Source organism: Urocitellus parryii, chromosome 3 (genome assembly GCF_045843805.1).
Source record: "Urocitellus parryii isolate mUroPar1 chromosome 3, mUroPar1.hap1, whole genome shotgun sequence".
Taxonomy (NCBI): domain Eukaryota; kingdom Metazoa; phylum Chordata; class Mammalia; order Rodentia; family Sciuridae; genus Urocitellus; species Urocitellus parryii.
Genome location: NC_135533.1, coordinates 100,668,471 through 100,726,863, shown reverse-complemented (window position 1 = coordinate 100,726,863; position 58,393 = coordinate 100,668,471). Strand labels below are relative to the sequence as shown.

Below are 58,393 nucleotides of genomic sequence, written 5' to 3'. Positions count from 1 at the left end.
CCTTTCTTTTCTTGCCTTTAGTTTTTGAATAGTTAAGTTTAATTATTCCATATTCTGGATTTGCTTTCTTGTTTCTTTCAACTCTGTCCTCTGTCTCCTGAATTTCCTATAAACTTCAAGATCGGACAAAAAACCTACTTAGATTCACATTAAGCATTATTTGTGAGGGGGCTGGGGTTGTGGCTCAGTGGTAGAATGCTCACCTAGCACGTGTGAGGCCCTGGGTTCAATCCTTAACACCACATAAAAATAAATAAAATAAAAAGGTATTATGTCTAACTACAACTAAAAAATAAATGCTAAAATTTTAAAAAAACATTATTTGTGAAAAATACCTTGTTATCTCTTGATGATTCTTATGTTATGGAGCCATCATGTCTTGCTAGGACAGGATAATTTTTTAAAGAGTCCTTAAAATGGTGTGAAAGACCACTTTACCCTCCCACTCCCATCTACGACCTGTTTCCTCCAACTTTGTCCCTTACTCTCCTGGTGCACTAGCTCCCTTTTCTTCCCTCTACTCACCAGACACAGGTTAGCCTTTGCTCAGGTGACTTGCCCTTCCCTAGGGATCTCTCACACCTTCTCATCAACACCTTACCTGATCACTTGATCTAAAACTGTACTCTTGTCATCTTTGGAACTCCCTTAGTTTCCTGTAAACTGCTGTGACAGATTACCACAAACATGGCAGATTAAAACAGACAACATTCTCTCACAGTTCTGTAGGACAGAAGTCCTAAATCAAGGTGTGGACAGGGCCACACTCTCTTCAGAGGTTCTAGGAAAGATTTTGATCCTTGTCTCTTCCAGTTTCTGGGGTCTCCAGGTATTCCTTAACTTATGGAAGTATCACTCCACTGTCTGCCTCTATGGTCACCATAATTTCTTTTCTCTGCCTCTCCCTTTTTACTTTAAAATTTTTATTATAGTAAAAAATACATAACATAAAATTTATCATCTTAACCATTTTAAGTGTACAGTTTAGTATTGTCTATTCACAGATCTCCAGAACTTTTTTCATCTTGCAGATCTGCAAGTTTGCATCCATTAAGCAACTTCTGATTTCCACTACCTTATAACCCTAGTAGCCACAATTCTACTTTCTGCTTCTCTGATTTTGACTAAATACCTCATATAAAGGGAACCACATAGTATTTGTCTTTCTGTCCTCAAGATTCTCATCTTTTGTAGCATAGATGAGAACTTCATCCCTTTTTATACGTGAGTAATTTTTCATTGTGTGTGTGCCACACACGAGTGCGCACGCAAGGTTGAAGGGGAAAGAACTGTCGAGATAAAAATAAGGCAATGAAGAGAGAAGGTGGGTAACTGCTTAAATTGTGACCCTCATAAGATACGTCCATATGAATCCCAGGTGTGAATGTATGTGTGTGTGTGTGTGTGTGTGTGTGTGTGTGTATACACACACACACACACACGCATGCTCTCACACAATTTTGTTTATCCATTCATCCATCAATGGCCATTTACATTGTTTACACCTCTTGGCTGTTGTGAATAATGCTGCTGTGAAAATAGGAGGTCTTTTGTCCCATCTTGCAGTTTATAGGCAATTCAGAAGACAGGACAAAGAAGAACCAAGAAGGCAAATCCAGAATATGAAATAATTGTTCTTAACACTTCAAAAACTAAAGGCAAGAAGAGAAAGGGGAAAAGTGGGGAAATCTACTAGCTTAAAAGAGACCAAAGATGTGCAATATCAATAAGACAGGTGAATTTTATTGGACCTTAATGTGATAGCTTGTGAAGATCACTCTCATCTCTTCCAGATCCTGACTTCAATTTCTTTGAATATGTGCCCTGGATTATATAGTAGTTCTATTTTTAATTTTCTAACACTTGTTATTTTCTGTTTTTGTTTTAATTTTTAAAATAGTAACTATCATAATGGGTGTAAGGTGTTTTGTGTGCTTCTTAAGCATACGTGATGTGGGATTTAAGGCTCAGCTAGTTAGTCAAGGATTATCACATTTCAAAATCCTTACTTAAAGCACAGTCCTTTTTCTCCAAGTAAGGTCACTTTCAAAGGTTCCGGGGATTTATTCATTGACATATCGTGTAGGAGAGGGGGTGAGAAACCATTTAACCTATCAGCCCCGCTCTCTTCCCTGCTTTATTATTCTCTTTGATAGTTATCTCCAGTTAACCTGCTGTATATTTACTTTGTTTTCTGGCAGACAATAATTGAGATAAAACCATGAGAACAAGGATATTTGTGTTTTGTTAACATTGTTTTCCCCTTAGAAGAGTGTATGCCACCAAATGGCTGTACACCACATATCAGTTGAACGAGCAACAAAAGGTATGGCCAGTTAAAACAAAGAGCCTAGATAAACACTGGCAGAAATTTCCCTAACACCTTTGAGTGGAAAATTTATGGATCTGGTTATTTTGGGGATTTAGATTATCTAAAGTAAATTTTTTTTTTGGTGGGGGGTATCAGGTATTAAACCCAGGGGTGCTTAACTACTGAGCCACACCCCCAGCCCTTTTATTTTCAGACAGGGTCTTGCCAAGTTAATCAAGACCCCACTGAGTTGCTAAGGCTGGTTTTGAACCCATGGTCCTCCTGCCTTAGCCTCCTGAGCTACTGGGATTATAGGCATGTGCCACCATGTCTGGCCTAAAGTAAAATTTCTACAGTAAGGAAGAATGGGAATCTCTTGAAGATTATCCATCAGGCCAGGTGCAGTGGCACATACCTCCCAGCAGTTGAGGAGGTTAAAGCAGGAGGATCCCAAGTTCAAAGCCAGACTTAGCAACTTAGTGAGATCCTGAGCAACTTGGTGAGAACCTGTCTTTAAAAAAAAAAAAAAGTGTCTCCATCAGGATAAATTTCAGGATACTCTTTAAGAAAAAGTACAACGTTACTGATAAAAATACCATTTTTCACTAAAGTGCAGAAATGATTATTTTGTGTCTAAGGAAAATGTATAAAGTGGAAAGTAAGAAAGGCCCTAAGACTACTAGAATTGTGTCAAAAGAAAAAAAGCACCCGAATGTTTGGTTTGGTTTGGTTTTTTATGTTTATTTTTTAGTTGTAGTTGGACATAATACCTTTATTTTATTTATTTTTATGTGGTGCTGAGGATGGAACCCAGGGCCTCACACGATAGGTGAGCGCTCTATTGCTGAGCCACAACCCCAGCCCCACCTGAATGTGTTTTTATATATTTTTTAGTTGTAGATAGACAAATACCTTTATTTTGCTTATTTATTTTTATGTGGTGCTGAGGATTGAGCCTAGGGGCCCCCACGGGCTAGGCAAATGCTTTACCACTGAGCCACAACCTCAGCCCCCTGAATGTTTTTTTTTTTTTAATTTTTTTTTAGTTGTTGATGGGCCTTTATTTTATTTATTTATATGCAATACTGAGAATCAAACCCAATGCCTCACACATGCGAGGCAAGTGCTCTACCACCGAGCTACAACCCCAGCCCTACCTGAATGTCTGATGAGACAATATAAACATTTTAAAAAGGACAATGACTATGATGGGTTAAAACAAATCAGATATTTGGGCTGGGTCTGTAGCTCAATGGTGGAGTGCTTGCCTCCATGTGTGAGGCACTGGGTTTGATCCTTAGCACTGCATAAAAATAAAATAAAGGCATGTTATCCATCTACAACTAAAAACTATCAGATAGTTTAAAAATTTGTACATTTATGATAATACTGCACCTTCTCCTGGGAAAAACACTCACATTGGTTACAGTTACAGGTTGCTGGGGATTGAACCCCAGGGGTGCTTAACCACTGAGCCACATCCCAGCCCTTTATTCTTTTTAAATTTGAGACAGGGTCTCGCTAAATTGTTGAGGTTAGCTTTGAACTTGGGATCCTCCTTCCTCAGCCTCCTGAGCTACTGGATTATGGGCGAGTGCCACCACATGCAGTGACTCATTTAATGGCATGAACAACAACAAAAAGATCACAGGCATGCTTAGCAGTGCCCAGCTGTGCTAATGCTATTTTTTAAAGTCCTTATCTGTTGGAGACATATACTGAAGTATTTATAGGTGAAATATGGTCCTTGTCCCAGGTATCAATCCAATAACAAGGATGAGGTTTTGAGAAAAAAATAAATTTTATTGATCTGCTATCAAGAGAAGGCAAAGGATTCATGTCACAAAGGCTGCCTGCCATTCTAATTGCTACGGGAAAACAAAGGGCTTTAAAAAGGGGGATACAAGAGCTGTTTTCCAAGTAACTTTATCAGTAGATCTAATTAATGTTCAACTTACATCCATATGAGTGCTCTTATACCAGTTTCCAGGTCTGGACTCTTTTATTCTTGTGGGTAGTGAGCATAACTCAGTTTAGAACAGGAAGAAGAAAGAAAAAAACATCAAGTTTCAAATAAACTACCAGTGATTAAGCAGCAAGGTTTATAGTAAAAGCATGAAGTGGACTTTCCTTACAAGAAAGGCACCCCTTTCTTGTAAAGGATTTGCTATAATATAATTCAGAGGGAAAATGCCCAGATAGATGATACAAGAAAGGCAAAAAGTTGTTGTTGAAGCTAAATAATCAGTATATGAAAGTTCATTGTCACTAATCTACTTGTGTGAAAATTCTCTTTGTAAAACAAAGTGCCAACCTTCCTTGTGCCCAATAAGTAACTTCCTGGTTTTTCATTTTCCTCTGTATACAAGCAGGATGTTCTGTCATTCCACAGGATCCTACTCATTCCAATTACTTCTCTTTTCCTGTTTTCTTAATCCAGATTTTCAGGGCCATCTTGCACCTTCCTCCACCCCCACCCCCATCCCCAGAAAGAGGCAGGATGCTGTGAAATGAGCTGGCAAGAATTCACCTGGTTCTTCCTCTCTGCCCTCTTCCTCTTCTTTCTCTCCTCTCTCTGCTCTTGTCTCCTCTCTCTGCCTCTCCTTTTCTTCTTCTTCAAGCAGCCCCCCAATAAACCAAAGCTTGCAAGCTCTCTGCCTTCTTCCTCTCTGCCCTGTTCCTTTTCTTTCTCTCCTCTCTCTGCTCTCTGCCTCTCCATTTCTTCCTCTTCGGGAAGCCCCCCAATAAAATCTCTTGGTTGAAAAAAAAAAAAGAATTCACCTGGAAGTCAAGTAACTTAAGCCTGGAGAGTGTCCCCACCGGAAAGGCTGAATGCTGGTTTACACCATACTTTGTTGTGTATTCCATTAGAGAAAAGATAAGCTAAGTGCTAATATCTAAAAGCCAGGAGATTTTCATGTCACAGCCAAACGTGCAGTTTCTTACTGTAGGGAGACTCACAGGACTTTGAGAGTGTCTACTCAGTCTCATTTTTTTCCTTGCACCGGCTCCACTGAGCCACATCCTAAGTACTTTATTATTAGTAGTAGTAGTATTGTTGCTATTATTATTACTATTATTATTATTTTATTTTGAGACAGGGTCTCGCTAAATGGCTTAGGGCCCAGTTAAGTGGCTGAGGCTAGTATTGAGTTTGCAATCCTCCTGCATCAGCCTCCCGAGTCTCTGGGATCACAGACATGCGCCACTTCCTTGGCTGCTCAGTCACATTCTTAAGAGGTGAACCGGTGGCGGCAAAAACACCAGTTACCCCAAGAAAGACATCCCGGGATCTTGCCTTTTTGGTATAGAAGGCACGGAGAGCCCACATCGGGAACACCACACGCACGAATGAAACCATGGGAGTCACCTGGCTAGTTTGGGCGCCGTCCCACGTCCCCACCGAGCCCCAGGACCCATAAGAACCCCACTCAGGCACCTTCTTCCACTCCATCAGGGTGGGACAGTAGATAGGAACAGAGAGCGATGCAGAGAGGGGGTACTCTGCAGAGACAGCGGCGCTTTCTTGCCGTGTGCGAGGTGAGGAGGTTCGGGTAGCCTGGTGCGGTGGCGCACGTTTGTAAATCCCAGTACTTCCGGCAGGCTGAGGCAAGAGGATCGCGAATTCAAAGCCAGCCTCAGCAACTTAGCGAGGCCCTGTCTCTAAATAAAATCAAAAAGGGCTGAGGATGTAATTCAGTGGTTAAGTACCCCTTGGTTCAATTCTTCCAACCAAAAAAAAAAAAAAAAGAAAGTTTGGAGAGACTGTCCAATCTAGACGGCGGGCGGGAGCCACCGCGCAGGCGCTTTTCAGCTGGGGCAGCACACTGATGCTGAGAGGCACAAATTGTATTCCGCCGACAGAGTTAGGTGGAATTGCGCAGGCGCAGAGCGGTAAGCGTCCCTAAGGGTACCGAGGACAGAATAGGGGACGGAGAAATAGAAGATGGACGTCACTGCGCAGGCGCTCTCTGTCTCTCTGTGTGGCGTCGCCTGGGCCGCGCGCAAGCGCAGAGCGATCCGCAAACGTGCGCACGCGCGCGGGTATCAGGCACGATGGCAGGTGTCGTGGGTAGGGGCCTGCCGGCTATGGGGCGACCGGCGTTGCTGTTGCTCGTGATGTGTGCTGCCGGCGCCCAGGGGCTCTACTTCCACATCGGCGAGACCGAGAAGCGTTGTTTCATCGAGGAAATCCCCGACGAGACCATGGTCATCGGTCAGGCGGGCTGAGGGTGGAGAGGCCCTTTGTTTTCGCCCGGCCCTCGGAAGTGCCCCTCCTCCCGAGCTTGGCCAGGTCATACCCCCAGACCTGGCCTGTGGGTGCCCCGAGGACGCCAGGCCCCCTGCCCAGCGCCCCGGGCCGCACGTCTGGGGGCCAGGTCATGACTGTGTGTATGCCCTGCAGGCAACTATCGAACCCAGATGTGGGACAAGCAGAAGGAGGTTTTCCTTCCCTCGACCCCTGGCCTGGGCATGCATGTGGAGGTGAAGGACCCCGACGGTAAGGTAAGGTCACCGCTAGCAGGGCTTTTAGCGGTGTCAGTCGTTCGTTCATCAGCGTTCCAGGGGGGATGTAAGGTGCCTCCTTGGTCCTGAATCAAGGTCCTAGGGCAATGGAGCTTGCCCCTTGAGAAGTCACGGTAAAGATTGGACTTCCATTGATCCATGTTGCAGGTGGTACTGTCCCGACAGTATGGCTCCGAGGGCCGTTTCACGTTCACCTCCCACACCCCCGGTGAACATCAGATTTGTCTGCACTCCAATTCCACTAGAATGGCCCTCTTCGCCGGTGGCAAACTGGTAAGAGGATTTCTGATCTGTTCCCATAGTCGTTTGTGACACTGTTGCACCGTTAGAGTTGGGAATACAGATGTTACCCTCCTGCCACAGCCATGGACAAGAATGGGTCCCATAGCCTGGAACACAAATGGTTTTGAGGCCCCACCACTCAGACACCCTGTGTTCCCTTGTAGCGTGTGCACCTAGACATCCAGGTCGGGGAGCATGCCAACAACTATCCTGAGATTGCAGCTAAGGATAAGCTGACGGAACTGCAGCTCCGTGCTCGCCAGTTGCTTGATCAAGTGGAACAGATCCAGAAGGAGCAGGATTACCAGAGGGTAAGGCCCTTTTGTACTTGGAGATTATATCTACTTGAAGTTTCTGCTTTCTCTACTTAGGAGACCAACTCTTCTGTGAATGAAATGGAGGGTATCAGTCTAGATAGCTCCCCAGGTTGTTTTCACTTTTTTTGTGTGTGTGTGTGTTAGTGCTCGGGTTTGAACCCAGGGTTTCACCTGCACATTAGGCAAGCACTTTGCCACTGAGCCACACCCTCTTCACTTTTTAAATTGTGATAAAATACACATAATGTAAAACATCATTTTAATTGTTTCTAAGTGTGAAGCTCCATGGCATTGATTAGATTCACATTGGCTAGGTGTGGTGGCACATGCCTATAATCCCAGCTAATTGGGAAGCCATGGCAAGAGGCTCACAAGTTCATGGACAATCTGGGCAACTTGGCAAGACCCTGTCTCAAAAAATAAAAAGGGCTGAGGATGTAGCTCAGTGTTAAGACACCCCTGGGTTCAATCCCTGTACCACCAAAAAATAGATTCATATTGTTGTGCAACCATCACCACAATCCATCTTCAGAACTCTCCAGAGTTAGTATTTAAAAGTAGATTTTCACCTTCCAAAACAGAAGATCTGTACCTATTAAATACTAACTCAGGCTGGGGATATAGCTCAGTTGCTAGAGTTTGCCTTGCATGTACAAGGCCCTGGGTTCAAACCCCAGCACCACCAAAAAACCAAACAAAAAACAAATTACCCATTTCCCTCCCCAGTTCCTGTTCTATTTTGTCTATGCTCCTGATTGTTCTAATTCAAATAAGGGGAATCATAGCGTATTCTTCCTTTTGTGACTGTCTTATGAGATCTCCAAGGTTCAGATATGTTGTAGCATTGTCAGAATTTCTTTCCTTCTTAAGCTTTAATAATATTCAATTGCATGTATGACCCAATTTTGCTTTTTTGGGAGGGGGTGTGGTACTAGGGATTGAACCCAGGGCTTCACATGTGCTCAGCAAGTATTCAACTACTGAGTTCCATCCCCAGCCCTTTTTAGTTTAACAGGGTCTCAATAAATTACCCATGCTGGCCTTGAGTTTGTGATCCTCCTGCCTCAGTTTTCTGAGTCGCTAGGATTAAAGGCATATGCCACCTTGCCTGAGTCCCATTTGCTTTAGTTGCCTTTTTATTTTTTTGGTACCAGGGTTTGAACCCAGCCATGCTTTACCACTAAGCCACATCCCACCCACCCACCCATTTTGGGGCTGGGTACCAGGTATTGAACTTAGGGGCACTTGGCCACTGAGCCATATCCCCAGTCCTATTTTGTATTATAATGAGACAGGGTCTCACTGAGTTGCTTAGCACATTGCCATTGCTGAGGCTGGTTTTGAACTTGTTATCCTCCTGTCTCAGCTTCCTGAGATGCTGGGATTACAGGCTTGTTTCACTGAGCCCGGCTTCCCCAGCTCCTTTTTTAAAAATATATTTTATTTAGGGTCAAGATCTTGCTGAGTAGCTTAGGACCTTGTAAAAGGAGCATGATTTCAGTCCCAGCAGAGATGCTTGTGGAGGTGACAGCACTGTTCCTTCCTTGAGACAGTTTTTATATATGGGGAGACTGTGGCACCCCTAATGGAATCACAGGTGATATTCCAATAAGTATTTGGTCCTGGAATTAAGCAGTCACTGTCACAGAGGGACCTCACAATTTTCAGGATAATTTCTCCTGCTCGTTTAACCTTGTGTCTGTTACCCCATGCAGTATCGTGAAGAACGCTTCCGTCTGACCAGTGAGAGTACCAACCAGAGGGTCCTGTGGTGGTCCATCGCTCAGACAGTCATCCTTATCCTTACTGGCATTTGGCAGATGCGTCATCTCAAGAGCTTCTTTGAGGCCAAGAAGCTGGTGTAGTGTCCTCTCCGTATGACCCTTTTTACTTTAGTTCTTTGGTACTTTCTCCAACCAATCCCTTAACCACCTGGATTTTGAGGGGGAAAAAATGCAAAAGAATATGACATGTTGGTACTATGGCAACAAACCATTCTGATCAGTAACTTGTTTAACCTTGATTCTCATGGACACAGGACATTGGTCCAAGATTTCAAATTCTATTTTAGGGCTTATAAGGAATTGAAACTAATACAAGACAAGTCTTCTCTTTTGCCTCCAGTGATTCCCCTGTCCTCTCAAAAAATGAGCAAATGACCTTCTGTTTTTTCTTCATCTGATTACACAGTAGGTGACTGGCATACCCCACAAAGGAGGCCTTGCCTCACTGTTCCTTAGCCAGTTACTTGGTTCACTCAATGGCTTTGTGAATGTAAATAAGGGGCAGGTCTTGGCCCCAGAGGATCGAGATGTTTTTCTATATATTAGAACTATTTTTTGATAAATTATATATTTTCCTTCCTAGTTGAAGTGTTACTGCCTGTAACTAGCTGAAAACACCAATCTAGTCCTTGTGCATTCTGTTTATTCACACGTTTTTATAACTGCCATGGCAGCTCTCAGGATTTCAGCAGTCTGTGGGCCAGAAGCAGATGTTAACAGCTGCTCTTAAGGCCATGTTAGAAGGCCTAGCAGAATTCTCTTGGACACCTGTGATTCCCATCTGATAGGGCCTCAGAGTCAGGTAAGACAGTGAAAGAGCCAGTATGGACAGAGCACTCTTATCCCCCCTCTTCCCAATTTATTTAAACTGTGGTAATGTTTTCTTCAAGGGAACGAAATTTGGTTCTTTATCCAGATTTTTCCAATTAAATAAAACGTCTTACAGTAGTTGTGTTTGAGATGAAATAAGAGGTTGTGGGCAGAGGAGAAGCAAAAAGGGAAAGAGGAAAAATTCTTGGTCACCCAGGGTGGGTGATCTGGCATGGACCTTAGTGTGGACTGTGTTAGGGCTTGGCTTGGATAGACCTCTTTCTGGGAAACTAAGAATGGACAGAGTGGTTGCTTAACCATTCTCAGGCCGACCAAGTGGAGAACATTTCAGCAAGGACATGTGAGGAAACTTATGTACTTGGTTTCTTAGCCCCTGAGTCATAAATTTGAACAGTTAATGATGCCCTTCTTCTGTATAAAAACTTTATTATTAGTTGCCCATTCCTGACATTTTATTTCATAATTTTATTATAAATATATTTGGAATATTATTTATTAAATTACTTTATCTGACCTACAGAACTAAATTCTTCCCTTGTTATTTCTCTTTGTGCCCCACACTATTCAATAGTTATTTAGTTTTATTCTTTAAAAAAATATGTAATTTATAAAAAAAATTTAATTTTTTTTTTCAGTTGTCAATGGATCTTTTTATTTTATTTATTTATATGTAGTGCTGAGGATCGAACTCAGGGCCTGACACATGCCAGGCAAGCTCTCTACCACTAAGCCACAATTCCAGCCCCTCTATTGGGTTTTCATTTTAAGAATTCTAGTTTGCAAAGAGATGGCAAAGAAATGAAAAAAAAAATTGACATAATCTAATTCTGCGTGCCACATAATATAGTCCAGTGAAAATTCTTCAGATTTTTAAAACAGCTTTTCAGTTTCCATGTTAGAATTAACACAAGGGAACTTGGCAATCCTCCTGCCTCAGCCTCCTGAGCCACTGGGATTACAGGCATGTGCCACCGCACCTGACTCTTCTCTCCTATTTTACCAGGAAAAAGAAAGTGTGGGTTGGGGAGCACACATTCTTAACATTCACTGTTATCCTAGCCTGGTTCCCCTATCTTCATCATTTGGTCTCAGCCTCGGGTACTTGTGATACATAAACTATTCTCAACAACCTGTTGTCTCTGGTATTCAAATGTTGGATCAGGGGAGCTGGATGCACAGAATGACCCTGGAAGCTCAAGGTATACTCCTGGGAAACGCTAAGATCCATTCTGATTTATCAGGTTTGTATTTGGGTGTAATGGTAGGCAGAATAATGGCCCCCCAAATGTGTCTATGTCCTAGTTCTAGAAATCTGTGACCATTAACCCATCAATTAAGGTTGTAAATCAGATGATTTTAAAATAGGAAGATTATTCTGGGCCGTTTGGGTGAACCTAATATGAACACAAAGGTCTGATGACTTGTAAATAATCCATCCCTGGCCACTTGGGCAGTTTGTCTTGTCACCCATCTACAAAGCCAACCCTAGTGGGTTGAGTCCTAGAATCTTATCTGCAGCTTGCCTCTTCTATTTTTATTTATTTTTGGTACCGGGGATTGAAGCCAGGAGCACTTCACCCCCCCCCTTTTTTTTAGGTGTAGATAGACACAACACAATGCATTTATTTTTATGGGTGCTGAGGATGGAACCCGCGTCCCGCCCTGCTAGGTGAGCACTCTACCTCTGAGCCACAATCCCAGCCCCTCACCCTTTTTTGAAAAATTGTTTAAGGGGCTGGGGTTGTGGCTCAGAGGTAGAGCATTTGCCTGGCATGCATGAGGCACTGGGTTCAATCCTCAGCACCACATAAAAAAAAAGATATTGTGTCCACCTATAACTAAAAAAAAATAAGGAACTTTTAAAATTGTAGATGGACACAATACGTTTATTTGTATGTGGTGCTGAGGATCAGTCAAACCCACTGCCTCATGTGCTAGGCAAGCGCTCTACCACTGAGCTACAACCCCTGCCTCCCATCCCTTTTGGAGACAGGGTCTCACTAAATTGCCTAGAGCCTTGCTAAATTGCTGAGGCTGGCTCTGAACTCGTGGCTCAGCCTCCTCAGCTACTGGAATTACACGCTGCGCTACCAGGCCCGGCTTCTCACACCATTTTTTGTCGTTACCGGGGACTGAACTCGGGGGCACTCGATTACTCAGCCACAGCCCTATTTTGTATTTTACAGAGGGTCACTAAGTTGCTTAGCGCTTGGCTAAATTGCTGAGGCTAGCTTGACCTCGAGATCCTTCTGCCTCGGCTTCCCGAGCCGCTGGGATTACAGGCGTGAGCCATCCCGCCAGGCCTCTCCCACTTTTAAAGCTCCTTGTGGTAAGGCTTCTTGTCTCTGCTTGTATTCGTTTCCTACTGCTGCTGTAACATTATCACAAACGGAGTGGCTTTAAACAACAAACGTTATCTTGACATCTCTGAAGGTCAAAAGCCCGATACCTTGATTTTAACCTGTGAAACTAGTGTTAAACTAGTGATCCATAGAACTGTAAGCTATCAAGAGCCTGACGACAGCCAGGTCTGGGATCTCCAGACCACCGCCCTTCCCCTGAGCGCTACTGCAGTGATCTGCCCGCAGCCCGTCAACTGGCCTCAGTGGCTCCGCGAGGACTGCTGCGCCACACTAAGGCTGGATTCTAACAGCACCCAAGCGGAGAAAGTCCCGCTAACGCTACTCCTGAAAGTCGCGAGAGCTAGAAAGTGCAGAAAAAAATCCGGGTGAGCGTTTGCGTCGCGAGATTCGAGACGACAGCAACCAGCAGCCCTACTTCTGACCTCCCCCCCGAACACCGGAAGCCTGAGAGACGGGACTTCCGTAAAGTGGCGGTTTCTCTGAGCTTGATTGGTTGTTGCTTTGAGTCGCCCCGCCCGTGTCCTTGATTTCTTCCTGCTGCGCGTGCTCCTTGTCAGTCCCGAACCACGCCATGGCGGACCCAGAATCCTTGGGCTTTGAACACATGGGCCTGGATCCCCGGCTCTTGCAGGTACCGGGGAGGGCTGAGAATCCGGCTTAAGGGCTCTCAGGGCACGCCACTGCCCTCCGCACCGCTTGAACTGCACTCTTCGTCTGTCTTTCTTAGGCTGTCGCCGATCTGGGATGGTCGCGACCTACGTTGATTCAAGAAAAGGCTATCCCGCTGGCCCTAGAGGGGAAAGACCTCCTGGCCCGGGCCCGCACTGGTTCCGGGAAGACAGCTGCTTATGCTATTCCGATGCTACAGCTGCTGCTCCACAGGAAGGCGGTGGGTAGTCGGAGGCCGGACGGGAGGCTGGGAAGGGAGGTCCCAGTTCGTACGAGGCTTTCTCTTGGATCATAGAATCAGTCGGGTCCCATTGTGGCAAACGTCCTGGGTTGGGCTTTAGGTTACCTGGATCTTAATCCAGGACGTGCTGCCTCTCCACCAGCTTGGTGTAATCTTGTAATAAGATTACAGTCACTTTCTTTGCTTTCCTCAATGAAAAGGGGCCAGGCACATCTTCTACTTACAGAGTTATTGTGAGAGTACAGGTTCATACCTAGCATTCATAACTTCATAACACACAGTAACTTCATTACACACAGAGGAAGTTATTTTCTTCTGTCAGCACCCAGGGAAAGCCCTCCATTTTATTTTCTGAGGTGGGCAGAATGAGGGGATGATCAGAACACAGGTTGTTCTATGGACAGGATTGTGGTTGGACCAGATTGCCTGGAAAAGATAGAGAAAAGCATTGGTTGGACCCATTGATATTCACTGCTGGCTATAACCTGTAATTTATGGTCTTACAGACAGGTCCTGTGGTGGAACAGGCTGTAAGGGGAGTTGTCCTTGTTCCTACCAAGGAGCTAGCACGGCAAGCTCAGTCCATGATTCAGCAGCTGTCTGCCTACTGTTCTCGGGATGTGCGGGTGGCCAATGTCTCAGCTGCTGAAGACTCAGCTTCTCAGAGGTGAGTGAAAGGGAATGAAGCTACACAAAGATGTAGGATGGGTTTGTGTGTAGTAGGAGAGAGCACAGGTCCAGGGTGAAGTTCCAGCTGCCAAGTTCTTCTTGATACCCATTTCTTACCACCTGTAGAGCTGTACTGATGGAGAAGCCAGATGTAGTGGTGGGGACCCCATCCCGTATATTAAGCCACTTGCAACAAGACAACTTGAAACTGCGTGACTCCCTGGAGCTGCTGGTGGTGGATGAGGCTGATCTTATTTTTTCCTTTGGCTTTGAGGAAGAACTGAAGAGTCTACTCTGGTGAGGAAGAAATGGTGATGGTGGTGGTAGTGGTGTAGTTTCCTAGTGGAAATGTCTTTGAGTAGAGACCACATTTAGAGGTCCTTGGAGTAGGAGCCTGACTAGATTTTTTTCTTTCAGTCACTTGCCCCGGATTTACCAGGCTTTTCTCATGTCAGCTACATTTAATGAGGATATACAAGCATTAAAGGAACTGGTACTACATAATCCGGTAAGGGATGCTGTGGGAATATCTGGAGCTGTAGACATGGGAATACTTGGAGGATTTGATGCTCCTTCTGAGGTCCTTTGGTGTTTTGGGTGGGACCATTGTCATTGGATATGTCTTTCCTGGTCTGAGGCACTGAAAGACAGTCATCTAAAATTTACTAACATTGTGCTGGGGTTGTGGCTCAGTGGTAGAGTGCTTGCCTAGCATGTGTGAGGCACTGGGTTTGATTCTCAGCATTGCGTATAAATAAATAAAGGTCCATTGACATTTAAAGTATTTTAAAATAAAAATCACAACATATTTCTGGGTGTCCCAGTTCAAACTATACTTTGTCTAAAAGCCTAAGCAAAGTTCCTTCCTTACACCCTGCCTCCACCATCTGCTTTGAGTGGCAAAGCCAAAATTCTAAGGCCAAAGCTTTCAATGTTATATTTTACCTTTCAGAAGATCTGAATTTTACCCTTCAGAAGACCTATTGCTGTAGGCTTTCCATACTCGCTATTGTAATTTATCAATGTATCTCTCTTTGTCCTATGCATCATGTGCTTTGTGGATTGTTTATTTTTTCCCCCTTTCTGTATATCCCAAAGTTAGGGCACTTGAGTTTTTAGATTGCAAAACTACAGGAATTTTAGCATGCCAGAAATCCTTAAACATATCCATGCCCTGCACTAAAATGATGCTTTTGTTGGTGAGTTAATGGCCATAGAATATCTGTTTTTTGTCCTTACTACAGGCCTTTTCTCTCCTCAGGTTACCCTCAAGTTACAAGAGTCTCAGCTTCCAGGATCAGACCAGTTACAGCAGTTTCAGGTAGTCTGTGAGACTGAAGAAGACAAATTCTTGCTGCTGTATGCTCTGCTCAAGCTGTCGTTGATTCGGGGCAAGTCCCTGCTCTTTGTCAATACTCTAGAGCGGAGTTACCGGCTCCGTCTATTCCTGGAGCAGTTCAGCATCCCCACCTGCGTACTCAATGGAGAACTTCCCCTGCGCTCCAGGTTTGTCATGGCCCATGTCTTGGTGGAGATAAGTTGAAGATAGGGATGGAAAAGGGAACCAGCTGATGTTCATGTTTCTTGAGTATATTAGTGGGGCTAGGCCTGAGCTTGACTGGTAGTTATTTCTGACAACTCTGGAATATTTATTGTTAATCCATTTTCATCTGAGGAAATTGAGGTACAAAGATTAAGGAGAAAGAGATGGGGACAGAATAGGAAAGGGCAGTCGTTATGATGATGGCCAGGGATGGGAGTGGGCCTCCCACACACCCTGCTGGCCTGATCCCACCTCTTGGTCTACAGGTGCCACATCATCTCACAGTTCAACCAAGGCTTCTATGACTGTGTCATAGCAACAGATGCTGAAGTCCTGGGGGCCCCAGCCAAGGGCAAGCGGCAGGGTCGAGGGTCCAAAGGAAACAAGTGAGTTTGCATTTCTTTTTTGACCTCTTCTTCAGAGGTGCCTGTTTTTCAGCTTTTTGGAAGACTGAAGCTAAGAGTACACAGAGCAGGATGCCAGACATTCCAGATGTTTGGTAGCATATCCCAGAGAGCTCCACTGGCCCTTGCTTAGCTACTTGAGTATGGAGAAGAGGAGTGTTTTAGCCAGCTTTCTTTTTTCCTCTGTGACCAAAAGACCTAGCCAGAAAAATTTAGAGGAGGAAAAGTTTATTTGGGGCTCATGGTTTTAGAGGTTTCAGTCCATAGAGAGTCAGCTCCATTCTTTGGAGCAGAACCACATGACAGAAGAGTGTGGTAGGTGAAAGCAGCTGGGAACATGGCACCCAGGAAGCAGAGAGAGAAAGCTTCTCTCTTCAGGGACAAAATGCATACCCAAAGGCATAACCCTAATGACCCATCTTTTCTAGCCACACCCTATTTTGCCTATAGTTACCATCCAGTCAGTCCTATCAGGGAATTAATGTATTAATTACGTTGATTCATATCCAATCATTTCACCTCTACACCTTCTTGCATTGTCTCTCACATGAGCTCTTGAAGGACACTTCAAATCAAAATCGTAACAAGGATTAAAGGGCACCAAGGGTCAGACTGGGCTTGGGAAATTGGCATGTGCTATCCTACAGGGGAGACAGCCAGCCTGAAGTGCATGTCTTACAGGATGTATGTTTTTAAGGGAAAAACGGAAGTCCCCTAGTCTGTCCACCTGAAGAGTGAATTGTTCCAGAGGTAGTTCTCAATTCACTCTGTGGGGCAGAGAGTTCTGTCATTGCCCCAAAACTGAGTTCAGGGCAAGGGTTTGACCACATTTCAAAGCTTTAGGCTGATCCACAAGGCCACAACTCCTGAAATAGTTCTGATGTAGAATAGTCTTGCATATACCAGGGTCTTCTGGTCTTTAGGTTTTGCTTAGAGGGGTTTTTTTGGCTTAGGCTTGAGAATGCCCTCCCAGAGATGGGTCTAGCTGACATTGGGTTATTTTCACAGGGCCTCTGATCCAGAGTCAGGTGTGGCCCGGGGCATAGACTTCCACCATGTGTCTGCTGTGCTCAACTTTGATCTCCCCTCCACCCCGGAGGCCTACATCCATCGAGCTGGCAGGTAGGGAGGAATGTGGTGGGCCTGGCATCTAGGTGATGGGCATGCTGAAGGACTTGGGGTGGGCTGGATAGAACTTAAATGCCAGAGATACATTTCAGCTAGGTCATCTCCCCTTGCAGGACAGCGCGAGCCAACAACCCAGGCATAGTTTTGACATTTGTGCTACCCACAGAGCAGTCATACTTGGGCAAGATCGAGGAACTTCTCTGTGGAGGTAAGAGTCCTGACTCTTATTGGTATGGGCCTGGGTGAGGATCAGGCTTCTCCCACAACAAACTCATAATAGTGACAATAGGCAGCTTCCACTGTTCATCCTCATCCTATCCTGTGTGACAGGTGCTATCTCCCTTTACAAATGAGTAAATATGTCCATTCAAAGTCAGGTATACTAACAAATTAAAAACAAAGTCACATTTACTGTCTGCCTCATGACTGGTGAGTGTTTTAACGTACTGCTCTGACAGCTCATTCCAAGGTACTAACTGGGCCTGGACTTCTGTCCATGACCATAGTTGTGGGGGCCTTGTGGCCAGAGCAACTTTGGAAGAGGAAGGGAGAGTGGGCAGTGGGTCCTGGAACTGAGGGATGTGATGGCACACAGGACTTAGAAATATACACTCCTGTCCATACCATCACTAGGCTGCTCATGAAACAGTGAAATTGTGTGTTTGGCCTCTCAGGGATCAGCCTCACCTCAGGGAGAAGGAGTAGGAAACTGCCAGTGAAGACCTTAAATGGACTCTTGTCCTGAGTCCCTTTGCTGTCTCTTCCCCAGAGGGCGAGGCCCCTGTCCTGCTTCCCTACCAGTTCCGAATGGAGGAAATCGAGGGTTTCCGCTATCGATGCAGGGTGAGCTGGACACTGGGGAGAGGATGGGGAGTGGCTGGGGCGGGCTATGATTGTGATAACAGGGATGACACCTATGGATGCGTATCCAGGTGTGAGAAGGACTTGGGAAATCTCACCATCTGATCACCAATGTCTGCCTACAGGATGCCATGCGCTCAGTGACTAAGCAGTCCATTCGGGAGGCAAGACTGAAAGAGATTAAGGAGGAACTTCTGCATTCAGAGAAACTTAAGGTAAGGATGGGGTGGGCAGACTTAGGAGAGTGCTTTGGATGCCGAGCTCTGAATGGTGAAAATCAGAGAACCAGGCTGTGTGTTGGCATTTGGTAGGGAGAGGAAAACTGGCCAAGAGATTTTGAAAGGAGCCAACCATTCTATTGGGAAGACAAATGGTACAACCTCATGGTGGACACTCAGTGTTTATTAGGATTTCAAGTTCTCTTCCTCTGGGCATATTAGTGAATGTGTATATTCCCATTCATCACATTATTTTTAGGGAGCCAGAAGATGGAAGGAGCCCCAGAGTTCACTCCAGGGGGCTTACCAAATAAATGAAAGTGAAGCCTCAGCTGAAGCTCACACAGACATAAGAAACAATGAGGAGGCTATTTGTGTGTACCTAGGAATACTCTGTAAAATTATGCTAACTGAAAGAAAGCAGCACAGGGTGCTGCTGTGTGGTCAGAGAGGAGTAAGAGTGAACATGTAATGGACTCTTTGTCCACGTGCTAGGACTCAGGTGAATTCAAGAACTAGCAACAGTAGCTGCCTCTGGGCAGGGAGGGTGATGCAAACAAAAGTGGTAGGGAAACTTTTTTTACTGTGTCATCTCTTGTGCCTTATAAATTTTAAAATATTGTCCTTTAAAAAGCTCTATTTGGTATAAACATTGATGTGGCTGTGTCCCTGTAGTATGTTGTTTTTAAGTTCTTTGGGTATAGACCAAGGAGAGGGATAGCTGGTCAAATGGTGGTTCCATTCCCAGTTTTCCAAGGAATCTCCATACTGTTTTCCATATTGGCTGCCCCAATTTGAAGTCCCACCAGCAATGTATGAGTGTACCTTTTTCCCCACATCCTCTCCAACACTTACTGTTGTCTTCATAATAGCTGCCATTCTGACAGGAGTAGGATGAAATCTTAGAGTAGTTTGATTGGAACCAACCTAGATGCCCTTCAGTAGATGAATGGATTAAAAAAATGTGGCATATATACACATGGAATATTATTCAGCAGTAAAAGAATAAAATCATGGCATTTTCAGGTAAATTGATGGCATTGGAGAAGATAATGAAGTTAGCCAGTCCCAAAAAAACAAATGCTGAATTTTTTCTCTGATATAAGGAGTCTGATTCATAATAGGGTAGGGAAGAGGGGGGCATGGGAGAAATAGATGAACTCTAGATAGGGCAGAGGGGTGGGAGGGGAAGGGAGGGGGCAGGGGGTTAGAAATGATGGTGGAATGTGATGAACATTATTATCCAAAGTATATGTATGAATTCATGAATTGGTGTGAATATACTTTATATACTACCAGAGATATGAAAAAATGTGTTCTATATGAGTAATATGAATTGTAATGCATTCTGCTGTCATGTATAAAAAGAAAATCAATAAATTTTTTTTTTTTAAGAGAGAGTGAGAGAGGAGAGAGAGAGAGAGAGAATTTTTAATATTTATTTTTTAGTTCTCGGCGGACACAACATCTTTGTTTGTATGTGGTGCTGAGGATCGAACCCGGGCCGCACGCATGCCAGGCGAGCGCGCTACCGCTTGAGCCACATCCCCAGCCCAATAAAAAATTTAAAAAAATTTTAAAGTTCTAAAATATTACATTAAGGGCTGGAGATGTGGCTCAGCGGCAGCGCGCTCGCCTGGCATGCGTGCGGCCCGGGTTCGATCCTCAGCACCACATACAAACAAAGATGTTGTGTCCGCCGAGAACTAAAAAATAAATATTAAAAATCCTCTCTCTCTCTCTCTCTCTCTCTCTCTCTCTCTCTCTCTCTCTCTCTCCTTTCTCACTCTCTCTTTAAAAAAAATAAATAAATAAAATAAAATATTACATTAAAATTATCAACTATAAAAAAACTCCATTTGGGGGGTATGGCTCAGTGGTAGAGCACTCGCCTAGCGCATTTGAGTCCCTGGGTTTCATCCTCAGCAACACATAAAAATAAATAGATAGATAATAAAAGCTCAAAAAAAAACTTCATTTGGCCAGATATGGTGGCATGCTTGTGCTCCCAGCTACTCAGGAGTCTGAGGTATGAAGATTGCTTGATCCCAGGAGTTCAGGAGCAGCATGGACAATATAGCAAGACACAGACTCCAACAAACAAACAAACAAAAATTGGCTGGTAGTAGAGTGCTTTCCTAATGTGTACAGTGCTCTGGGTCTAATTCTCAAAACTCCCCACCCCCCGCAAAAATAAATTAAAAAACAAACCTCAAAACCTCAATGCTAAGTGAAAGAAAGTCACAAAAAAAAAGATACTAACTTCGCCAAACTCTCTGCCCACTGTCAGACATACTTTGAAGACAATCCCAGGGATCTCCAGCTGCTGCGACATGACCTGCCCTTGCACCCTGCAGTCGTGAAACCTCACCTGGGCCATGTACCTGACTACTTGGGTGAGTGTCACTGAGGGATCAGGAGGCAGTGGGCTGGGGGACATGGCAGGGGTTCTTCTGCCATTCTGTGACAGCTCCTGTGCTCGATGCTGGGGAAGCTTGTGGGACAGGCAAGTAACAGGACATAGAGATCCAGGTAGCACATCATGTATCCACACAAACAAGTACACAGTATATGTTCACACATGTAGACTTGTCCACTTCACCCCACAGGGTGTACTGTCTCCTTTGTGGAGATAAGAAAACAGGTAGTGCAGAGATGATGGCAGATCTAAGATTTGAGCCAGGCAGGCTTGCAGAACAGGGTGGAATGACAGAATGAGCTAGTAGTTGGTTGAATGGCTTTGTGTGCTGAAGAGAGTGAGCAGGTTTCGGGGAACATCCTGAGTGGGAGGCAAATCTTCCTATGCTGGAGCAGACTCTGGATTGTCAGGCACTGAAGTAATGGCTTGGACACCTGTGGAGTGTCTAGGTAAGAGCAGATGACAGGGAGATAGACACTGCAGGACAGAAACAGGAATGGAGAGCAGCCATTCATCCTGGCTGACCCTTCTCATCTCACATAAGCTTCTGTTGTCCATGTGTGTATTTTTGATAATGAGAGTATATTATATGCTTAAATTGGGTTTAAGAAGAGTGGCAAGGATGTGCCATGGGCAACGAATATAGGCCCTCCCCATGCATGGACTCTGGTCTGCCTGAACTGAAGCAAACTGGAAGGTGCTGCAGTCTGGCTGGGCACAATTCAGGAGCCACTTGTCAAAAGAAACGAACTTTATTTTTAGAACCACACACCCCAAACAAAACAGCTCCTCAGGAAAAACCTTCAGAGCCCAACTGCCACCACCTGCTTCCCACAAGCCTCCCAACCACCCCCACTCCTCCTACTCTTGAGGCCGATTGGCTGGGTCATGTGGGCGGAGCCAAAAAGTCCCCCAATGAGCAGTTCCGTGGTCTGAAAGGGCAGGGAAACAGCCCAATGAGCATCACCGCAGAGGAGCCAATCAGTTGGCAGCTAGAAGTTGTTGGGGCCACTGTGAGCCAATCATCAGCTGGCAGCTGGAAGTTTGCGTGGCCCCTTCGGCTGTAGCTTTCAACAGGCAGGTGTGATATTCCTGCCTTGGAAGTGGAAAGGCCTGAATGGTAGAAAAGGAAGGGCCTAGGAGAGATGGGAGCATGGAGATGCTAGAGGGAGGGGTAGAAGCCAGGCTTCCAAGGGATAGTGAGCTGGAGGAGACTCCAGCTGTGGTCTGAAATGCCAGGAGGGGAGGCCAGAACTTTGACCTAAGGGGCCTGGTAGGAGCAAAGTCACTCTCCAAGAGGATGTGGCCAGGAGTCCAGAAGCCAGGGGAAAGTGGAAAGAATCAGTTGTGGCCTATCTGGGAGTTCAGGAGGAGGGCAGGGTCAAGGTCAGGTTTGGGGGCGGAAGCAGTAGGGGCTGGTGAATTTGTAGTAAGGGACATATGTGAAAAAATTGTCCAGCCTTTTTAATTTTGGCTCAGTTTTTCTTGACATTATTTTCCTTCCTTCTCCTTCCCACATACTAAGCACATATTCTACCACTGAGTTATACCCTAGCCCCTATTTTTCTTTTTTGTTACATGTTCATTGCAATGAATTTAAGAGTGATTTAGACAGTGAAAGTCTAAGGTGCTAACGTTCTCTGACCTAGTGCATATGTGATAATGAATAGCTGAAGACTCTTACTTGGATCAGAATTAAAGAATATGCTACAGAGTTTGTGGGGGAGGGAATGCTGAGAAAGGGGGTGGGATAATACTGGGAAAGCTGGAGGGAGGACCAAGAGCCTCTCAGAGTAATGGAACCATGTTTCATGGGGTGGGGGTGGCTGTGGAGGCTGGTGTTTGTGGGTTGGGTGAGGATTCTGCTGAAGACCTGCATCTCTTCCAGTCCCTCCTGCTCTTCGTGACCTAGTACGCCCTCACAAGAAGCGAAAGAAGCTGTCCTCCTGTAGGAAGGCTAAGGTATGTGCCCTGAGGGCTGTGGGGACAGCAACAGGACCCTTGCTCCACCTTGCCCCTTTGTTGTCACCAGGACATACAGATGCCTTGCCCTCAGGATGGGGAGAGTGCTCCCAAAAACTGGAGTGTGAGCTGGGGTTACCTCCCTGACTGTCACAGGCCCTACTCTCTATCTTCAGTTGTCCTTTTTCCTCACAGTATCCATAGCAGCTTGTAGTATCATTGGCTTATGGCTGATAGGGGCCTTACCAAGTACCAGCACTGTCCATTTTGTGTCTGTGTTTGGATGATTGGTCTGATTCCTCCAACTAACTTGCTACTTTGCCCGTGTAGAAAGTGAAGACCCAGAACCCACTGCACAACTTCAAGCACAGAGGAAGGAAATCCAGACCAACAGCCATGCCCTCCTGAGATTGCCTGGGCCTGAGTTCGAAGTGGATTGGGATTCCTTGCCTGGATGGAGTGGGTTTCCCACACTTCATGTGCGCACACTCCTGTGCTTACTAACTGGATAGACTGAACTCTGGGGAGGCTCTGGACCCTCCAGATCTGCCAAGCTGCCATTTGCCCCTTAATAGAATAACAGTTCCAGCTGCCCCAGGTTGTGCCTCTGGGCATGTGGGAAGGGACTATTTCCCAAAACCTTGGAAGATGGGAAACTTCAGAAGGTGGTGGTGCCTAGCTGCTGCTGCATGCAGTGCCTCACATGACCAGCAGATGTCAGTTGTGCAAAGCCAACTGCTAAGAAAAGCCTGTTCTGGTCCAGTTGGTTCAGCATGGGGCTAGGCCAGCCTAGAGCCTCTGCCCTGCTGCTTCAACCTTACCATGTGGTTCAGGCTGATAGATGTACCTGCAACCTAGGAGACAGATTTTCTTTACCACAAGCCTTGGATTGCCCCTTACCCAATGCACGCTCATTTAGATAGAAGAGAATGTTGCCCACCCCTCAGAGGATTCAGGGCAGCTATCTCCCTTTCCCCTTCCCAGATGATAACTCATGTGTCAGTTGTTGTCTGTATTTCAGATACACAAGTGGTAGTACAACATGCATACCTATTGCATCTCTTCCTGTGTCTTGAGTACCCAGCTGCATTCCCAGTCTGAAGTTTGGGCCTCTTAATTTCTGTTATCTGCTGGCTTCAGGGCTGGATTGCTCTGCTTTTTACAGTGTTACCCTCATAGTTACCTGAAGCATCACAAGGGTAGGCTGGGGGCAGGTGACAAGGAGTGGGAACTGGGAGAAGTAGGGAAGTGTTGAATCTGAGACTGGGCTTTGGTTATGGTTAGGGTGTAGTGGTACAGGGTTTGCAGGATCTGAGCTTTGGGGTCTTCACAATCTTGCCCTTCTGTTAACTCCTAGGAAGTCAGGGTGTATGGCATAGGGACAGGTTGTTGGTGGGAGTAAGAGCCGCCAGGGCAACACCACTGCATTCTTACAGCCTGACAGCTCAGATACATTTAGAAGGAAAAGCAGTCAGTGGAGCTGCAGATAAGAGCAATTCCATGAGCATCTTTTGGGAAATAGATGACTGTCAGAACTGCAGAGCCCATATCATAGAAGGGAAGATAGGCAAAGAGTGCTTCTAGTGCTTTGGCCTAGTCTTCCTATTCTGCCTTATTGGGAATGCTGGGAATAGTGAGCTAATTTGGGTGTTGCAGCTACTCTGTGCTCTAAGATAATACATAACTGGTTCCTATGGGTTTTGTCTCAGACCTTGTCACTTCATTCACTCTGCTAAGGGTGTATGTTCCAGAACCACCCTGGTAGAGAGAAGGTTGGGTTTCTCTAGTCAGATTCTTTGGGGGAGATAAGATGGACAAGCATGGAACTGGCATTCTACTGTGTTCTTGTGTCAGGGTCTGCACCATAGCTGAGGGGCTCAGGTGAAGGCATGGTAATTGTCTGTTCATGTGTACATTCCTTCCTCCTAACTCAAAGTAGCCCTTGGGGTGGCTGTTTCCATGATCTGGATGAGGAAGTTACCTAATGTAGGTGAAGTCAATGGGCAATATTTGGACTCTGGCTTATCTGGCAGTGTAGGGCCAGTTGGCCTGGCTACCCAATCTGGGGGAGTAACTGATGCTACTTATGTCTTTTATCATCTCAGGGGGCGGATGCCATCAGGGATGCTTGTTCTTGTGCTGTATTCTCTGATCTGCAACAGGCCTTGTGCTTTGTTGAGTCTGAATTAATTGATCGTGGCAGTGGAGAGAATGGGAAGGGGCCTTCCCCTTCCCGTGTCTTGAGTCCAGAGGGAAGATGTACAGGGCTCATTCAGTACCCACATAGCCCAGTCATGTCTGATGTCATGAAGAAATAAGGGCTTATCAAAGGATTTCCATTATTAAGTATAATTATAGTCTACCAATGGGGGGAAAAATGAAAAGGAGAAAAGAAAATCAGTCTCAGATTTCTGAATGAAGCCTTGGTCTTTAGCCTCACACAAATGTATCCAAAGTAGGACAGGATAGGCCTGGGATGAGGGTATATACAAGATGGACACATAAACCAGGGGCTACCCTAGGGCCAGGAGGCACTGGGTCATGTAGGCCTAGAAAGGAAGAGGGCAGCACATACTTGAAGCCTCAGGCTTCAAGCAGAAAGGTTGGGAGTTCAGTCTCATCTTCACTCTGGGCTAGCACAGTTTCATACACAAGCCTGAATGAGCCCCTGTATGTCTGGGCCATGTGCAAGGGTATAGAATTGGGTAAAGAAGACATGGTCTGTGTACATCGGAGTTTTATGGAGATCAGGAATCAAGTTGCACCCAGTTCCAGTTGTCTCCACACACTGGGGCTTAAGCCATCTGTCTTGTCAGCACTTGAGCCTGTTGGGAGCAGGTACTCAGCTGGGAACAGGTGTGAAGGTAATGTATTAGGCAGTGCACATATATAAAGAGGGTGGGCAGCAATTCTGGTAAAGAGAACCACATGTGAATTCCCTGCAGGGAGGAAGTTAGCACATTTGAAGATAAAAAGACCAGAGTAGTTGTCACAAAAGTATGTGACTTGATTTACTTCGGGAAATAAATAATTACATGTTAAAAAAGTACCACACATGGTGGTACATGCCTGTAACCCAGCATCTCGGGAGGCTGAAGCAAGAGGATTGCAAATTGAATGCCATACTGTGCAGTTCTGTGAGGCCCTGTCTTCAAAAAGTAATAAAGATCTGGAGCTATAGCTCAGTTTCTGGGCTAGCACAGTTTCATACACTTAAGTAGAGTGAATTACCAGTAACATCCACACACCCTGCCACACAAAGTGAAAGGAACTAGGCAATGTGGTGCATACCTGTAACTCAGCTGCTTGGGAGGCTAAGGCAGAAGAATTACAAGTTTGAGGCCATCCTGGGCAATTTTGTGAGACCTGTTTCAAAATTTAAAAGGGTTGGGGCTGTAAGTCAGTGGTAGGGTACTTGCCTAGCATGTGCGAGACCCTGGGTTCAGTCTCCAGTAAGGGGGAGCACCTTGATCTAATAACCAAGGTGACTGTGATGATAACAGAAGGAGGGCAGGGTGTGCCTGGAAACCTCTGGACCCAGAGCATAGAAGGTTCTGATGCGTTTCTATATATATCCCAATTAATTCTTTTCCCCATCTGCTGAGGATAAATGACTCAGCTTTTGGGGAACTCATTGTGGAACTTGGCCTTCAAGGTTAGTGTCCTCAGGAGGCAATTTTGATAAAAAGTTATTTCGTCAGAGAGGTTCGCTGGCTAAATGTCATCCTCTTTTCCCCCACAAAAGTTAATTACCGTGAGGTACACAGCTTTTGAAATGGACTGAGTGGCTTTATATCCACTTAGGACAGTCATTTTTCACAAGCCTATGAGAAGTGGTCATTCATTTCAGAGGGTGAGGTGCCCTCATCAGTAGACCTGCTGTGTGCCAGGCACCATGCTGGGCAGATATACACTGTTTATTCCTCTCAAAACACCTTCAGAACTTGACAGATCTAGCCTGTTTGTTCACCCACCTGTCTGCCCACAAACCTGCCAAGAATCAGTAGAGTTGGCATAGAAAGCATCAAGGGCAAGGATGTCCAGGCACTTTGAGAGGTCTTCAAGTGAGAACCTCAAGAGCTGCTTCCACAGGTGGCAGCACACCATGCACATACCCTTGTGTGGGGGTGTGAAAATGCCCCTTGCAGTGCCCACTGAGGGCTGTTGTGGCACATGCATGCATCACTGAAGCAGCCCAACTCTGTTCTGATACCTCCTGATTCTACTCTTGAGTGAGTCTTGATGCACCATCCCCAAAAATTCCCATGTACACTAAATTACATAAGAATCTTCTTAAAATGCAGGTGCTTGTTCTGGAGGTCTAGGGTGGGATTCTGTATTTTCTGCTGGTCCTTAGACCACAATTTGAGATCTATCACACACATCCATTTTATAGGTTGGGCGAACTGAGGCTTAAATATTTTTTATATTTATTTTTTAGTTGTAGTTGGACACAATAACTTTTTATTTATTTTTATGTGGTGCTGAGGATCGAACCCAGGGTCCCACGTGTGCTAGGTGCCCGCTCCACTGCTGAGCCACAACCCCAGCCCTTAGATTAAATATTTAGCTCAACGCCATCATTCAACTGTGTGGTGTGTGATGTGGGAAGCTTCTCAATCTGTTGGACTCCAGTCTGAAAAGGAATGGAAGACCCTAGTTCAGGACTGTTAGGAATTTCCCTGTCACTTCTCAGGGTAGCCAGGGGAAGTATGGACATGGAGGTAGATTCAAATTTCAGATCAATAGTGATCAGTTTGCCAGGTGTAGTAGCTCACACCTGTAATTCCAGCAACTCAGGAGAATGAGGCAGGAGGATTACAAGTTTGAGGCCAGCCTCAGCAACTTAAAATTTAAAAAAAAATGAATAAAAAGGGCTGGGGATATGGCTCAGTGATAAAGCACCCCTGGGTTCAATCCCTGACAACCCCTACCCCGCCCTCAAAAAAAAAAAAAACACACTTTAGGGATTATAATAGGGATTGCATTGAATCTGTAGATAACTTTGGGTAGTATTGTCAATATTAGCAATATTAAAGTCTTCTAATCCATGACATGAAATTTCCATTTCTTTCTGTCTTCTTTAATTTCTTTTGGTGTTTTTGTAGTTTTCAGTGTACAGGTCTTTCATATTTGTTTAAATTTATTCCTAATTATTTGGTTCTTTTTGATGCTATAGTAAATGCAATTGTTTTCTTACTTTGCTGTTTGGACTGGTGATCATTGTTGGTATATAGAAATGCAACTGGTTTTTGTGTATTTTTTTGAATCCTGCAACTTAGTGAAAATCATTAATTATAGGATGTTTCAGCGGTTTTTATAACTAAGATCATGTTATCTGCAACTAGAGATTATTTTATTTATTTTTTTGTAAATTTTTTTAAAAGAGAACTTTTTAATATTTATTTTTTAGTTTTCGGCGGACACAACATCTTTGTTTGTATGTGGCGCTGAGGATCAAACCGGGGCCGCATGCACGCCAGGCGAGCGCCCTACCACTTGAGCCACATCCCCAGCCCAAGATTATTTTATTTTGAGACAGAGTCTCACTAAGTTATGTAGGGCCTCACTAAATTGCTGAGGCTGGCCTTGAACTTGCAATCCTCCTGTCTCAGCCTCTTTTCTCTTCTAATTTGGGTGCCTTTAATATCTTTTTCTTGCCAGATTTCTCTGACTAGATATTCTAATATTATTTTGAATAGAAATGATGAAGTGGGCATTCTTGTCTTATTGGTAATCTTAGGAGGAGGACTTTCAGTCTTTCACCAGTAAGTATGATATTAGCTTTAGTTTTTTCCCCATCATATGTGCCCTCTATCATGCTGAGGAAGTTCCTTGTAGTCCTGGTTTTCTGAATATTTTTTATTATGAAAATATGTTAGATTTTGTCAAATTTCTCTTCTGCATCAATTGAGATGATCATATATTTTTTTCTATTAATGTAGTGTATTACATAAATTGATTTCCTATGTTGAACTATTTTTATATCCCAGGAATAAATTCCACTTGTCATGGTGTGTAATCCTTTTAACGTGCTCTTGGATTTGGTTTGCTAGTATTTTGTTGAGCATTTATTCAATATTAATAAAAGATAGTGGCCTGTAGTTTTCTTGTAGTGACTTTGGTTTTGGTATAAGGATATAGTATGATCAGGATTTTACGAGAATGGCATCATAAAATTATGTATTAGTCAGTTTTCATTACTATAATAAAATACTTGAGGCTGAGTAACTTGATTTAAAAAAAAAAAAAAGAGGTTTTGGAAGCTCTAAGTCCAAACAGCATAATGCCAGCCCTGGTATAGATGATATGTTGAATCAGAATGGCGGCAACACAAGCAAGAGGGAGAAATCATGGTAAAGCAGGAAGCCAGAAACAGATTCAGGTGTCAGGCTCAGGATTTTATAACACTTTTCTCTTGTGTGACCTCAGAATTCCCATGAAAATTACCTGAATCCTTCAGATGATGATAGTTCCCCCAATGACCTAAGGACCTCCCACTAGGTCCCATCTCTTAAAGGGACCAGTTCATTTCATATCACCACACCGGAGACCAAGTCTCCAACACATGAACCCTTAGGTGACATACCCAAACCAAATCCAAACTATAGCAAATGAGTTATCAAGTGTTCTTTCCTCTTCAATATTTTAGGAGAGTTTGAGAAGGATTGATAGTAATTCTCCAAATGTTTGGTAGAATTCACCAGTGAAGTCATCTGAAATATTTTTTTCAGGGAGATTTTTAAAATCACTTTCAATTTACTTGCTACTTATGGGTCTATTCAGGTTTCTCATCTCTTTTTTTAAAAATATATTTTTGTTTTAGTTGTAGATGGACACAATGCCTTTTTTTTTTTATTTGTTTATTTTTATGTGGTTCTGGGGATCAAACCCAGTGCCTCACATGCTAGGCAAGCGTTCTACCACTGAGACACAACCCCCGACCTCCCATCTCTTCTTGAGTCATCCTTGGTAATTGAATGTTGAAGTTTGTTCATTTATTCTAGGTTAGTCAATTTGTTGCCATATAGTTGTTCATAGTATTATCTTATGTTTTTTATTTCTGTAAAATTTTAAATTTCCTACTTCATCTCTTTGCCAGTATGTGCACACATGCACACATTCTGGGGATTCAACCCAGAGCCTCACACACATGCTAAGCATATACTCCACCACTGAGCTCTACCCTCAGTCCCTAAGAATCCAACTGACAACTATTATTTTTGTCCGTCTTTCTTTCTTTCTTTTTTTTTTTTTCTTTTTTGAGAGACAGGGCTTCCCTGTGTTTCCCAGGCTGGCTAGGAACTTCTGAACTCAAGCTATCCTCCTGCCTCAGTGTTCAGGATAGCAGGGACTACCGGCATATGCAACCATATGTAGCTTACCCTCTTTCATTTATGATTTTAATAATTTAAGTCTTTTTTTTTTTAAAGAGAGAGTGAGAGAGGAGAGAGAGAGAGAGAATTTTTAATATTTATTTTTTAGTTCTCGGCGGACACAACATCTTTGTTGGTATGTGGTGCTGAGGATGGAACCCGGGCCGCACGCATGCCAGGCGAGCGCGCTACCGCTTGAGCCACATCCCCAGCCCATAATTTAAGTCTTATCCCTATTTTTCTTAGTAACTCTAGCTAATAGTCCGTCAATTTTGCTGATCTTTTCAAGGAACAAAATTTGGTTTCATTACTGTTCTTTATTGTTCTCTATTTCATTTATCTTCACTCTAATCTTTATTATTTCCTTCCTTGTACTTTTGGCTTAGTTTTTCTTTCTCTGTTTCCTTAAATTGTACAGTGAGAAAGTTGACTTGAAGTCTTCTTCTTTTATTTTTTCTTTTGCAGTACAGTTTCACTTTATCACTGAGCTACACCCAACCTTGTTTTGTTTTATTTATTTATTTAGAGACAGGGTCTTCCAAAGTTGCCAAGTCTGGCCTCAAAATTGCAATCCTCCCACGTATCTGGGATTGTAGGTGTGCACCATTGTGCCCAGCTCTTCTTTTCTGATGTATTATTTAGGCTAAAAATTTCCCTCTTAGCCCAGCTTTGTTCACATGTGGTATGCCATATTTTCACTTTCATCTGTTACAAGATATTTTAAAATTTCCCTGTGGTTTATTATTTAATCCATTTGTGGCAAAAAGTATATTCTTAAATTTCCATGTACTTATGAATTTTTCAGTTTTTCCTTCTGCTATTGAGTTCTAGTTTAATTCCACTGTGATGAGAAAAGATACTTTCTACTATGATTTCAATCATTCTAAGTATATCAAGGTTTTTTGTTGGTGGTGTTTTTTTTGTTTTGTTTTGTTTTGTTTTGGTGGCCTAACATATTGTCTACCCTGGGAATATTCCATACATTCTTGAGAAAAATGTGGTCTACTGGTGCAAGGCACCATGCCTGACTTACAAAAAATGCCTTGAATGTCAAAGGCTAAACAAAGCGCCCCCCCCAACACACACACATGTACACTAAAAGACAGAGAAACATAAAAACAAATCAAATGAAAAAACATACCTCTCACAGTTTTTTTCTGATTGCTGTGAAACTTTTATACTTAGGTAGGTTTGCTCTGAGCCCAGGGATCAGCCTGAGGTGAAAGCTTAAGGGCTTTTCAAGTCTTTTTTGAGCCTGTGACCTGCCCTGGGTATTCATGTGGCTTTCCAAATTCTCTGTAAGCATAGCTACTTATGAATGTCCTACTTTTCAAGCTTCTATTTCACAAAAGTTCTATTGTATGTCTCTACCTGTATTATCTTGACCCAGGAATGCTTTCTGAGCATTGGCGTGCTTCTGGGTAAAAGAGAAACAATGTTTGCATTGGTCCTACAGGTATCCCCTAGATACAGGTCAGAAAAATTTAAACAAAAATTTGCCAAAAAAATCTGCCTTGCTGGGCACAGTGGCACATTCATATAATCCCAGTTACTTTGGAGGCCCAGGCAGGTTTGCAAATTCCAGGCCAACCCCAGCAACTTAGTGAGACCCTGTCTCAAAAAAATAAAATAAAAGGGCTGGAGGTGTGGCCTAGTGGTAGGTACCCCTGGATTCAATCTTCAGTACCAGGTGGCAGGGGGTGGGGATGGGAAAGTCCTTCCTTGCTCCCTCTGGATCAAGGGAGGGAAGTGGGAACTGTGCTGCTATTGCTTTAAGGGCAAGGCTGCTGACATGTTGGGAAGGAGGTGGGGCAAGTGGGCGTATAAAACTTTTCTAGTGTTTTCAAGTTGGCATTTTTTTGATTGCTTGGTTGCTATAGACCTTTGTTTTCTGGAGATACTACAAAGTTTGTTATGACATTTCTGATTGTGTTGTCAGTGTGTCTGGGAATGAATAAGAGCTTGGAGCTTCCTAATCTGCCATTTTTCTTATGGCACTTCTAACTGGCATATTTTACATCTTTATTTTTTTTCCCTCATGTTTGATGCCTCAGGACAAAAATATAGTTGCTACAGCTCCAGACTTTCCATCAACATCTAGAACAGTGAAAAGGAAGGAAGGCTAGAGTACCATACAGCTGCATACATCTCCTTTAATGAGGAAATTCAAAACTAGATCACATGGCCACTGCTAGTTGCAAAGTGGTCTGGGAAAGCAGGGAGCAGCCTCTCTTTCTTTTGAATTGTAGGCACAGTCCTTCACAAAATATAGAGTCTTGGTCCCAATAGAAAAGAAGACAGGGCTGGGATTGTGGCTCAGTGGTGGAACACTCGCCTAGCATGGGCGGGACCCAGGTTTTATCCTCAGCACCACATAAAAATAAAGGCATTGTGTGGTGTCCATCTACACCTAAAAAATAAATATTAAAAAAATATTTTTTAAAAAAAAAGAAAGAAAAGAAGACAAAGGTGCTACGGTAAATTGGTTATCCCAAAAGAGCCAGAAGTGGGGTTGCGACTATTCAAATTCATACTGGCCAGAGAATGCCCAGTAATGGTAACCAGGGCTCCAGTCAAGTGACTGATTTATCAATACCACCTACCCTGCCTTACTGCCTGGACCCCCAAACCCTCTGAATGCTGCTGAAGTGAGAGAAGCAAACTATCTTTATATCTTTAGGGCCTGTCTACACATTAGCTGGGCAGACTCTGCTTAGCATCCACCCTAGATCCAGCCACAGAGGGCTACTTTGCTTCAGGGTGTGTTCCCTGACTTGGTGATGAGTGCATCTTTGGGACATTCTCTGGACTACATTTCTGCAATATTCAAAAAGAGAAAGTTAAAAATGAGGAATTGGGGGTTAGGGGTATAATTCAGCATTAGAAAATGTGTTTAGCAGACACAAAGTCCTGTGATCAATTCTTAGCACTAAGAACTCTGCCCCTCATGAGATTTTCCAAAAATGAGGTGTCTTTTTACAGTTATTAAGTTAGTAAAGACTAATAAACATCGTACATGATGGAGCGAGACACTGCCTATAGTTGCTGGTATCAGTGGAGATAGTCATAAGGCCTTAGGAAATCACTGTGTTCCTGTCATCCAGGTTGGTATCTATCCTTAATTAGACACCAATAACTAAGAATGTAATAATCACTGATAATTCTAGATTAGCCTGAGGGAAGAAATGATTAGCTTTGTACTTGAGAATCATAATCATAAACGTGATTTGACTCATAAATCTCATCTCTGAAAATTGAGGAAATAAATGAAAAAAAGAAGAAACATCATTAGTTATGAAGAAGTCAACCAAAACTTAGTTATAACAATAAAATATTGAAAACCAGTTCAGCTATTAGTATCAGGAGAGTAGAAGATCCATCGCTCTGTGGGTCATAATCAAAGATAAATGTGCTAGGGCTGGGGTTGTGGCTCAGTGGTAAAGCGTTTGCCTAGCATATGAGAGGCACTGGGTTCAATCCTCAGCACCACGTAAAAATAAATAAAATAAAAGGTCTTGTGTCCAATTACAACTAAAAAATTTTTCAAAAAATAAGATAAATGAGGGCTGGGGTTGTGGTCCAGCAGTAGAACACTCTCCTTGCATGTGCGAAACCCTGGGTTCGATCCTCAGCACCACATAAAAATATATGAATGAAATAAAGGTATTGTGTCCATCTACAACTAAAAAAAATGTAAAAAAAAAATAAGATAAATGTGCTGATCAGAGATTGAAAGCAGCAAAGAGTGTTTGTTAAAGGACTTAAAATCAGCACACTATAGTGATGCAGCCACATCAATGTTTATAGCAGCTCATATCACAATAGCTAGACTATGGAACCAACCTAGGTGTCCCTCAATAGATGAATGAATAAAGAAAATGTGGTATATATACTCAATGGAATATTACTCAGCTTTAAAGAAGAGTGAGGGGAGGGGAGGGGAGGGGAGGGGGGATAGTAGAGGATAGGAAAGGCAGCAGAATACAACATACACTAGTATGGCAGTATGTAAAAAAGTGGATGTGTAACCGATGTGATTCTGCAATATGTATACGGGGTAAAAATGGGTGTTCATAATCCGCTTGAATCAAATGTATGAAATATGATATGTCAAGAGCTTTGTAATGTTTTGAACAACTAATAATAAAAAAATTTTAAAAAATGAGTAAAAAAAATAAAGAAGAGTGAAATTAGGGCATTTGCCAGTAAATGGTTGGAATTGGAGAATATCATGCTAAGCGAAATAAGCCAATCCCACAAAACCAAAAGCCAAATGTTTTCTCTAATGTGGATGCTAATTCACAATAAGGCAGAGGTGGGGCACTAGAGAAGAATAGTGTTACCTTAGATTAGGTAGAGGGAAGTGATGGGAGGGTAGGGTAGGGGATGTGGGGATAGGAAAGGTAGTAGAAAGAAACAGACATTATTACTGTATGTATATATGTGACTACATGACTAATATGACTCTGCAACATGTACATTCAGAAAAATGAGAAATTATATTCCATCTATGTATGATATATCAAAGTGCATAAATGCATTCTACTGTCATGTATAACTAATTAAAACAAATAAAAAATTTTTAAAAAGTCAAGGGGAAGCTAGGCACTGAAGCACATGCCTGTAATCCCAGCAACTCAGGAGGCAGAGGCAGTAGGGATTGCAAGTTCAAGGCCAACCTGGGGGGCAATTTAGTGAGATCCTATCTCAAAAATAAAAAGGGCTGGGGCTGGGATTATGATTCAGCGTAGAGCGCTCACCTAGCACGAGTGGGACCTGGGTTTGATCCTCAGTACCACATAAAAATAAAGGCATTGTGTTGTGTCCATCCGTACCTACAAAATAAATATAAAAAAAAAAAAATAAAAAGGGCTGGCTGAGCATGGTGGTGCACTCCTGTAATCCCAGCAGTTTAAGAGGCTGAGGCAGGAGGATCGCAAGGTCAAAGCCAGCCTCAGCAACTTAGTGAGGCCCTAAACAACTCAGTGTGAGCCTGTCTCTAAATAAAGTATGAAAAAGGACTGGGGATGTGGCTCAGTGGTTAAGTGACCCTGGATTCAATCCCTGGTACTAGATAGATAGATAGATAGATAGATAGATAGATAGATAGATAGATAGATAGATAGGGCTGGGGGTGAAGCTCAGTGGTAGAGCACCCCTGGATTCAACAGTCAACCCCCAGTACTGAAAAAAAATGGGAAAGCAGGATGCCCCAGTGTACGTATCATGTAATCACAACTTGACACATATGCCAGGGTGAGACCTGGAGGGACAGGTGCACAGCAGATGGTAAGATTTTGTGTTGTTTTATATCCCACATCAGACCATGCTGCTTTCACATTTTTGGTGTTTCAAGAAAGACCCCTCGAGACCATAAACTTGAGCTGCATCTATCTGTGGTATTGGGCTGGAAGCAGCTGGGCTCTGGTGGCATGGGCAGAGATAGGAGCTGACATATGGAAGACCTACTGCAGCAGGTAAGGAGCCCGTGACCTAGTACATGTGGTCCTGGTAAGCCAATTGAGTGATTTCTTGCCATCAGCGTTCTTTCTTGCTTTCTTTCTCATTTTTTTCTTTTCTCTTTCACTGGTAATTGAAAACAGTGCCTTGCACGTGCTCCACAAGTGCTCTGTAACTGTTTTACATCCTTTTTATTTTGAGACACTCTTGCTAAGTTGCCCAGGCTGGCCTTGCAATCCTCTTGCAGCAAACTCCTGAGTAGTTTTGATCACAAGCAAGTGCAACTGCCTTTAGCAAAGGTTCTTGACCCAGACATGTGCTGGCTACATGTGCTTGGGTCTAAAACTTTTAGGAGTGTCCTCAATCAGTGACCAGTGTAGGTAGGAAAAATGCCCACATCTTTGTTCTTTGGAAGGAACACTCTGGAGTGGGTTCCTATCATCTCTTGAAGGTTCCTAGGGACAGCAGCTCTTCTTGAATCACTTCAGTTGTCTTCCTTCCAACCTCTAGCTCTACCTTTTCATCTACTACTGTCACCTGGGGTCATCTTCCAAATAAATTGTTCGCACTGGGATCTTTGTCTTGGGGTCTGTTTCTGTTTCTGGAGGAACTGAATGATAACCTAAGACAGACAGAAAGAGACTAGGTTCATGGTGCCAGCCATGGAACAAGGAGAGAGCCAGGAGGTACTAGAGGAGAGTCATCCCTGTACAAAGGCAGGCCTCTTTTGTCTACACCCAGGCTGAACAGCTCTTCCAATCAGGGTCCATGGAACACAGGAGACAGGTGGGGTGACAAGAGTACGGAGTAAGTTCCTCTCTACAGCTATCTTGGGCAGGTGGCCACATAAATGGCCTTGCAGCATTATCAGCAGCTCAGACTTGGCAATAGGGGCCAAGGTCCTGGCCCATCCTGGTGATAGCAGGATCCCAAGGGAGGCCTCAAAGATCCCTATCAGTGGGGAACAGATGGTATATACCATGTGCCAGAACCCTGGTTTTGGGGGGACACCACCCAGGAATCCCAGCCAGGGTTGGCCAGTGGGACAGGCCTGGTCCAGGGACAAAGGAGAGATGTGAGAGGAGGAGAAGAGGAACGGTGAGGTGAACAGAGGAAAGTCTTAAATCTCTGTCCTCTGTCAGGCTCTGGAGTGAGCCATTCATTCTCCCAGTTGCCTGGAGGGGACTTTCGTCACTATATCACGTCACTATATCACGCCACTTTAACTGTCTCTTTGTTATCTGGCTGTTTTAATATTAATTAACAACAGTTGCCAAGGATAACAGTGCAGAGGGTGTGTCTCAAGGCATGGTTGTCCCTGGTTCCAAGAGGAGTGGGACAGAAAGGAAGTTTGAGGCTATTCCAGGGATCGTGTACACATTCCAGGAGCTGTGCTAAGCCCCAAGGCCAGAGCCTGGCCAGTTCATGGTTCCACCTCTGCCCCCTGCTCCAGTGCCAACTCCAACAGGGGCTAAGTAAGGGTGGGGGATGAACCATGGGTCTCTGTCCCAGCTGGCTTAGTCTTCCTAAGGCTTCAGTAGCATTGGAAAGTGAGTGGGGACCCCAAGCACCTTCACAAAGAGGCTCAACTAAGTCGGGAGGGCATGGAACAGGGCCAGTTGGTGGGAGGGATAAAATCAGGTAGATCATTAACCAGCAGGGCTCAGTCCTATTGGTTCCAATCAGCCAGGCCAGAGCTGTTACTTAGGGATAGGAGACTGACTTAATGCATATTCCTAGGGGCCATCCCTCTGTTGTCTCCAGCTGTTCCTGTTTCCTGCTGATTCCTGTCCTGCCCTAGGATGGTGGCTAGCCTCCAGGACTGTCTGCTCTGGGGCCTGCTCCTGCACTTGGTGAGTCCAGTGCTCATGGCAACCCCCTACTGCCTTCCTTGGGGCCTAGGCCAGCTGGGTAGCAGGCAGAGGCTGCTGGGTGACAGTGAGAGAGGGCCTCAGGGCCTGGAGGGAGTCCCAGGCCCCACAGAGGAGGGTTGCTAGTAGAAGGTCTCCAATCACAGAATTGAAGAGACACAAGGTCAGGAGAGGCAGCTGGATAAAGTCCATGACCCTGTGGTAGAGTCTTGGCCTATAATTAAGGGAGAACTGAGTCAAGGAGGTGTTAAGGGGATGGGGTCCTGGAAAGTATTACCTGGAGCATCCAGAGGTTGGGAGGAAGTCTGGCTTTCACCTGTTAAGGTCTTAATTTACTTTCAAGTCTGGGAGGTAAGTGATGACATTTGGCTTAAGCAGAGAGTGGGACAGGGAGATCCTGCACAGACTCTCCGCAAGAGCCTTAGCCACTGATGTGATAGGGAGGAAGTTCAACAGGTTTATGAACACCTTGGAATTGACTCCATCAGCCCTAACCTCAGCAGTGTGACCTTCCTAAACTGTAGTCGACAGGGTTACCTCCTTCTTTGAGTGACCCTGTCACTTCCAGGAAGAGTGGTTTGACTGCACCTCCGTCAACACTCTAGGTCCAGCACATGCCTCCAGGAGGCTTCCCACAGCCCCCTGCTCTGTGTCCCTTTTTCCCCCACACTCTCCTTAGCAGCTCACTGCCTAGACAGTGACTGGCCTCAGGGTTCATGCATGATGTCTCTCTGTTCTGCAGGTCCAGGGTGAGCTGTACACACCCCTCCACCAGGCTGGCTACTGTGCCTTCTATGATGAATGTGGAAAGAACCCAGAGTTGTCTGGAGGCCTCATATCACTGTCCAATGTGTCCTGCCTGTCCAACACACCGGCCCGCCATGTCACAGGTAACCATTTGACCCTCCTCCAGCGTATCTGTCCCCGCCTCTACAATGGCCCAAACAACACCTATGCCTGCTGCTCTGCCAAGCAACTAGTGGCACTGGAAACGAGCATGTCTATCACCAAAGCTCTGCTCACCCGTTGCCCAGCCTGCTCTGACAACTTTGCAAATCTGCACTGCCATAACACCTGCAGCCCCAACCAAAGCCTCTTCATCAATGTCACCCGTGTTGCCCCAGTGGGCACAGACCATCCCCCTGCTGTGGTGGCCTATGATGCCTTCTACCAGCGCAGCTTTGCGGAGGAGACCTATGAGTCCTGTAGCCGTGTGCACATCCCTGCTGCTGCCTCACTGGCTGTGGGCAGCATGTGTGGCGTATATGGTTCTGCCCTTTGTAATGCTCAACGCTGGCTCGACTTCCAGGGAGATGTATCGAATGGCCTGGCTCCGTTGGACATTACCTTCCACCTCGTGGAGCCTGGCCAGGACCAAGGGAGTGGGATCCAGCCACTGAATGGGGAAATCTCACCCTGCAATGAGACCCAGGACAATGGCATGACAGCCTGCTCCTGCCAAGACTGTGCTGCATCCTGTCCTGTCATTGCTCACCCCAGCGATCTGACCCCTTTCTTCTACATGGGTCGGATGCCGGGCTGGCTGGTCCTCATCATCATTTTCTGCTCTGTTTTTGTGTTGCTTAACACTGTCCTTGCACGCCTTCGGGTGGTTTCCAACAAGGACAAAGGCAAGATGGAGGAGCCCCAGGCAGCCCCCAGCCTCTCTCACAAGCGCAGCCTCTCCCCCCACACCCTACTTGGCAAGTTCTTTGAGAGCTGGGGCACAAGGGTAGCTTCATGGCCACTGACCATCCTGGCAGTATCCATCATGGGAGTGGTAGCCTTGACAACTGGCATGATGTTCTTAGAACTCACCACCGATCCTGTGGAACTGTGGTCAGCCACCAAAAGCCAAGTCCGGAAGGAAAAGGCTTTCCATGACCAGCATTTTGGCCCCTTCTTCCGAACAAACCAGGTTTTTCTGACCGCTCCTAACCGGTCCAGCTACAGATATGACTCCCTGCTGCTAGGGCCCAAGAACTTCAGTGGAATCCTGTCTCTGGACCTGCTGCTGGAGGTGCTGGACCTACAGGAGAGGCTGAGGCACCTGCAGGTGTGGTCAGCTGAGGAGCAACGAAATATCTCCCTGCAGGACATCTGCTATGCCCCTCTTAATCCGCACAATGCCAGCCTCTCTGATTGCTGTGTTAATAGCTTGCTGCAATACTTCCAGAATAACCGTACACTGCTGCTGCTCACAGCTAACCAGACGCTGATGGGCCAGACTTCCCAGGTGGACTGGAGGGACCACTATCTCTACTGTGCCAAGTGAGTCCTTCATGGGTCCAAAGGTAGGAACAGGTAGGGCTACCACAGACTCTTAGGAACTGGCTAACAACACAGCCCTACCCTATTTATATCTCTGTACTTGGGCTATCATGTGCCTGATTCTGCACTCCTCTGACCCATATTCTCCTTTGTTGGAGTTCCAGCTTCTTGGAGCAGATTTGCATGTGGCTATCCAGTCCCTCTAGTTCCAATTCCACTTGATCTTTCTGTGGAGATCTTGGCAGGGTCTTGGTTTAAGTCTTCAAAGGAATCAGATTGGCCCAGCTCATGTTTATGTATGTATTGTTCTACTTTTTTTTTGCCTCTGTACCTGGCTTCACAGGGCCAGGAATGACTTAGGGTGAATAGAGAAAGGTGCTCTCAGGACAGGACAGAGCTGTGGTTTGTTTCAGGCCACAGGCACAGGGCAGGGAGTCTCAGTGCTGGTCTCAGCCACACTTTTATTTTGTTTGGAGTTTGGTCCCTGGCCCCGCCCATTTTGAATGGTACAAATAGGATGTGAACAAGGCCATTGGGCAGAGGAAAAGCAGCAGGAGTTCCCAGTAGTAGAGGCTGAGGTGGCAGTGGACAGAGTTCCTCAAAGTGGACTTCAAGAACAAATGAGAGCTAAAGTAGCCAACAGTATATTTGTGCTAATATGAAAATATTTTTTTCTTTTATTTTTAATTGATTTTAAAAAAATAAATGACAGCAGAATGCATTACAATTCTTATTACACTTATACAGCACAATTTTTCATATCTCTGGTTATATTTAAAGTATGTTCACACCAATTCATGTCTTCATACATGTACTTTGGATAATGATGTTCATTCATATTTCACCATCCTTGCTAACTCCCTGCCCTCTCCCTTCCCCTCCCACCTCTCTGTCCTGTCTAGAGTTCATCTATTCCTCCCATGTTTCCCCTCCCTGTTCCATGAAAACAGTTTTTTTTTAAAAATATTTTTTAGTTTTTGAGGGACCTTTATTTTATTTATTTGTATGTGGTGCTGAGAATCAAACCCAGCTCCTCATGCATGCTAGGCAAGCATGTTACCACTGAGCCACAACCCCAGTCCCTGAAAATAGTTTTTTCAAAAAATATTTTTTAGTTGTAGATGCACATAATACCTTTATTTATTTATTTGTTTATTTATTTATTTTTAAAATGTAGTGCTGAGAATCTAACCCAGTGCCTCACCCATGCCAGGCAAGCACTCTACCACTGAGCCACAACCCCAGCCCTGAAAATAGTTTTGACCTTGCAGTCTCTGGCAAGAGACTCCAGAACTCCTGGGATCCCAGTCCACACAATATTTGAGATCTACTGGATTAGATGAAAGTGCCAATGGCTTCTGCCTCCTCCTTCCTGCTACTGGCTTTTTATCCTTGACCAATCCCCAAGTGTAGGCTGCTTCCCAGAGTGTCTGTGCCACAAGCCAGATACTAACTGTCCCTCAGAAATGGCAGAACAGAGAGGAGCTATTCTCTGCCTTGGGGGACATCAGTGATCAGATGTACTGCTGTTGTATATTATTTTAATTTTGCATGCTTGCAACTCTTGAGTGATCTGATTATGCCCATTTCATATACAGGAAAAAAGGCTAAGAGGAGTATGGTGTGCACTCAAGGTCACACAGCAGCCAGAACTCCCAGGAGGAGCTGGTGACCTACACACTTACTTGCTCAGAGCCCAGAAAGCAAGTAGAGAGCTTTGTATCCTATTGTATTTCCACAAAAATATACTCCACAGAAAGGGTTAAGTTGAAGGGGACAGGCCTGCCCAAAGGTAATAGTCTTTGTACACACAGATTCTGGGCTCTGGGACCCAGAATCTTAATACAGCATCTATAGGGTTTGAGGTCTGAATGGGAGAAAGAAGCCAACAAGTGGTACTGAGACCAGTGCAGGACACCATGGCTCAAGTCCTGACTCCCAACCCCTATGCTCATCTGTGAATGGCAGGCATGGAAGGTCTGGCTGCGCAAGGGGATGTGGGAAGCACAGACTCAGCCTTCAGCCCCTGCCTGGCACAGAAAGGTGCTTAAGGGCAGCTTTACCATTGAAGGTTGGGGCCTAAATGCAATATTTTTGGTTGTGAGCCATTAGGGACTCACTGGGCCAGGCAATCAGCAGCTAGTGTTCCTCTAGGGTACAGTGGACCTGGGATGGGGTGGGCCTGAATGAACCTAGGCAGGGCCAGGAAAAGCTCTTTCTTCTTGTGGTCTCCTTACAGTGCCCCTCTCACCTTCAAAGATGGCACAGCCCTGGCCCTGAGCTGCATAGCTGACTATGGGGCCCCTGTCTTCCCTTTCCTCGCTGTAGGGGGGTACCAAGGTAAGCTTGGTGGGCCCTGGGAGGCCAAGGAAGTGGCAATATTTGGGCAGGAACAATTGGTGGGGGTGGGGGTGATGGGTGTTCTAATTGCCTTGTAGTGGCCTGGTTTGTGGGGGCTGCAGATGAGCTGTACTGCCTCCCCTCTCTGTCACCCCGTTTTCTCAGGGGCTCTGGTTTTGTGCCTATGCCCAAAGAGTTTGCATTTGGCTTAGAGAGGGAAGTGGGTGTGAGGGAAAGGTCATGAGCAATGGAAGGAGCAGGTGTGGAGAGGAGGGGAGGGAAACTGGGATGTAGCTGGAGGTGGAGAAAGGCAGGGGTGCAACTGCAAAAGGGCTGGATGTTACTTATCACAGGTAAGGACTTTTCTGAGGCAGAGGCCCTGGTCATGACCTTCTCCATCAACAACTATCCTGCTGAGGACCCCCGACTGGCCCAGGCCAAGCTCTGGGAGGAGGCCTTCATAGAGGAGATGCGAGCCTTCCAGCATAGGATGGCGGGCACATTCCAAGTTGCTTTCATGGCTGAGGTAGGAGCTCAGAGACTTTGGCTCTGCAGTTACAATCCCAGTGATGTTGGGTCAGTTCCCATGTCCCTGTCCTAGTCCTGCCCCTTCCTGGGTGGCTCTAGGAAGTGAATGCCCACCCAGACAGGGTGTTTGTGATGGCCATTCCTGGAACCTCACTTGGGCTCCAAGCAGGTCACCCAGTACCTGGATCAACATGTAGATAGTGGGCTGGCTGGTATGTTTGCAGCGTTCTCTGGAGGATGAAATCAACCGTACTACCATCAAGGACCTGCCCGTCTTTGCCATCAGCTACATCGTCATCTTTGCGTACATCTCTCTGGCCCTGGGCAGCTACTCCAACTGGAAACGAGTGGTGGTGAGAGTCAGATGGACACAGCAAGGGGTCCCGGAGTCTGGGACCTCTCCAGCCAATCTTCTAAAACCTTCCTAACCAGGGTACCTCAAAATAGTAAGGTGGACACATCCAAAAAGTCTCTCCCAAAGGGTGATATTTCTTGGAAGTGTTTTATGTTCAAAGGTCAAGAATTTTCGTTCTGCTCCCTGACATATCTCCACTTGTCCAGATGCAAAGCTAATAGTTAAAACTTCTTGCAACAAGGACTCCAAGATGTGGCAGGTGTACCTGTGCTTTTGGGTACAGTAGGCCTGTCTTAGGAGTATGGCTCTACAGAGGGGCATCAATGCAGACATAAGTTCCCTGAGGTAGGCGTCACTGAGTACCTGCGAGTACTAAGGGTGCCTGCCTGCCTCAGCCCAGGGAGTGGGGAGGATAGGTCCTCGGGTGTCCAGGAGATTGAACCTAGTTGCTTTGCAGGTGGAGTCCAAGGCCACCCTGGGCCTGGGTGGGGTGGTCATAGTGCTGGGAGCAGTCACGGCTGCCATGGGCTTCTTCGCCTACCTGGGCATCCCCTCCTCCCTGGTCATCCTCCAAGTAGTACCTTTCCTGGTGCTGGCTGTGGGAGCTGACAACATCTTCATCTTTGTTCTGGAGTACCAGGTAAGAAGGGAGGAGTTCTCCACTCCCACATGCATCCCCAACATCCCCACCAGACAGAACCTCACATCGAGTTTTTTCTTTTTTTTTTTTTTTGCTGGGCATTTTTGTAGACTCTTCTATACACCAACACTCAGGTTTATACCTCTAGAAAATAGCATGTATTGACATGTACACATTCATTTGGAACTTGTTTTCTGTTAAACTTATGGAACATCTGGGGAAAGTTTTCTGTGTTAGCAATATTAACCACAATAAGCACAAATCAGAGTCCATTTGGCCACTCACTACAGGCAAATGTTTAGGGTTATGGGGATGATTGGAATAAGCACATTATTGATATCCTGGAGCATTTCTCCAGGCCAGATCTTGGAAGCAAAATGTGCTTCTGTAGAGTGTTAGCAGTGTCAGTCCCTGACTTGAGAAGGTCAATTCTCAGGCCAATTCTTAGGCCTAGTCAAGTCTATGAGCACCTACTAGCCTACTGCTGATCTTTGAGGGCCAATGCCCTTAGTAGATCCTGGACCCTCTGCCTACTGTTCCCCACAGCGGCTGCCTCGAATGCCTGGGGAGCAGCGAGAGGCCCACATTGGCAGAGCCCTAGGCAGTGTGGCCCCCAGCATGCTGCTGTGCAGCCTCTCAGAGGCCATCTGCTTCTTCCTAGGTGAGTTGAGAAAAACTCTCCTCCAGGTGCTAGCCCTCTGGGTTGGTACTAGGAGCCAGAAGTTCTCGAGGGCAGTGGGTGCCAGCAGACCCCTTCCCTGTAAAGCCACCCACTCTGCCTGTGATGCTAGGATACTCTGACAATCCCCTCCCTAACACAGGGGCCCTGACTCACATGCCAGCTGTGCAAACCTTTGCTTTGACCTCTGGCCTTGCAATCATCCTTGACTTCCTGCTGCAGATGACAGCCTTTGTGGCCCTGCTTTCCCTGGACAGCAAGAGGCAGGAGGTAGGGTCAGTTGGGTTAGGACCAAGGGACCTACTCTGACTGGGTCCCCACCTTGGTTGCAAGATGTGGTCTCATTGCCACACAGATGGTCCAGAGAGTGGGGGGGGTGGATATTATGCTGACAGAGGTTACTGTTGGGGCCATGTATTAAAATTTCCCATGGAAAGATAATTTCTTTTTGGTAACTCTTGGAAATAAGATAAAATCTCCTGAAGTACACAAGGTTGTAAAATAAAACATAAATGAGAAGTTAACACAAGTTAGTTGGTGGTTCTGTGATGGGTGTAAAATTCAGATATCTGATCAAGACAGATAACAAAAGTAAAGAAAACAACACACTGGCTGTCTTAGTGACAGTGGCAGTCCTTACGGGTAGGCAGCCCCTGAAGTCTGCTATCCTGAGAGGTTGCCTCCCTGTCAGGCTTCCAAGCCCGATATCTTCTGCTGCTGCAAGTCCCAGAACCTGCCCCCACCTGAGCACAATGAGGGGCTTCTGCTCCGTTTCTTCCGCAAGACATATGCTCCCTTCCTGCTGCACAGGATCACTCGCCGTGTTGTGGTGAGTGGGTTGAGGGGTGCAGGACCACACCACCCAGGTGGATTACCAGAGAGGAGGATAAAGAGTGGAAGGGTTGCTTGGGAGGCTGAGGCAAGAGGATCATAGGCTTGAAGCAACCTAGTGAGACTCTGTCTCAAAATTAAAAAGGGCTGGAGATGTGGCTCAGGGTTCAATCCCTGAGTACCTAAACAACAACAACAACAACAACAGCAACAAAGAACAACAAAAAAGCCCCCCCCCAAAAAAAAAAAAAAAAAAAAAAAAACAGTGAAGGGGTTGCACAAGCCCAGGAGGCTGGAGCTTGAGTCAGCCCAACTCCAGGATGTTTCCCACAATGCCCCAGCCAGATTCAACTCTGGGAGAAAATGGGAGGTATGGAAGGTGGTGAGGTTCTCACTCAGCAGTTCTCTCCTCAGCTGGTATTGTTTCTGGCCCTGTTTGGAGTGAGTCTCTACTACATCAGCTACCTCAGTGTGGGGCTGGACCAGGAGCTAGCTCTGCCCAAGGTGAGCCTGGGGAATCTTCCAAGCCCTTGGTCCCTTGAGATTTGGGAGGGGAAGCAGCACCCAGCAGGTGGGGATTGTGTGGGCCAGGGCATGCAGAATTGCTCACTATCCTCTGTGAACCTGGAGTGGGAAGCCACATCCATGTTTGAAAAGTGCAAAATCTGAGTACCAGCTTCAGTCCATAGTACGAGAGATATCCTGAGTCCAGAGGGCTGTCCATATGAGTTGGCTGGTCACAGGAAGTGAATTGTCAATTTGCTGAGCACACACCCAGTTTGTAAAATCCTCATCAACTCTTATTGTTTTCTAAGTTATCTCCCGTCGTGCTGGGGACTGAACCCAGGGCCATGCACTTGCTAGACAAACACTGTACTACTGAGTTAAACCCTCAGTCTATTTTTTTTAAAAATAATAATCATCCTAATGTGTGTGAAGGGGTATTTATTTCATTGTAGTTTCGACATGCATTTCCCTAATAATTAGTGCTCATTGGCCATGTGTATATTTTCTTTGGGAAAATGTCTATTTCAGTCCTTTTACTCATTCGTTTTTTAATCAGTCTCCTTGTTCTTTTTGTTGTTGAGTCTTAAGAGTTCTCTGTGTATTCTGGATATCAGTCCTTTGTCAGATATGTGATTTGCAAATGTTTTCTCTCTTTCTGTGGGTTGCTTTTAAATTCTGTTTATAGTATCCTTTTATGCATGAATTTAAAAAATATTCATAAAGTCATATTTATTCTATTTTTTGTTACCCATGCCTTTGGTGTTGTATCCAAGAAATCATTGCCAAATTCAATGTCATGAAGATTTACCTTTTCTTCTAAGAGTTTTATAGCTTTAGGTCTTATATTTAGGTATCAATTCATTTGGAGTAATTTTTTGTAATATGATGTTGAAGGTCCAAACTTAATTACTTTGCATGTGGATATCCAGTTTTCCTGACACATTTGTTAAAAAGTCTGTTTCCCCATTAAATGGTTTTGGCTTTCTTGTCCAAAATCATTTGACCATATATGTGAGAAGTTTTTCCTGGATTCCTATTCTGTTCCATTGATCTATATGTCTGTCCTTACGGTCATTATGCCAGTACTACACTATTTTGAATACTGTAGCTCTACTTCAAGTAGAGTATGCACCAACATGTCCATGATTTTAGTTCTGGTTTCAACTAACACCTTACCATTTTTTCAACCAAGTGTTGCTTGTATCAAGTAGAAGCCCAGGGACACTTTCTGTTCATTATTTTTTTTTCTGTAAAAATGGGCCATATTTTTATTTTTCTTTGTATGTTTTGAAATTTTATTTTTGTTGTTGAAAAATGAACACTGAGTCTTATAATGTACTCTAATTTGAGTTTTACATTGTAGCTTTATAATATATTCTGGAGATCATGCTCTCACCCTGGCCCATGATTTGCTTTTTAAAATTGTTCATTTTCTTATTTATTATTAGTATCTCTGTGCTGGGGATTGCCTAAGGTGTAGAGTTAATATCTTCTTAGGTCTTTTCTGAGCTTGCAACTTTCTCTGGGCACATGTGCTGGTGTCTAAATTCTCCCATTTTTGTAGATCTTTTTGAATATTTTAGTTTAAAAATGTATGGCCCAGGGGCTGGAGTTGTGACTCAGTGGTAGAATAGTCACCTCACATGTGTGAGTCGAGTTCAATCCTCAGCACCACATAAAAATAAATAAATAAATACAATAAACGTATTTAAAAAAATGTATAGCCCAAAAGGAGAAAAAAGGAAAAATAAGGGAGGAAAAACAAACAAGTGTTTACTCTTTGAATCCCCTTGAAGTCACTTTAGCAGGAGGTAAAAAAGGTTGCAACAATGGTGGTGGGAATAGCAATAAGGACTGCTTGTCTCTGTGTCAGCATCACTAAGATAGAAGCAATGATCAGTGGTCAGAACTAAGATATTTGATATCTGAAAGACCTTATTTCCTGTCCTGGCTCCTGTAAAACTTGTGCAAGTTGCTTCTGGAATGCATACACAGATTCATGCCTTGGATGGGGTGGAGAATGAGTAGTTATTACTGTGCTGAGAGCTGAAATTGACAGAAGTAATTATAATTTACCATCCAAGCTTTACTCTGGAAGCTTCCATCCCTCAATAGAGTTCAGAGTCCTGAGTTAGTTACATTAGATAGGCCAGTGCCTTTCCTGGTCCTTCCTATTCTGCCATCTTCCCTGCTTTCACTGAGTTTTTACATTATAGATGGGAACAGACCATGAAGATGCCTGGTGCGTGGCCTCTAGTGTATGCACACAAATATTTACAAGTATATGCAAATATGGGCCAGTCACAGTTCAGCTTGTTAGACTGGCTGTGGCAGACTGGAGATAGTGGGAAGGGATAAAATTATGTGCCATATATGTCCATGTTCATGAGTTTGAGAGTGGGGGGTCGGGTAGGGTGGGTGTGTTGCTCTGAGCTTGTTCTTCTTTATAAGCATATTTCTGTGCATGTACCTGTGATTATACCTACATGCGTGAACATCAGAGTATGTATATCTGTAGGTATATCTGAAATCTCTGTAACTGCACTGTTCATCTGGGAGAATATTTCTGATTGTGTACTTCTCTCTGTCCCTCTTTATGTATACCTTGTGTGTGACCTCTGAACGTGTACTATGTGTACCTCTGAGTGTACTTCTGTGTGTGTACCTTTGCATGTACATCTGTGTGTACCTGCATGTTTCCTCTGAGTATACCTCTGCCAGAGGCTTCACTTTGCCCCCTTGTGCCCCTCTGGATCCATCCCCTTCTGGGGTCCACAGGTCTACCCACCCTTGAGCATGTACTTCTAGGGGCACATATGGTCTCCTGACACTCTCGGATCCTCCTTCCCAGGACTCATACCTGCTGGACTACTTCCTCTTTATGAATCAATACTTTGAGGTGGGGCCCCCAGTGTACTTTGTTACCACCTCAGGCTACAATTTCTCCAGTGAGGCGGGCATGAATGCCATCTGTTCCAGCGCAGGCTGTGACAGCTTCTCCTTAACCCAGAAGATCCAGTATGCCACTGAATTCCCTGATCAGTAAGTGCAGGCCAACCCAGTACCCCAGCCTGCTTCCTATCTTCATCCTCCACTCTCCTCCTGTGCCCTCTTACTGCCTGCTTTGCTACTGCCTAGCCCACCTGCAATCAAATGCCTGGGGAGGCCTAGCATGGGGGATAAGCTACAGGAATGACCCACTACCCTCCCTGCTAGTCCTGGCCCCTTACTTCCTCCTGCTGTCCTCAGGTCTTACCTGGCCATTTCTGCCTCCTCCTGGGTGGATGACTTCATTGACTGGCTGACTCCATCCTCCTGCTGCCGCCTTTATATCTCTGGTCCCAATAAGGATGAGTTCTGCCCCTCAACCGAGAGTAAGTATGGGGCCTAGGGGGCTCATTGCCCACTACAGTTTGGGGAAACTGAAGCAAGAGAAAGGAAAGGAGTGGTGAGCTCCTCTCTCAGCCCGCTACCTCTACAGCAGTGACCACTGGGGCCAAGGGCACAGAGTAAGCCTCAGGAGTCCCTGAGGAATACTTGGGTGTGTGACCCACCAGCATTCATACCCTTGTGTCTCTTAAGAGTATTGTGCCATGCTCAGGGGGCATGTTTACCATGGGCATTGGGTGGAGGAGTCAGGAGTAGAGCTAAGGCTGGTGCACGATTTTGCATCAGTATCTGCTGCATTTGTAGGGAGAGGGAGAGCCTGTGTTTCCTGCCCCAAACTCCCCTTCCCCACCTAATCCTAGGTGCCAGGGTTTCTATAACTGAGGGGATCATTTCCCACATTTAGAAATGACAAATGCAAATCTCCCTAGGAGCTGGGTGCCTTAGATAGGGGCAGAGGAGAGGGGATTCAGAGCAGGAGCTGCATGACCTGAGGTGCTGCTGCTCACAGTCCCCCTTCTCTACAGACTCCTGGAACTGCTTAAAGAATTGCATGAGCTTCACCTTGGGCCCCGTGCGGCCCACAGTGGAGCAATTCCACAAGTATCTTCCCTGGTTCCTGAGTGATGTGCCCAACATCAAATGTCCCAAAGGGTAGGCTCAGAGAGGGGCTTCCACTGGGGAGGGTGGGTAGACCTGTGGACCCCAGAAGGGGATGGATCCAGAGGGGCACAAGGGGGCAAGGTGAAGCCTCTCTGGGGTGCAGAGAGATGAACAGACAGGAGGAGGCCTCATCCCACTAATCCTTTGTCCTGGCCTCCTCCTTACAGTGGCCTGGCAGCATACAGCAGCTCTGTGAATTTGGGCCCAGATGGCCAGGTTTTAGGTAAGCATGACCTTGTTTGGTAGGAAGACCCAAAGTCAGCTGCTTCAGAGGTCCCTAAGGGTCCCAGGAAATAACCTTTCTAACTTACATCTTCTTTCCTCCCTCCTATGGGGAAGGGGACTGATTCTAATTGTTCAGGCCCTGTTAGCAAGAGTCCTATTTCCCAAGTCCACATCCTCACACTTTACTCTTTCTTCCACCTCAAGTTCATGATCAGCATGAACTTTGTGACATTCTTTCAGCAGCTTCTGTCATACTTAGGAGCCTCCTACACTAACCCTGGGCTAAGCACCTTTTCACAAATGCATAAATCATATCCAGATGTCAGCAGAAGGCAGATGGCTGAATGAGTTAGGATGTCTTGCTATAGTGCAATCCCAGCAACCATCAACAGCAAAAAGGGATACACACAGGAAAAAAGGACCATGATGTTAGCTTCATACAGCAGGTGGTAGAACCAGACAGCCATCTGCATGAGAAGTCAGCTATATCTAACTCTCTATATATACACTCAGCATAGGGACCCCAGTGGAGCAGGTGTGGAGATGGGTCTAAGGGTGGGTGAAGGAGCTACCAATGGATTCTCTCGCTTTGTAGTGAAACAAGTCACAGTTTGAAATCTCAGCTACAAATTGACTGTGTAGCTTACTCACTCACCTGCCCAATTAATTCTTCCATGAGATTCCCATCTTATAAGAAAGGTACCCCCACATCTGCCCCAGCCCTGGTCCTTGGGCAGTACAGGCTATGTAGAGTCAGTGTGGACAGAAAGGGGTGGCATATCTCAGTTAGGAACAGAGAAGCAGGTCATGTTATGGAGGGGGCATGCAGGGAGCCATTCTTCCATTCCATGACCTGGGGCAGGTTTGTACCCACCTCCAACCTTAGTCTCCTCATGTGTGCACTAGGTTATTCTACAGCAACACTTCTCAAAGGGAAAACCCTGGATATGCATCACCATCACCTGGAAATTGTTAGAAATGCAAGTTCCCAGGACTCACCATGACCTACCAGACCTAAATCTCTGGTTTGGGGTGGCCATCTGGGTGTGAACCACTTCCAGGTGATTTAGAGGGCTAGTGAGAAGCTCTGAAGTCACCTTCCTGCTTGAAGATTGTGTATGTCCAGGTCCACTTCTCTTCTTTTTTCCTTTTTTCCTCTACATAGATCTCTTATTTTTTTCCTGATGCTCATGCCACTATACACAATTAAGAAATAACTTTTATTATACTTGCTGATAGGAGCCATAAGCCACAGCTATTATAATTCAGTGGTTTTCATTTTTCTGTCTTCTTTTCTAGTCTTTTCCTATAGGAATATATGAATTTTAAACACAATTAATTTGAAAAATCCAATGCATATTTACAGGGAGGGATTTAGGTTCACAAGGGAGATTTCTTTGGGTTCTATCTATCAAGGTCAGGCCTGGACTTGGGCCTCCCACAGTGGTAGGACCAGCTACAGAATCTTTGAGGCTGGTACAAAATGAAAATGCAGGCCCCTTACACACAAAATTTACTATGAATTTGGATGGGGGTGGCAGAGCTCTGAATCCTGTCATTGTCCTTAGAGTGCTTTGAGGGTGTCCTGAACAGTTTTGACTTTTTTTGAGGGGTTACCAGGGATTGAACTCGGGAGCACTCAACCACTGAGCGATATCCCCAACCCTATTTTGTATTTTATTTAGAGACAAGGTTTCACTGAGTTGCTTAGCACCTTGCTTTTCTGAGGCTGGCTTTGAACTTGTGATCCTTCTGCCTTAGCCTCCCAAGCTGCTGGGATTACAGGCATGCACCATTGTGCCTGGCTACCTTATGACCTTTGACTTTCCTTCTCCCATGCACCATGGCCATCCAGCCTCCCAGTTCATGGCCTACCACAAGCCCCTGAAGAACTCACAGGATTACACAAAAGCTCTGCAGGCAGCCCAGTTGCTGGCAGCCAACATCACTGCTGACCTGCGGAAGGTGCCCGGGACAGATCCAGACTTTGAGGTCTTCCCCTACACGTGAGGACCTAGGGGGCTGGGCCAGAAGAAGGTGGGGGTAACTGTTGGAAATGGGAGGTCAGAGCAGCAGGTTTTTGAGCAGTTGCAAGAGACAAGGATCAGCTTCAGATCTGAAGGCTCCAGTAGTGGCCTGGAGCCTGATCATTTCCCATGCTGGTTAATACACCAATTTGTGCCTCTCCAGGCCTCAGTATTCTCCTTCTGAAATGGGGGGATCCTGCCCATTAGAAAGGCACTCAAGGCCTGTGCTGTGACCATGCTCTCTGGCAGGATCACCAACGTGTTCTACGAGCAGTACTTGACTGTTCTCCCAGAGGGAGTCTTTGCACTTGCCCTCTGCTTCCTGCCCACCTTCATTGTCTGCTACCTCCTGTTGGGCCTGGACATACGATCGGGCCTCCTCAACCTGCTCTGCATCATCATGATCCTCTCGGACACCATTGGCTTCATGGCCTTGTGGGGCATCAGCTACAACGCTGTGTCCCTCATCAACCTCGTTATGGTAACTTGATAAAGAACCCTTGGAGGGGTGGTTGGGGATCCAGAGTCATTGGATACTCCCAGTTCTGTACAGAATTGATGCCTGCCACTCTTGTCTCATTCCCTACTTCTTCCTCTGTCTTCTCAGACAAAGCCCTCTCTCTCCTATAGGCAGTGGGCATGTCTGTGGAGTTTGTATCCCACATCACCCGCTCCTTTGCCATCAGCATCAAACCCACCCACGTGGAGAGGGCCAAGGAAGCTACCATTTCCATGGGCAGTGCAGTGAGTGGCGTGGGGTGGGTTTCCCTGTGCCCCACCTAACACTTTGTGTCCTAATTAACTCTTGGCTGTGATCCATCCTGTCAGGTATTTGCTGGGGTGGCCATGACCAACCTGCCGGGCATCCTCATCCTGGGCTTTGCTGATGCCCAGCTCATACAGATCTTCTTCTTCCGCCTCAACTTACTGATCACCCTGATGGGCATGCTGCATGGCCTGGTCTTCTTGCCAGTCATCCTTAGCTATGTAGGTGAGTCCTGGACCTGTTTTTTCCAGGCTGTTACAGTTATGATAAAAACCACAACAATGGTATGTGCCCTTCAGAAAAACTCAGGGAGACACAGCGCTAACAAAAAATGTCAGGAGCATGACATGACAGAGACTTTGAGTTTTAGAAGTTGCTGTTTTTAACTTGACATGTTGTGAGCATCCTTCTTTGTCAGTGGATCGTATCTTAAAGACTGCTTCAGTGGCCCACTCCCTGCACTGAAGTCAGATTTTAAAAAACATGATCTTCAACAACCAAGACAACAGCAACAATTCTGTTTTGAATTGCTGTAGATCAAACCAAGGGCTTTGCACATACTAGGCAAGTGCTCTACACATACCAACCAAGAAATATATTTTATGTTGAGAGGTGATGTGTGAGCAAATAGGTAGATACATAGAACTAAGACAAATGGTTCACAAATAAAATAATGCTTGTCCTTATTATATGTGAAACATTCTGACATTTTTGGTTCTATCCCGTCATTAATCTAAAAAATGCTGGTGTTAATCTACTAAGTTAATTTCATGACTACTTAATGGGTGGCAACCTATAGTTTGAAAACATCATGTTATTTTATGGTTCTACCATGATTTATTTAACCAGCTGCCAACTATTGGACATTAAATTATTTCTGATTTTACATTATTATTACCAGTGATGCAGTGAGTGAACTTGTGGCTAAGTCTTTGGCCTAATCCTCCAATATTTCTTTAGAGAAGGCCTGTGGATGTTGATTGTTAATACCAATTATTAATACCCTTCAGAAAATTTTACCATTTAAACTTGTACCAGCAGCTTGTGCAATTGCCCATTTCCCTGTATCCTTATGATGGACATGGTTATTAAAAATCATGTTCTACACCAGGTACAGTGGCTTGGGAGGCTAAGACAAGAGATTGCAAGTTCAAAGCCAGCCTCAGTAACTTGGCGAGGCCCTAAGCAATTTAGTGAGGCCATGTCTCACCAAAAAAAAAAAAAAAAAAAAAGGTGGGGAAAAATCAATCCCCACAGAGATTTAAACTAAGCCCCCTGAGGATGAGGGTTTTTCTGGCTCTCAGGGTGGCGAAGGTATGAGGAGTTCAATTTTTACCCCTTCCCCACTAGACTGTATTAGAAATATAATATTAATAGAAAACATTTATAGAAGAGTATGTACACCAACATATTTGTGATTCTCTTGTCATCCCCAGAAGTAGATTTTATTATCATGCTCACTGTACAGATGAGGAAACTGGGACATCTACCCCAGATCACAGACTTGGTCAAATGAGAGAGGGTTGTAGCCCACAGTTGCAGTGTTCCCACTGTGACACCATATTCTCTTATAAGAACTTCATGACCCTCTTTGAAAGAGAAGATATGTGCACTGGGGATGGTGGGTGATACCCAAGAAAGGGGCAAGGAGGACCATCTCCTCAGGTCTGCCCTGAGAAGGGGAGACTCAGGCCTCAAAGCCACAGGTGATACTGCTTCTTGGAGGTTCCCAGAGTGCCTGGGGGTGTAGGGGTGGCCAGGAGTTTGCAGAAACTCACCCTTGCACATCAGTCAGAACCTCCCACCTTGAGGCTTAGATCACATAGGCAGTGACCCAGAAAGGCAAGAACAGTCAGCACCCTGTGGGATCATTGTGTCCTGAGTTTGTTGTACATAATAAGGAATAGCATCTCTTAGAGTAAGGTTAGCTATGGATGTTGGCACCAGATGTCCCAGGAAGAAAGGGAGAAAGAAATTTGGTTTCAGGGTTTTCCCTAAGAGCATGCTTACAAAAGCAGATGGGTGGGGTACCATGGAGGCTGGCTGAAATGGCTACTGGCAGGGTAGAACAAGTGCAGGGGAGGAGCAGGGAAGGCGCAGGTGTTGGGGGCTCAGGTCCTCTTTGATTGTGTCACTGTCTGTGTCCCCTGCCTGCCTACCTGAGTGTGGGTCTCTGTCCCTATATCTCTGCAGGGCCTGATGTCAACCCAGCTCTGGTCCTGGAACAGAAGCAAATCAAAGAGGCAGCAACAGCCAATGCAGCTTTCTGCCCGAAGCACTCCTTCTCTACCAACATGACCAATGTCTATGTCAACCGTGGCTTTGAGAATTCTCCCTCTGGTGCTGGTGCCATCAGCAGCTCTTTGCCCAGTCATGTGCAGGAGTTCTGATGGAGCCAGAGTCCATCTAGTCTCCTTGACTCTGTACCAAGGGACCATGAGGGTCTTCCCTGTGGTGGTGGTCTCTTAGCTCACACCCTCTGAGGGTCTGGGGGAGGCTGTTCCAGGAAAGTGGCTGTCACTCTGGTCATGAGGTACCCAGCAGCACTACTGGTGGCCCCTCTGCTCCTATAGCAGGTCCCTGGAGTCCATGTCACTCAGGTGTCTGTCCCTGTGAGGTAACCTCCTACTTGAAGGCTCAGGTTTGGGGGCTGTTGGGCAAAGACACATCCTGTGTTTGTGTCAGGCCCCAATTCTCTCATGGGTTCCTTCTTACCCACTTTCCCTCCTTTAATTCTCTTGTCAAAAAAGTCTCCATTCTTTGTAAGTCTTTAACATTTACCATTGTCCCTGAGAACAGAAACTGACCCCATCATGGGCAGTTGTAGGAAGGCATCTGTGAATTACTTGGGGGCCTTCACTTGGTATCAAAGCCAGGGAGATTTAGGTTTTATCCTTGGGAACTATCTTAGGCTCCCCTGAGTGCATTAGACTGCCCAAGGCACATGACCTCTCTCTCTGCTCTACTAGGAAGACCCTCAAGAGTTGGGCGTAACCCAATGGGACACGCCCACCTCCTACCTTATTTGGCAAAGAACATTCCATGGAAAACCTCTGATGTTCCCTATATAAATAAAGCAAGTGGGGGGCTCCATTTTGCTCTTTTTAGTGTGGAAGTTCCATTCCTAAGATTGGTTAGCCTGTCCTGCCCGGCTTTTAAAATTACTTCCTGTGTTCTATGGTTTTTTTCACCGCCCTACTTTTCACAGCCTGCCCATTCTACCCAGAGGAACCCCATTTCCACCGCCCACGAGGTGGATGTGGGTGGGAGGCTATGACATGACAACAAACAAGGTAAAACAGATCCCTTCAGACCTGCTCTCTTGTGTTTTTTTCTAGTGAGTCCCAGAATGATGTTCTCACAAATGCTTTGGTCATGGGTCATGACCCCACCTGGAAGATGGTGTTTGGTTTGGTCTCTAGTTCCAGTGACTAGTAAGGCTGTTGCCTCTGGTTGAGGCCACTGCATGTCTGAAGGCTGGGAGTTTTAGGGGTTAGGCGGGTCCTACCACCTCAGTCTCATGCTTAGAGCATAGCTTAGTTGGCTTCAAGTCAGCTCAATATGAGTCTCCATGGAGAACTCTCCAGAAGCAGAAGCTATAGTGGAGAGAAAAAGATGACTTGCTCTGTTGAAAGCACACAGTTCAGGGCTGGGGATATGGCTCAAGTGATAATGTGCTTGCCTGGCATGCGTGAGGTGCTGGGTTCGATCCTCAGCACCAAATAAAAAAAAATATTGTGTCCACAGAAAACTGAAAGACAAATATTAAAAAATTCTCGCTCTCTCTCTCTTCTCTCTCTCTCTTAAAAAAAGAAAGCACAGAATTCAATAAATATTTGTTGAGCAGAAATAGTATTTTAATGTCACATACTGTATTCTGGCTGCCTTTTTTTTTTTTTTGCAAATAACATAAAAAATACATGTGGTGAAGGAATTTATGGAGATCTTAGTGTTAAGTTCTATTTCCTTTCCCTCTTTAAAAAGATTAACCAGCTGGGGAGAATGGTGAATGCTTGTAATCCCAGCGGCTCAGGATGCTGAGGCAGGAGGATCACGAGTTCAAAGCCAGTCTCAGCAACTTAGTGAGGCCCTAGGCAATTCAGTGAAACCCTGTCTCTAAATAAAATACAAAAAGGTGGGGGGAATACAAAAAAAGGGCTGGGGATGTGGCTCAGTTGTTAAGTGCCCCTGGGTTCAATCCCAGTACCAAAAAAATAATAATAACAACCAGACAATGATGTGCCCTTGCCTTGTGAGTGCCTATGATGAGTAGGATTAATTGCCTCTCAGACAGAGAGTGCAGAGACTGGGAGTCAGTGAGGGGTAGGAGGTGAAGCTTATCCCTTTCCAAGAATAGCCTGTAAGTAAGGAAAACCTGAGGAACCAGCAGAAGAACCTAAAAAAGATGTGTTCAGGAGGGAGAGACCCATATGCAAATACCAGTTTCTGGGAAGGTCTTTTACCAGGACAGTGGATAAAACTGTCAAGGAACTATCCAGATCTGCCTTGAGCCTCTTGGCTTCCCTCTGTGTCCAGCCCTTGCTTGGCTGAGGAGCTGCTGTGGCTTCCTATGCTTAGAGGGCCTGACTGCCTGTGACAGAAGAATGAGCAAAGGGTGAAAAGGAGTTAGAATTTTTGGAACATGCTGTTTGCTTTCTGGTCCAGAAGAGCCCCAAACACCAGGTGTTGTTAGTCCATTTTTTTCAAAGGTCACAGGCTGGACAGGAGGAAAAAGGAGGTCTGATAAAGGATGAGTTGCCAGGGAATAGAGGTTGTGGAGAAACTGCATAAGTTACCCTATTAAAAACACCACGGGCTGGAGTTGTGGCTCAGTGGTAGAGTGCTCGCCTAGCACGTGTGAGGCCCTGGGTTGAATCCTCAGCACCACATAAAAATAAAATATTGTGTCCATCTACAACTAAAAAATAAAATATTAAAAAAAAATGCCACAGGTGCAAGATAGATAAAGGGATCTGAGGAACAAAGTAGCTTCTGAGAAGAGTGACATTTCAAATCAGGGAAAAGGATAGTTCTTTTCAGTAAATAGTGTGAGAGGTATGGGATTGTGGATCAGTGGTACAGCACTTGCTTGGCATGTGTGAAGTGCTGGGTTTGATTCTCAGCACATTTAAATAAATAAATAAATAAATAATAAATAATAAATAAATAAAATAAAATAAAATAAAGGTCCATTGACAACGAAAAAAATATTTTTAAAAACCCTACATTTAGGGCTTGGGTTGTGGCTCAGTGGTAGAGGGCTTGCCTAGCATGTGTGAGACATTGGGTTTGATTTTCAGCATCACATATAAACAAATCAATAAATAAAGGTCCATCATCGATAGCTAATAAAATTAAAAAAAAAAAACAACCCTACATTTATGGGTCTGGGTTGTGGCTCAGCAGTAGAGCACTTGCCTAGCACGTGAGGCACTGGATTTGATCCTTAGCACCACATAAAAAAATAAACAGATAAAAAACAAAGTTAAAAAAACCCCTCTACATTAAACAAACAAAACAACACAACAAAACAGTGTGAAAGCAGTTGGGGAATCATTTGGAACAAAATAAAGTTATATCTATACTTTATACCACACATGAAATAAAAGTACAGGTAGATTATAGAACTAAAAATAAAAAGAAAACTGTACAACTGTCAGAAGAGGACACAGAAGAATATATTATAATCTTGGGGTGGAAAAACTTTCATAAGAACAGAATAAGAAGCTATAAAAGTAAAGACTAAAGGTTTGATTCTACATTGTAGTTGAAAACTTGCATAAATATATGCACAAACAAAAATAGTGAAGAAAGCTGAAAGATAAATGAACTGAAAAAAATATTTGTAACATATTTAACAGGGATTAAAATCAAGACAACCCAAACAGAGGAAGTGGTTACGTGGATAATATGGCTAATTGTCCCATTGAAAACAACA

General features: G+C 45.0%; 3 protein-coding genes across 4 annotated transcripts; all 3 read left to right on the top strand.

The window, feature by feature from the left end:
• The first annotated feature begins 6,338 nt into the window (after nt 1-6,338).
• Nucleotides 6,339-10,565, top strand: Tmed4 (transmembrane p24 trafficking protein 4). Of its 2 annotated transcripts, none has more exons than XM_026399461.2 (5): nt 6,339-6,527; nt 6,717-6,817; nt 6,986-7,111; nt 7,285-7,431; nt 9,153-10,565. In XM_026399461.2, exons 1-5 carry the CDS (start codon nt 6,368-6,370, stop codon nt 9,300-9,302), a joined length of 684 nt encoding a protein of 227 aa, XP_026255246.1. In that variant the 5' UTR covers nt 6,339-6,367; the 3' UTR covers nt 9,303-10,565. The 2 variants fall into 2 exon arrangements, with proteins under 2 accessions (XP_026255246.1, XP_026255247.1); XM_026399462.2 differs by having other exon boundaries at nt 6,516-6,605.
• A 2,405-nt stretch (nt 10,566-12,970) lies between these two features.
• Nucleotides 12,971-23,591, top strand: Ddx56 (DEAD-box helicase 56). The gene is made up of 14 exons (XM_026399477.1): nt 12,971-13,046; nt 13,143-13,304; nt 13,832-13,992; nt 14,121-14,291; nt 14,412-14,502; nt 15,256-15,500; nt 15,804-15,923; nt 16,950-17,063; nt 17,183-17,277; nt 17,839-17,912; nt 18,056-18,145; nt 20,439-20,544; nt 22,456-22,529; nt 22,860-23,591. Exons 1-14 carry the CDS (start codon nt 12,987-12,989, stop codon nt 22,935-22,937), a joined length of 1,641 nt encoding a protein of 546 aa, XP_026255262.1. The 5' UTR covers nt 12,971-12,986; the 3' UTR covers nt 22,938-23,591.
• Nucleotides 23,592-37,142: 13,551 nt separating this feature from the next.
• Npc1l1 (NPC1 like intracellular cholesterol transporter 1) lies at nt 37,143-54,845 on the top strand. Its single transcript, XM_026399503.2, has 19 exons — nt 37,143-37,218; nt 37,979-39,507; nt 41,747-41,847; nt 42,201-42,373; nt 42,600-42,728; nt 43,188-43,370; nt 43,917-44,031; nt 44,192-44,319; nt 44,741-44,878; nt 45,295-45,384; nt 48,239-48,429; nt 48,637-48,761; nt 49,302-49,428; nt 49,605-49,660; nt 51,518-51,668; nt 51,939-52,170; nt 52,320-52,433; nt 52,518-52,680; nt 54,649-54,845. The coding sequence occupies exons 1-19, from the start codon at nt 37,168-37,170 to the stop codon at nt 54,843-54,845; spliced, it is 3,993 nt and encodes a 1,330-aa protein (XP_026255288.1). The 5' UTR covers nt 37,143-37,167.
• Nucleotides 54,846-58,393: the final 3,548 nt, after the last annotated feature.

Coding starts and splice junctions, on each gene's coding strand:
- Tmed4 (XM_026399461.2), top strand. CDS start 6,368: ATGGCAGGTGTCGTGGGTAGGGGCCTGCCGGCTATGGGGCGACCGGCG. Junction 6,818..6,985: donor TGAAGGACCCCGACGGTAAG/GTAAGGTCACCG, acceptor TCCATGTTGCAG/GTGGTACTGTCCCGACAGTA. Junction 7,432..9,152: donor AGGAGCAGGATTACCAGAGG/GTAAGGCCCTTT, acceptor TACCCCATGCAG/TATCGTGAAGAACGCTTCCG.
- Ddx56 (XM_026399477.1), top strand. CDS start 12,987: ATGGCGGACCCAGAATCCTTGGGCTTTGAACACATGGGCCTGGATCCC. Junction 14,292..14,411: donor GAACTGAAGAGTCTACTCTG/GTGAGGAAGAAA, acceptor TTTTTCTTTCAG/TCACTTGCCCCGGATTTACC. Junction 17,913..18,055: donor GTTTCCGCTATCGATGCAGG/GTGAGCTGGACA, acceptor GTCTGCCTACAG/GATGCCATGCGCTCAGTGAC.
- Npc1l1 (XM_026399503.2), top strand. CDS start 37,168: ATGGTGGCTAGCCTCCAGGACTGTCTGCTCTGGGGCCTGCTCCTGCAC. Junction 44,032..44,191: donor GGCCATCTGCTTCTTCCTAG/GTGAGTTGAGAA, acceptor TCCCTAACACAG/GGGCCCTGACTCACATGCCA. Junction 52,434..52,517: donor CCATTTCCATGGGCAGTGCA/GTGAGTGGCGTG, acceptor CCATCCTGTCAG/GTATTTGCTGGGGTGGCCAT.